This window comes from Pecten maximus, chromosome 14 (assembly GCF_902652985.1).
Source record: "Pecten maximus chromosome 14, xPecMax1.1, whole genome shotgun sequence".
Taxonomy (NCBI): domain Eukaryota; kingdom Metazoa; phylum Mollusca; class Bivalvia; order Pectinida; family Pectinidae; genus Pecten; species Pecten maximus.
The window spans coordinates 21,828,530-21,900,618 of record NC_047028.1 but is presented as its reverse complement, the minus strand read 5'-3'; the positions used below and the strand labels follow the sequence as shown (position 1 = coordinate 21,900,618).

General features: G+C 38.1%; 3 protein-coding genes and 1 long non-coding RNA gene across 4 annotated transcripts; all 4 read right to left on the bottom strand.

Moving 5' to 3' along the window:
* Window positions 1-21,841: 21,841 nt before the first annotated feature.
* On the bottom strand, window positions 21,842-26,159 carry LOC117341803 (trichohyalin-like). Its single transcript, XM_033903666.1, has 4 exons — window positions 26,064-26,159; window positions 22,905-24,026; window positions 22,176-22,740; window positions 21,842-22,122 (listed from the first exon to the last, which is right to left on the bottom strand). Exons 1-4 carry the CDS (start codon window positions 26,157-26,159, stop codon window positions 21,842-21,844), a joined length of 2,064 nt encoding a protein of 687 aa, XP_033759557.1.
* Window positions 26,160-57,701: 31,542 nt separating this feature from the next.
* Window positions 57,702-59,358, bottom strand: LOC117342071. The gene is made up of 2 exons (XR_004535745.1): window positions 58,411-59,358; window positions 57,702-58,121 (listed from the first exon to the last, which is right to left on the bottom strand). It is a non-coding gene; the product is annotated as an uncharacterized LOC117342071 (long non-coding RNA).
* Window positions 59,359-66,474: 7,116 nt separating this feature from the next.
* On the bottom strand, window positions 66,475-67,866 carry LOC117341802. The gene has a single exon (XM_033903665.1). The coding sequence runs from the start codon at window positions 67,864-67,866 to the stop codon at window positions 66,475-66,477; it is 1,392 nt and encodes a 463-aa protein (XP_033759556.1).
* Window positions 67,867-68,014: 148 nt separating this feature from the next.
* On the bottom strand, window positions 68,015-68,899 carry LOC117341801. The gene has a single exon (XM_033903664.1). The coding sequence runs from the start codon at window positions 68,897-68,899 to the stop codon at window positions 68,015-68,017; it is 885 nt and encodes a 294-aa protein (XP_033759555.1).
* Window positions 68,900-72,089: the final 3,190 nt, after the last annotated feature.

The following is a 72,089-nucleotide window of genomic DNA, read 5'->3' as shown; positions in this document are numbered from 1 at the left end:
TACATTTCTGAAATGATCAGTTTTCCATGTCAATTAGCGGCATTTCACTACAGGCCATATTCTTACGACCCAAATCATACCGAAAACGACCTCGGAATAGCTTTATTGTATGTGGTATTCCACTCTCGTTAGATGAATATCAAAAGTTTAATACTAATATTGATCACTTTTATTAGCCGAATGGAAGTGCGAAATGGGTCTTACCGTGGGGCGGAGAAACCCACATACCTTTTAAAGTCCGATCGGGGAATCGACCCCCGGCTGTCTAAGTCAAAGACGAGTGTGTTACAACTGCGCTACACCAAGCTACATGTAGTTATAGCAGATATCTTTTCGATCTAATTTTGTGCGGTTTTATTTTCTACTTGTTCTAATTGTTTTCCTTTCTTTACTTTTTTCTTTTTTTAAATCCGTTTTTTTTTTCTTGCTTTGCATCATTTTTTCAAGCCCATTTTTATCTACAAATGTATGTATAATCCTCGAAGGCATACTATATTCAATAGAAAGGATCTATTACGCGAGAGAATGACAGTTAGCTATTTGCCCGTCATACAGTATCTGATAAGAACTAGATAATTTTGTTGTCTCAAGTTGTGTAACATTTGAGTAAATACACACGAGATTTTGAGAGTTTTATGAATAATAACAGACGGCTTATAGCCATATTACACATATCTGATGCAAGGGTTTTTATGATCTTGAAGAATTAAGCCATTACACTCATTCCTATGTCTGCCGAATTTCTGCCAATATACTGATGTAAAATCTCGGAATAAAATCTGGGATCATAGGATTGCGTGAGCCATTGTTCCTCTAATCAATACATAACATACACGTGGTACAGAAAATTGCAGAGTTGCCTCGTTGTTTCAGATGCGTGTATCTGCGGGGACGCCCCTTCTCACGCACGGAGGATCACGCGTCGCAGAACCGTCACAATGGAAAAGTAAACGAACTCCAAATCATTTCAATTTCAATCCAAAAATTCCTATCATGCAAAAGAAAACGTTTCTTTAGGTTTAATTATGTTTTTTCTTTCTTTCAATTATTTCTAATTTTATATACTAAGGTTCTTTGATATTCGTTCCTCCCAGTAGAATTTTCTCGGCTGTGATAATTTTCGCCTTTGTGCCGTTTGCAATATGCGCCTGGGATACACAGACTTGCTACGTAAACAACATGCAATAACCGGAAGCGGAAGTTTACTCAATGATACGCGTCTTTCGTTATTTCTTGCTTTATGCCGTCACAACATATCAAAGGTCATGTGACGACAGGTGTGGAGAAAAGAATTATGACAATATGTGTCGACAAAGGCACCATATTTGACAGTTGTAGGGAAGAGCTGCATAAGAAAGGATAGGAAAAGGGAAAACATGAAACGGCAGGGCTCGAAGTCATCATGGCGTTCTAGCGAACATCCTTCAGATGCCATATTCTGTGTAATTTCCATTACATTCTGATCTATTCAGTACCCCGTGTTGTTTTCAGTACCCCGTGTTGTTTTGTTTTCAGTACAAGGTGATGTTTTCAGTACCTGCTGTTGTTTTCTACACCAGGTGATGCTTATAGTATCTGATGATGTTGTCAGTACCTGCTGTTGTTTTCTTACATAGTGATGTTTTAGTACCTGTTGTTGTTTTCTGTTCTATGTGATGTTTTTAATACCTGTTGTTGTTTTCTGTTCTATGTGATGTTTTTAGTACCTGTTGTTGTTTTCTGTTCTATGTGATCTTTTAGTACCTGATGTTGTTTTCTGTTCCATGTGATGTTTTTAATACCTGTTGTTGTTTTCTGTTCCATGTGATGTTTTTAATACCTGTTGTTTTCTGTTCTATGTGATGTTTTTAATACCTGTTGTTGTTTTCTGTTCCATGTGATCTTTTTAATACCTGTTATTGTCTTCTGTTCTATGTGATGTTTTTAATACCTGTTGTTGTCTTCTGTTCCATGTGATGTTTTTAATACCTGTTGTTTTCTGTTCTATGTGATCTTTTAGTACCTGTTGTTGTTTTCTGTTCCATGTGATGTTTTTAATACCTGTTGTTTTCTGTTCTATGTGATGTTTTTAATACCTGTTGTTGTTTTCAGTACCTGATGTTGTTGTCGTCAGTACCTGCTGTTGTTTTCTGTACACGGTGATGTTTTTAGTACCTGTTGTTGTTTTCTTACACAGTGATGTTTTTAGTACCTGTTGTTGTTTTCTGTTCTATGTGATGTTTTTAATACCTGTTGTTTTCTGTTCTATGTGATCTTTTAGTACCTGATGTTGTTTTCTGTTCCATGTGATGTTTTTAATACCTTTTGTTGTTTTCTGTTCCATGTGATGTTTTTAATACCTGTTGTTTTCTGTTCTATGTGATGTTTTTAATACCTGTTGTTGTTTTCTGTTCCATGTGATGTTTTTAATACCTGTTGTTTTCTGTTCTATGTGAAGTTTTTAATACCTGTTGTTGTTTTCTGTTCCATGTGATGTTTTTGATACCTGTTATTGTCTTCTGTTCCATGTGATGTTTTTAATACCTGTTGTTGTTTTCTGTTCTATGTGATCTTTTAGTAGCTGTTGTTGTTTTCTGTTCCATGTGATGTTTTTAATACCTGTTGTTGTTTTCTGTTCTATGTGATGTTTTTAATACCTGTTGTTGTTTTCAGTACCTGATGTTGTTGTCGTCAGTACCTGCTGTTGTTTTCTGTTCTATGTGATGTTTTTAATACCTGTTGTTGTTTTCTGTTCTATGTGATGTTTTTAATACCTGTTGTTGTCTTCTGTTCCATGTGATGTTTTTAATACCTGTTGTTGTTTTCTGTTCCATGTGATGTTTTTAATACCTGTTGTTGTTTTCAGTACCTGATGTTGTTGTCGTCAGTACCTGCTGTTGTTTTCTGTTCTATGTGATGTTTTTAATACCTGTTGTTGTTTTCTGTTCCATGTGATGTTTTTAATACCTGTTGTTTTCTGTTCTATGTGATCTTTTAGTACCTGATGTTGTTTTCTGTTCCATGTGATGTTTTTAGTACCTGTTGTTGTTTTCTGTTCCATGTGATCTTTTAGTACATGTTGTTGACTTCTATACCTGGTGTTTTTTTTTCTGTACATGGTTGTGTTTTCTGTACTTGTTGTTGTTTTCAGTACATGGTGATGTTTTCTGTACCTGTTGCTATCTGTTCCATGTGATGTTTTTAGTACATGTTGTTGTCTTCTATACCTGGTGGTTTTTTTCTGTACATGGTTGTGTTTTCTGTACTTGTTGCTGTTTTCAGTACATGGTGATGTTTTCTGTACCTGTTTTTTTTTTTTTTTTTTTTTTTACATGGTGATGTTTTTAGTAGATGTTGTCTTCTATACCTGGTGTTTTTTTCATGGTGATGTTTTTAGTATCATTATTCCTGACCTTCCTCCCCGGTCTGTATCTCTTACCTAAAATCATGATTACAGATTTCCCCACAAATCACCGGCTTTATAGACACTTCCAGCCTATAACGGCCCATTACAGCTGGAGAAAGATTAATGAAGTACTCAAATACGGGTCTTACATCTATAATGGAATTTCGTCAAATTATGTAATTCCTTTAAAATGTTACCTTTTCAAGTAATGGCTACATGTCTAATGGTGCCGGTGATTTTCACTCCCCTTATCGGGTGAACATTGAAATGCAACAACAACTAAATTCAAAACATATCATTGAGTCTCGTATACGGTGGAATTATTTTAAGCTGTATGATGTAATTCTATTCATTAACCGGCGGATACTATATCTCTTACTAAATTATTTTAGAGGTGTGATTCATTTGTCAACACTTTGCTATTACTGTGTCGTAAGCTTTTCAGATGGACTCTTAAGTCCCAGAATTTGCTCATGCCACATTGCAGTGAAGGAAATATACTCTAACTAGACCAGCATTTTGAGGAGAATTAAGCTATATTTTAATTTTCAAACTCATTCATATCGAAAAACTGTCATCGCCAAATTTAAATCGTTAAATGTTATTTGATAGTATTGTACATTGCCGGTTATGTTAGCCGTCAGTCCTAAATTAGATTTAGACAGTTCTTAGCCACAGGTACTCGTTCTGCCCAGAACATACACTTTAATCAATGAGATATAATTTATCTATCTTAGGCATGATTGATTTTCTTCGTGATCAATGATTCGTGAACATTATTATTTCATCTTTAATGGTTATGGAAGTATCAGTTTAATTTGTAAGCATTATGAATACACTAATATAACTTGTAGTTAGAAGGCGCGGTAATTCGCCAATCACCAAAACTACCGGTGTTCAGGTCTACATGGACCATTGACCGAGCTGACCTTAAACACCCTCCGGGTACTCCGGTTGCGCCCTAGACTGGATTGTCTGAGCCTTAGTACCAATTCTCTCCGCTAGCTGCATTCGGTGTAACCAAGGGAGGAGTAGAGAAACTTCGGCAATAATCCAGTCTAGTTAACACGGCATGACGAACACCAACAGCCTTGGAATGAAATCTCGAATGTATGCTGTATTCGGTACAAATAGTGATAAGTAAAATGTCTTTTTTCCTCTCAACTAAGTCCCTATTTATAACTTTCGCATTAGCTACACATATTAAAGTGGAGGGTATAAGTTTATCTAAATAGCGCAGGCGCAGTTACCCAGAGGCCTCTAGATCAAACCATGGGATGAGCATTACATTTTTTCATCGTTACTAATGACGGTTACATACTTATATTCACGAATTTAAATCCGCTTTTTGTTTATATTAGACACACATGCGTTTTGAAATTCTGCGCCTACGGAGTCTTCTCTACGTTCATTTGTTTGACCCTTGGGAAAGCTAGCTTCCTTTTTACATGAATATTCATATTTTTTTAATCGACCAAACAAATGCTTGATATTAATAAAGCACCTTTTCGTCTGCAAAACTGAAATGGTATACCAAGATGATTGTGCCCGTGTGCCGGCATGGCTTTGTTATCTGCCATCTTGCCAACTAAACCAAAGAACGTATAAAACGACGTTTCTGATTTGTCGGATTTTCCGAAACTATTTTCAACGGAACCATTAAGATTACTGGATTTGGTTCATGAATAATTCATGAATACAAGACTTACTGCGCAAGTGTCCCCACGACATTGGTCGAAGCAATACGAAGACAGACCACGTGGGTTATGACGATGGTGTACGGGTTACTTCCGGCGAAGAAAATTTGGCGATTTCTTATACATAATATAGTAATTAGCCGACAGTTCTTCCTTCAGGATTGTACTCTATGCTGGTGCACGACGCAAACCATAGGCTCCTAAACGAGGCTGAAAGGAAAGGACATCTACACGGACAGGGATGACGTCGTCATTACATAACGGGATTAGGAAGCCACGCAACTTCCCGCCATTTCATATTCTCCGCCGTCGGACCACTGACGATGAAACGGCAATCAACACAGCTTAATAGGCTTTTAAAATGATTTATGATTGTATCTGTTGCCAGCTAAACATGTAAATTTACATCAGTTGAGGATATCACTCGTTGGACGAGTGTCGGAATTTACTATTGGGTATTAGTCGGAGATACATCATCTCGGTCTCCGTGGGTTATAAAAAACAAGGTGCATGGATTACTTACGTCGTTTCGACAACTAATCAAAACGAGGTATCGTCAGTAAAATCGTTGTATATTCAAACAATCAAAACGAGGCATCAACAGTAAGTTAATTGAATATTCAAATAATCAAAACGAGACATCGACAGTAAGTTAATTGAATATTCAAATAATCAAAACGAGGCATCAACAGTAAGTTCCAAATAATCAAAGCGAGGCATCGACAGCAAGTTCAGTGAATATTCAAACAATCAAAACGAGACATGCTTATTAGTTGGTGGCATATTCGATCTGTCAAATCAGAATACCAGGACTTATGTTTTGACACGGTTCATGTAAGCACTCGTTAAATTTAAAATAAAACTTTTTTAACCATTCAAATTCCTTTACCACATACTCAGTGCCTCTTTAACAATGCCGACGCATCATCTCAAACTCACAAACAAAATCATGTCCCGAGACTGAATCAGACCAACGATTGGTTGATCGAATTGATCAATCAGAGCTCGGTTGGTCAAGATCCTTACCAAGATGGAGGCCCTGACATGTCTTAGTCAGCCTAGCGGAAAGAATATGTAGAGAAATGAAACCATATCTACACTTTATCTTCAAATATTCAAACCGAGGCCTCAATCAATTAGTTCAAAGGCATCTCCAAATACTCAAAACGAGGCATTGATAATCAACCCGAGGCATCTCCAAATACTCAAAACGAGGCATTGATAATCAACTCTAGGCATCTTCAAATAATCAAAACGAGGCCTTGATAAACAACTCGAGGCATCTTTCTATCATCCGGACGAGCCATCTTAGAGCGAGTATAACTGCACTCATTACTCATACTCTTTAAACGGTGATTTCTTTAGAAATAGTTAAAAGGTTTTCGATATAACGATTCACTATCCCTTACTTGTTAAATGGCCTATGAATATCTGTTTATGTATCACGTGGTCACGTGGTGTGAAGTCCTATTTTTATAATTATTAAAAAAAACATGTTACGCCAGGTGATATTTTCCCACATTTACTCTAAGTTATAGTCGTTTTAACCTCTCTGTGCTGTATGTGAAATCTGCTGTCTACCATGTGTGATGAAGGATAACGGATATATATGGTTAACGGGTATAATTGTAGGGAACTCGATTTAACGTGTTATATTATTCATATTTTTTATCTGTTCGTCAATTTTGACATTTAAAACATACACGTTTTGTATTTCCCATAAAGTTTTAGGCAAAAGTGGGTGTTTTTTTTTTCATGTAGAAGGATTATGTCGTATTCTGGAAGCATGAATAATAAAACGCTGATTTTACACTTCAAAACGAATCAATCATTCTTTACCTTGACATATCTTACCAGGGTCCATTGCCTTCGATATCAGACATAGACAAGGTCATCGATTTCGATAAAACCTCGAAAACTAGACTCTGGCTTCATCGCCTCCTCGTTTGTGTCTCTACATGTACATTATCTTTTTTCTATCAATATAGGTCAATCTTACTAATTATAGTTATATTTTTCAAAGCTAAGAAAAATGGAATTTCTTTTTTTCCCAAATACAATGAAAATAATGCAAAATGCAATGCTGAGTTTCTCTGAGTTTAGAGTTAACTCCCTTAGCAGGTTTTTCTGCCGATTCTTCCCCTAATCCACCCCCCCCCCCCCCCCCCCCCCCCCCCCCCCACCTCCAAAAAAAAAAAAAGTATTTAACTACCTTTGCGAAACAAGTTTCACAAAACCATTTTAATCACTCTTGTTGGCCCATTGGGAAGCGAGCGAGAGGTCCCACTGTGGGAGGGAGCCTGATGCGAAGCTCAAAGACAACCGTATTACAATTACAATTAAACCTGCCACACTACTCCAAACCACTTTTCAAATGTTCGTCTCTAAACGACTTGACGGTTCGAATCCTGGTCACAGCACCAAATATACAAGACAAAGCGACAAATTGTCAACAGTGATCGAACCCGCAACCCTCGGCTTCATATGCGCTGCTCTACCGATCGAGTCAAAGGGAAATTCCCCAAAGGCGAAGCTAGAAGATAACCGTAGCACTACACTAAATAAATTTAAAACGTGCCATACAACCTAGTTTCAAATACTGATCAGGGCACCAAATGTAGCAAGAAAGCTTCCGCGGGGGCTCGCACCTGCGAACCTCCACTTACGGTGTCCGAATACAGCGAAAAGCACTATTCGAATTCTGGTCAAGACACCAAATGTAACAGGGAAGAGTGTATGGTGCCTCCATCGGGGATCGAACTCGCCACACTCGGCTTGTAAGTTCGCCGTTCTACCGATCGAACCATAGGGACTCTAGCCGTATCACTATATACACAATTGGTTTTCGGGAGACTTAAAAATTATATTTCATTAGTGAACTGTTGATGCACTATAAATACCATAAGACGCTTTCTCTACATAACTTGACAACCAATCGTCAATATATATCATATATGTATATATATGTATACCTATTGTATACGAGACCAGCCTGAATGCACGAGATAGACTGCTGTTTTCCTTTCTTACAAATACCTGTCTGTACGTGTGCAAACAGTTCACCTTGCCATCGATAAATATTTTCTTTATTGATGTCCTACAATACGACATGATCAAAACATTTATTTTCAACGTCCTAGATTTGATTACTTCTTGTACTGCGACTTGGGTAAACAAGACGGTATCGAGCCACCCGTACTGTTCCGGTCCGCTCTCCGGTCCGTCATTAGTGTCATCATCAGTCTTCCTGTTATAGCTTCATTACTCTGGTCCACACATCTCAGTATCGACATCACAGAATAAACCAGTTTAATAAGCACAACCAATCAATAACGCCGACCAGATACAAAACCAATGACGTCATTATTTGAAGGAGTAATTTTTTTTCTTGAGAATGGAGGTCATGTAAGTTTATTTACAACAGCAGTTCTTGCCGATATTTACGTTACAATCCTTACTTGTACAGACGAAAACATATTTTGTGGATGACATGATTTCAATGATCAGCTATTATTGTTTTATCCACTAAAATGATATTTTTTATATTAATTTCATTTACAGTACCTAGTGGTAGAGGCCATTCAGGTACACAAAATTCTATGGACAAATTGAACTACATACGTCAAGTGTGTAACATCTGTAGTTAGCGGGAACCGGAGTCTCGCGTTTAAAATGTTAACGAACTACGTTTACATCAATCTTGTTCCGTGTATTTATATAAATCGTCCCGAATCTCGTTCTCACAAAACAGGTTTATGCTTGCCTTTCGGTACTCGCCAATACCTCACATCTGAAAAGCATGTTAAAGATACGGAATATCTGTCATATCAACGAAAGAAAGAAGAAAGCCTGTGATCCTAGTCCCCGAGAGGCTTGTAAAGCATGAGTTTTTACCGTGCTTGGTATGCAGGTAATGCATGGTAAGATGCTGTGTATGTTTTTCGGGAAGACTTATCGGGGTCTGATGGATGTTTGATGGCTTGGGACTTACACGGCTGGTTTTGTCAGTAGGTAATGGCCTCGCGTCTGTGTCCCATCTAATGGAACCGCGCGTCATCTCCAAGTGGCGACTGTCAATCGGACCGACCGAATATTGGGGCACCCTACGGGGGTAATGGATGTATGGGGGTACCATTAGCGGTAACATCAATAGGCTTTGATGATGTGGCATTGTAGAAGGCAAAACCTATTAAGTTCAAAAGAACCTGTGACATTTTCAGATCCGTTCGAACCCGCCGAATGTCGGGGTCCTGAAATCGGTGAGACCCCATGTATCTCGCGAGGAAACATATTCAAAGCATAGTAAAGTATTGTACAATTTACAAAGTCTGATATCATCTTCCATTCGACCATATCAAGTGACAAGATAGTATTCATTAGCACGGAAAACTTCAATACTATGAAATACAAATTAACAAGTAGCCAGAAAATGTCGCGACACAAAGTTCTCTAGTTAAAACGTCAGGGTTTGATACAAGACCCTTTATTAACCTCAATGTTTGAACAGAAAGCTTTCTAGTTCTAAACTCATTGTTGCAATACAATATCCTCAAGTACTAAACTCAATGTTGTGATACAATATCCTCAAGTTCTAAACTCAATGTTGTGATACAATATCCTCTTGTACTAAACTCAATGTTGTGATACAATATCCTCTAGTACTAAACTCAATGTTGTGATACAATATCCTCTATGTTGTGATACAATGTCCTCTAGTACTAAACTCAATGTTGTGATACAATGTCCTCTAGTACTAAACTCAATGTTGTGATACAATGTCCTCTAGTTCTAAACTCAATGTTGTGATACAATATTCTCTCGTTCTTAACTCAATGTTGCGATACAATATTCTCTCGTTCTTAACTCAATGTTGTGATACAATATTCTCTCGTTCTTAACTCAATGTTGTGATACAATATTCTCTCGTTCTTAACTCAATGTTGTGATACAATATCCTCTAGTACTAAACTCAATGTTGTGATACAATATCCTCTAGTACTAAACTCAATGTTGTGATACAATGTCCTCTAGTTCTAAACTAAATGTTGCGATACAATTTTCCTCTAGTTCTAAACTAAATGTTGCGATACAATTTTCTCTGATTCTAAACTCAACCTTGCCATGCAATATGCTCTAGTTCTAAACTCAATGTTGCGCCCCGCTGAACTCTGACCTTTGATAATTACCCTAGGTAACCAATTATCGGCCAATAAGATTATCTCCCTTTCTCTGGAGCCGGAAGTATGTCAACCATAACAGCACCAACAAGTCTGGACATTTGCATATCAATACCTGCACAACTTAGCATCGTCCTAAAGGTTTTTGCCTAAACTTCCTTAAATTTCATTTAAAAAACTTTAAGGAACATTATGCATGTTTTCTAAACACATATTGTCTCTCGCGCAGGCATAAGAGGGATGTTCGCCGTCGTATTGGCTTCATTAGGAACTTTCGCTCGATGACCGTCCGGACGGTTCTGATATTATCTCATACGAAAATTTCCTAATTCTAACATTTGACATTAGGTCATCAGACTGACGATTTCAATGCAGCTCCATCAGATACAGGGTGTGATAAAGGGGGAAAGGTAATGGATGATAGAATCTGATTGGACAAAATGTCAACTAGTTATAAACTCTATCAACTCAACATTTGAGACAACAAGCTGAAGTTGTATACTCAATGTTTGAGATAATGTCTCATAGTTGTAAACTACATTTGAGACAATATCTTCTGGTTGAAAACTCAATAAATCTTAATATTTGAAACAATGTCCTCTATGTATTAACTAATTGGTTGAGATAATGTCCTCTTTTTATAAGCTCAATCTTTGAGACACTGTCCTCTAGGTATTAACTAATTGTTTGAGATAATGTCTTCTAGTAATTATCTTAATGTTTGAGACAATGCCCCATAGTTATAAAGTCATTGTTTGAGATAACGTCCTCTAGTAATTAACACATTGTTTGGGACAACGTCCTATAGTTAAAGGCTTCATACATCATATTTGAAATCACATGAAAAACATATAATGAGGTGCCTCTATTTCTATATACACCCGATTTGTTTTTCCCAATACACCAGTTGCCGATAATCTCGTCCCCTATATTCTTGTCGAATGCAGTAAAACGCAACTGGCAATCATATTTTTATGATAAAATTTTATTTCACGGCGATGTAAGTTTCGTAAAATGATCAGTAGCTATGTTCTCAACCTTACTACACAGAAACGTCTAGTAATGAACCCATATAGTCACTCCTAGAACTAGAACGACAAATTTCTAACAATTTCCGGTCACTACTAGAACTAGAACGACAAATTTCTAACAATTTCCGGTCACTCCTAGAACTAGAACGACAAATTTCTAACAATTTCCGGTCACTCCTAGAACTAGAACGACAAATTTCTAACAATTTCCGGTCACTCCTAGGACTAGAACGACAAATTTCTAACAATTTCCGGTCACTCCTAGTACTAGAACGACAAATTTCTAACAATTTCAGGTCAATCTTCGAACTAGAACGAAAAAATTGTTAACAACCTCCCATCACTCCTAAAACTAGAACGACATATTGCTTACAATTTCAGGTCAATCTTCGAACTAGAACGACGTATTGCTAACAGTTTCCTGTCAATCTTCGAACTAGAACGACGAATTGCTTACAATTTCCTGCCACTCCTAGAACTAGAACGACGAATTGCTTACAATCTCCTGTCGCACCTACAACTAGAACGATAAATTGCGAACAGTTTCCGGTCTCTTCTAGAACTAGAGCCTCGAATTGCTAACTGTTTCCGGCCACTCCTAGAGCTAGAACGACAAATTGTTAACAATCTCACTCCTAGAACTAGAACGAAACATTGCTTACAATTTCCTCTCGCTCCTAGAACTAGAACGACGATTGCTAACAATTTCTTGTCGCTCCTACAACTAGAACGACAAATTGATAAGAATTTCCTTTCACTCCTAGAACTAGAACGACAAATTGCTAAGAATTGCCTTTCACTCCTTGAACTAGAACGACACATTGCTTACAATTTCCTCTCGCTCCTAGAACTAGAACGATTAAATTGCTAACAAATTTTGTCGCTCCTACAACAAGAACGACGAATTGCTAACAATTTCGTTTCACTACTAGAACGACAAATTGTTATTAATATCTCCGATCACTCCTAAAACTAGAACGACACATTGCTGACAAATTTTTATCACTCCTAGAACTAGAACGACACATTGCTGACAAATTTTTATCACTCCTAGAACTAGAACGACAAATCGCTTACAATTCATCTATCAATCCTAGAACTAGAACGACAAATTGTTAACAAGTTTTTACGATTGTCATATCTATGTTCCTCTATATTGTCCTTTTTGCTCTATTTACTTATATTTCCATGACAACGAATATCGAACTTTATAGAAGTAGCCGGATCTTGTGACTGGATAGAAAAGACATTGCAAATTTATATAATCATTCGTAAATAACTTACAGCAAAACATATCATTGTAACTGAAACAAAAAAAATAAATGAACAATACAAATCTATTGTTCTTGTCCGCGACATGTTTATTTGATAAGTTCGAGTCGTTATTTGTACATGATCTTCGATGGGACATTGGTTTTCACTGTCTTTCAATCAAACTCATTACTATATATCATATTATTTACATAGTAAACAATTATCTCCGGTGATCGCCAGGAATTCTAGATCAATATATTGGTTTCGTTTCGACTGCAGATATTTCAATAAAGAAACCGTGCTGTTTAGGAAATATAATACGTTATTACATGGATAACTGGAGAGCTACAGCTTATTATAGGAAAACATTCAAACTCGCGTGCAATTCATCAATATTTAGTAACCGTTCATAAATCCTGCAGGTAAAATCGTTAAGTTCTAGTTCTGCAACAAGCCGTCGCAGACAATATGTAATTAAACTTGTGTAAATAATCTATAAGAAATTCTATTGTAAAAAATGAAAGGGAAATATTCAATACGTTTTGACATTTTTTTCTGCCAATTTTGATATACTGGCACAATCCAATAAACAGAAAGGATGAGATGAGAAAATCGTTACTAACGTTTGAAACACGAGTTACAAGTCAATAATTCATAGATACCTAGCATATTTCTTTTTATGTAGAATTAAGATTATTGCAAGAAGACTTACCCCAGTCAAAGTTGCGCCGCCTTGGCCAAAACAGGTTTACCCATAATGCACCGGAATTTTGATCAAAAACGAAAAATTAGTTTTCCAATAAGGTATCACTCCGCATGCTCATGTTTAGTCTTGTGAACGCTTTACTCAAAGGCTGTTCTGTGAGTGCGGCTTACAAACTGGTCGGGGTCTCAAGAGCTAGGACGTACTAAACCTCTGTAACATTTGGAAGAAATGGTACTTAGTTAAAGTCGTTAGGTATTTGATAGATTCGATCGTCCTGAAGTCGAGAGGACATAGAATATAGACACTTAGCCATGTTTGACTTTGTTTCACTCAGAGTGTCAAAGAGACGTTGAAGTTTGGACAGTAGCTTGGTGACACGCCATGAGCCAATAGAGTTACTGAAGCGACAATCAGCAGAATCTGTGATAAGATGAGCCGTTGATAAGGCTGGTCCCCGGGAGGAGGAATCAATGTTCAGACAGCCACCATTGCCGATAGCTTTACTGTCCTATTACCCGCTTCGCCAAACACGCTCTCAGCAAATTAGCCACGCGGTTAGCACGAGCTCACGTGTCAACTGTATTTGCATATTTCAAATTAAAAATATATACACTACAACCACAGAAACTGTGGTTACTAAATGACAAGATAGAAGATGATTGTGTCGGTGATGTAAGCCTATAAAGAACCTCGGCATAATATACTCTATTTGAACATCACTCCCTGTAAAATGATTACAAAACCTGAATCTTCAATATCAATCTTACAAGAGAAAGCAAATAAAGGTAATTTGGCCAACTAGAAAAGCGGCCGTAAGAAAGTGCTTATTTACTGACTGGGTTGACGCTGGCTCGTTCTGATCGATGTGTCCCCCGGTACGAGGCCCGGACAGGGGGTTATTAGGACAGCGGTATCTTAGATTCCAAGTCGATCACGATCCACTCCAGGGGAACTCATACAGCACATAATCCACTGTTATACGTATACTACTGGGAACGGACATATTCTACTGATGCTATACTCTTAAATCGAACCCGAAACCATTCCACGTGTAGATAACACTTCAAAAGAACATAGTATACTGAGAACAAACTCCGGGAGCTATCTATACTAATTATACACTCAAGGAGCTATGTATACTTAGATTACACTCCAGGAACAATGTACACTTAGAACATACTCCAGAAACAATGTATACTTAGGTCATACTCTGGGAACAATGTTTACTTAGATTACACTCGGGGAACAGTGTATACTTAGAACACACTCCGGGAACAATGTTCGCTAGATTACACTCCGGGAACAATGTATACTTACATAACACTCCAGGAACAATGTATACTTACATAACACTCCGGGAACAACGTACAGTTAGAACACACTCCGGGAACAATGTTCGCTTAGATTATACTCGGGGAACAATGTTTTCTTAGATTACACTCCGGGAACAATGTTCACTTAGAACATACTCGGGGAACAATGTTTTCTTAGAATACACTCAGGGAACAATGTACAGTTAGAACACACTCCGGGAACAATGTACAGTTAGAACACACTCCGGGAACAATGTTCGCTTAGATTACACTCCGGGAACAATGTTCACTTAGAACACACTCCGGGAACTATGTATACTTAGAACACACTCCAGGAACAATGTATACTTAGAACACACTCCGGGAACAATGTATACTTAGAACACACTCCGGAAACAATGTATACTTAGAACACACTCCGGGAACAGTGTACACTTAGAACACACTCCGGGAATAATGTATACTTAGAACACACTCCAGAAACAATGTATACTTAGATTACACTCAGGGAATAATGTACACTTAGGTCACACTCCGGGAACAATGTACACTTAGAACACACTCCGGGAACAATGTTCATTTAGAACACACTCCGGGAACAGTGTATACTTAGATTACACTCGGGGAACAATGTTTTCTTAGATTACACTCCAGGAACAATGTTCGCTTAGATTGCACTCGGGGAACAATGTATACTTAGAACACACTCCAGGAACAATGTTCGCTTAGATTACACTCGGGGAACAATGTATACTTAGATCACACACCGGGAGCAATGTTCACTTAGATTACACTCCGAGAACAATGTACACTTAGAACACACTCCGGGAACTATGTATACTTAGAACACACTCCAGGAACAATGTATACTTAGAACACACTCCGGAAACAATGTATACTTAGAACACACTCCAGAAACAATGTATACTTAGAACACACTCCGGGAACAGTGTACACTTAGAACACACTCCGGGAATAATGTATACTTAGAACACACTCCAGAAACAATGTACACTTAGGTCACACCCCGGGAACAATGTACACTTAGAAAACACTCCGGGAACAATGTTCATTTAGAACACACTCCGGGAACAATGTACACTTAGAACACACTCCGGGAACAATGTACACTTAGAACACACTCCGGGAACAGTGTTCGCTTAGATTACACTCAGGGAACAATGTACACTTAGGTCACACTCCGGGAACAATGTACACTTAGAACACACTCCGGGAACAATGTTCATTTAGAACACACTCCGGGAACAATGTTCACTTAGAACATACTCGGGGAACAATGTTTTCTTTGATTACACTCCGGGAACAATGTACACTTACATAACACTCCGGGAATAACGTAGAGTTAGAACACACTCCGGGAACAATGTTCGCTTAGATTACACTCCGGGAACAATGTTCACTTAGAACACACTCCGGGAACTATGTATACTTAGAACACACTCCAGGAACAATGTATACTTAGAACACACTCCGGGAACAATGTATACTTAGAACACACTCCGGAAACAATGTATACTTAGAACACACTCCGGGAACAGTGTACACTTAGAACACAGTCCGGGAATAATGTATACTTAGAACACACTCCTGAAACAATGTACACTTAGATTACACTCAGGGAACAATGTACACTTAGGTCACACTCCGGGAACAATGTACACTTAGAACACACTCCGGGAACAATGTTCATTTAGAACACACTCCGGGAACAGTGTATACTTAGATTACACTCGGGGAACAATGTTTTCTTAGATTACACTCCAGGAACAATGTACACTTAGATTACACTCAGGGAACAATGTACACTTAGATTACACTCAGGGAACAATGTTCATTTAGAACACACTCCGGGAATAATGTACACTTAGAACACACTCCAGGAACAATGTTTTCTTAGATTACACTCCGGGAACAATGTTCGCTTAGATTACACTCCGGGAACAATGTACACTTAGATCACACTCCGGGAACAATGTACACTTAGAACACACTCCAGGAACAATGTACACTTATATCACACTCCGGGAACAATGTACACTTAGAACACACTCCGGGAACAATGTTTTCTTAGATTACACTCCAGGAACAATGTATACTTAGATTACACTCCAGGAACAATGTATACTTAGATTACACACCGGAAACAATGTATACTTTGATTACACTCCAGAAACAATGTTCACTAAGAACACACTCCTGGAATAATGTATACCAAGATCACACTCCGGGAACATGTTCGCTAGATCACACTCGGGGAACAATGTTCGCTTAGATAACACTCCGGGAACAGTGTACACTTACATAACACTCCAGGAACAATGTACACCTATATCACACTCCGGGAACAATGTACAGTTAGAACACACTCCGGGAACAATGTTTTCTTAGATTACACTCCAGGAACAATGTATACTTAGATTACACTCCAGGAACAATGTATACTTAGATTACACTCCGGAAACAATGTATACTTTGATTACACTCCAGAAACAATGTTCACTAAGAACACACTCCGGGAATAATGTATACCAAGATCACACTCCGGGAACATGTTCGCTAGATTACACTCGGGGAACAATGTTCGCTTAGATAACACTCCGGGAACAGTGTACACTTACATAACACTCCAGGAACAATGTACACTTATATCACACTCCGGGAACAATGTACAGTTAGAACACACTCCGGGAATAATGCATCATGTACACTTAGAAAACACTCCGGAAATAGTTTCAATTTTTTCCCACTCCGGAAGTAGTTTCAATGGATATCATACTCCTTAAACAGATTTAACGTAGGTCACAATTCGGAATTGGCTTTGGTTTGGTGTAGTTTTAGTATCTTTAATGTCAAATCAACAGCTATGGTCATTTAAGGACGACTTTCCCGGTGTGCGAGATGTTTGGGGGTAGTGTATGTGTGGTGTATGTGTGGTATATGTGTGGTGTATGTGTGCGTGTTTTAGGAGTCTGCGATATGTTCGTGTCTGTCTCATTGTGATAGCGACTTTATAGTGCTACGTCACTGAAGCGTACTGCCGAAGACATCGAACAGGACACCGGTCATATTAAACTTACAACCAACGAATCAGTCGTCCTACAATCTGAAATGCTGAACGCTGAGCATAAATAGAAACTACCATTTTTAGGGAGGAGGAGGAGGAGGAGGAGGAGGAGGAGAACGACGGCGACGGCGACGACGACGACGTTATATTTTAAATTAAAAATTCTAATTATATTAATCACGCTTGTTGGCACGGATGGAAGTGCGCGAGAAGTCTTTCTGTGGGAGGAAACCGAGTTCCCGGGAAAACCAACGTGATTGAGCACGTGACCCCATATCTTTTCACGTCCGTTTGGTGAATCTAACCTCGCCCGTAAACTTGAAAAGGCAAGTTTATTACCACTGTGCTATCTGACCAGAAAAGGAGGAGACTTAAGAACTGAAATCTTGGCTTTAACAGGGAGGCTTAGTTCACCTGTACTGGAGTACAATGCCCTCATGCGTTTGCGTGACAAACGACTATATTTGCGTGAAGTATTTTACATTTCTGTTGAAAAATCACAAAACGAAAAGAGTTATTAGTTCGTCTTAATTCAACCTCTTGTTAACGAGTTCACGAGAAACAGTATTTTTTCTGACCTACATGGAGTTTCAGCAGTTCATTTTAACGTATTTTCTGAGAAGATGTATACGTTTCGCACTTCTAAAAAAACTACAGCAGTCATTAAACAATACAGCCACGACAAAATGCTTGGTGAAAGTACAAAAGTACCGAATCTCAACATTTCTCTATATTTTATTGCAAAGGGAAAACATTTCTAGAAAAAAATGTCGGTTACGACATGCAGATGTACTTACCGAAACGCATAGCAACTACATGTGTCTAAGTTCAAAACACGACAACTGCACATAATTGATCTGTTACCGACAATCTTAATTTTTATCTAGAACACATTACCAGTTGACAACAGAATCAAGAATGGTTTCTTAATTACACAGACATCTTCAATACAACAAACTTTATAGAACTAAATAATAAAAATCGGTGACAATTGGATATCTATTTCGTCTACTTGCTGGCTGAGGTTGTTCCCATTTATCTAGACCCCAATATATATCTATAACATAAACGATAATAGAAAGATAAAAAAAAACGACAGTAAAAAAGAAGGATAACAATGATAATAATAAAATCTGATCACGAATAATAACCAAAACTAGTTAAACTAATTGATCTGAATACATGTAAAAGGTCAAGGGTCAAATGGTGGGATTGGTTTGGTTTGGTTTATTTTGTTTAACGTCCTATTAACAGCTAAGGTCATTTAAGGACGGCCTCCCGTGCGTGCGACATGTATGCGTGTGGTGAATGCGTATGCGTGTTTTGGGAGGCTGCGGTATGTTTGTGTGAAGTCTCCTTGTGGTAGGCCGGGACTTTTGCCGATTTATAGTGCTACCTCACTGGAGCATACTGCTGAAGACACCCAGCAGCACACCCCACCCGGTCACATTATACTGACAACGGGTGAATCAGTCGTCCCTCTCCTAATATGCTGAGCGCTAAGCAGGAGTAGCAACTACCATTTTTAAAGACTCTGGTATGTCTCGGCCAGGGGACAGAACCCAAAGCCTTCCTCACAGGGGCGAACGCTCAACTGAAGAGCACAAGTGAGGCATTGTCAAGGGAGACATTGGGAAGAAGAAAGTTTGTAAGAAAGAAAAGAAAAGATAAGATCCCAAATTCAGTCGCCTCTTACGATCATGCAATGGGAGCAGCAGGTACAATTCTTACGCCCTACCTGCAGGGCAGAAAAAATCCAGTTTGCTGACCTTTCTCAAATAGATTTTGCTTGACAACATTTAAACCGACCAGTGATTGAAGCAATGTATAAGTGAACACAAGTTATGATTGTTATATAAAGAAAAACCATAATTACACGAATACAATATTGTATTCGTACGACAGCAGTCCTGCAGCTGAACGATTACCGGAAGTAGAAAATGATTTATTTTTAAATACATTTTAATTCTGTTAACAGAGTTTAAGTAACTGGTATCAGACAGGGTCATATCTTTATCAGGACAAGAAAACAACAAAAATCTGGATCATTTCAGGCCGGGTGTCAAAAAGACATCGACAGCCATGGCCATATGAGGACAGATGTCAAGGAGACACCAACAGCCGCGGTCATATGAGGTGGGTGTCAAGGAGACACCAACAGTCACGGTCATATGATGAATGATGTCAAGGAGACACCAACAACCACGGTCATATGATGAATGGTGTCAAGGAGACACCAACAGCAACGGTCATATGAGGACGGGTCACAAGGAGACACCAATATCTACGGTCATATGAGGACGGATGTCAAGGAGATACCAACAGTCACGGTCATATGAGGAAGGGTGTCAAGGAGACACCAACAGCTACGGTCATATGATGAATGGTGTCAAGGGAGACACCAACAGCCACGGTCATATGATGAAGGGTGTCAAGGAGACACCAACAGCCACAGTCATATGAGGAAGGGTGTCAAGGAGACACCAACAAGCACGGTTATATGAGGATGGTCACAAGGAGACACCAACAGCCATGGTCATATGAGGAAGGGTGTCAAGGAGACACCAACAGCCACGGTAATATAAGGTTATATAAGAAGAAACATACAGAAAGAGAAGACAGATACAAATTGAGGACGGGACATGACAACATACGAGAATGAGAGTCTAGACAAAACCAAGATAACAATTTCTGCATTATTATTGTACAGAGATAAACAGAAAGGAAAAAGACATAGTTAAACATATATTTATACAATTAATCTATGGATTTTGTCATTCCCACGCTGTAACATCGATTAATAACGTTTCTACTGTAATATGGTACGCGAAGACAATGTGGTAATTGACAATTAGAGAAAATATACATTACAGGCTATGTCACAATCAAGTCGCTGTCTTAGATTTGTAGCATTGTCCTGATCAAGTATCTGATGTTATAGAACTATAGAAGAATCTCCTAAAAGCGTTGGCGTCTATGTAGCACGGATTTCGTAATTATCTGAATCCAAATCTCCATATTCGTAGTACACAATTATGAATTTCTATGGTGATATTTATTATTGTAATTAAATCGACAAGTGTATGCCTGGATTCATTCCGAAAAAAAACTGTAATTAAACCAATGAAAAAGGGACAATTTCATTGTCAAAACAAGGTCTAAATGTTCTAGTGTAGCAGGACTTCAGGGAGCGATACAAATATCCGCTCCCCCGTGTGACCCAGACTTCCGCTTACATCATGTCCCCATGAGTGTTTGAATGTTACACATATTTAATGCAGTCTAGCCGACCTGCTAAACCATACAAACCCGTCTTTCATTACAGATAAACGCACATAAACGAAAAAGAAATCGAAAGCAGTTTACTATTTAAAAGAAAATCGAACTGCTCTATTAAGGACCTGTGTACCTTGACGAAACAGAAGTCGCTCGATATTGACCGGTGTTCGGGGTAGGATTACGTGGACAACCATTATATTAGCTTGCTTCGCCGATTTCCGCGATACAGGGCTATTGTAATTATGTGTGTTTTATAATTAATTGATGAAATGTATTTAGATAGGTCATGGTATACATGTACATGTAATGATGAAACTTTGCATATAACCATTGTTTAAAGATATACAATATCTATTTCTTCGATTTTTTTAAATGTCGATTCTGTCTCGTTATTCTGGCCATGTATAATTTGTTTATTAAAGATATGCAAGTCTTTTATGTTCATGTATTAAAGACAGTAAACAAAATCAATAAAATGTATGTTATCGCATACATAACAATTATAGATTTGTTACATAGGTTACAATAATATATAAGGAGTATGCCGAGACTCTATGGCGTAGAATGAGACTTAATGGAAACAGACTATAGTTGGTCCTCTCTTCTTCCCCCAGCCGTACTCTCTTTCCATCTCCACTATCTACCTACCCCCCAAAAAGGGGCCGGGTAATTTGCTAGTTTATGTGTAATTGGACTTACAAATGTATTCTTGTGTGTATATTTTTAGACGTTATATGATAGGGGGTAGATTGACATTTGGTAAAAATGACTCCTTAACGACAAAAAGAAGTGATGTAATTGCCTACCCCTAAAACATTCAAATACTCTTAACACACTACTATATTCCAAATTTGCCTAGTCTCTGACAAATTCTTATGTCCATGTGCTTACGCCCTACTTTGTCTTCTGTTCACTTAGCTTTTCAGGATTTCAATCACCTCCTTCACTCTATTGCTGAAACTGTAGCGTTCCTGCAGTACTTTCCTTATCCTTATTTCTTTAACTATTTCCCCATTATCCATTATACCTCGTCCTCGTCCTCGTCCTCCTCGTCCTCGTCCTCCTCGTCCTCGTCCTCGTCCTCGTCCTCCTCGTCCTCGTCGTCCTCGTCCTCCTCGTCCTCGTCGTCCTCCTCGTCCTCGTCGTCCTCGTCGTCCTCGTCCTCCTCCTCCTCCTCCTCCTCCTCCTCCTCCTCCTGTCGAGACTGCCTCTTACTCCTCTCTTCAGACTGTCGAGACTAACTCTTACTTTTCTCCTCAGGCTGTCGCCACTGTCTCTTACTCCTCTCCTCAGACTGTCGAGACTGTCTCTTACTCTTCTCCTCAGACTGTCGAGACTGTCTCTTACTCCTCTCCTCAGACTGTCGAGACTGTCTCTTACTCCTCTCCTCAGACTGTCGAGACTGTCTCTTACTCTTCTCCTCAGACTGTCGAGACTGTCTCTTACTTTTCTCCTCAGACTGTCGAGACTGTCTCTTACTCCTCTCCTCAGACTGTCGAGACTGTCTCTTACTCCTCTCCTCAGACTGTCGAGACTGTCTCTTACTCTTCTCCTCAGACTGTCGAGACTGTCTCTTACTCTTCTCCTCAGGCTGTCGAGACTGTCTCTTACTCCTCTCAGGCTGTCGCCACTGTCTCTTACTCCTCTCCTTAGACTGTCGAGACTGTCTCTTACTCCTCTCAGGCTGTCGCCACTGTCTCTTACTCCTCTCCTCAGACTGTCGAGACTGTCTCTTACTCTTCTCCTCAGGCTGTCGAGACTGTCTCTTACTCCTCTCAGACTGTCGAGACTGTCTCTTACTCTTCTCCTCAGACTGTCGAGACCTCTTATCTCTAATGTCGTGACTTTCTCTTCATCCAAGTGAGAATGTCTCTTACTCTCCTCTCCTCAAGCTGTCGATACTCCCTCTTACTCTTCTCCTCAGCTGTCGAGACTGTCTCTTACTCCCCTTCTCAAGCCGTCAAGATTGTCTCTTACTCTTCTCCTCATGTTGTCGAGATTGTCTCTTACTCCTCTCCCAAGCCGACGAGACTGCCTTTCACTCCTCTCCTTAAGCACCTGTCGAGACTGTCTCTTACTCTTCTCCTCAGACTGTCGAGACTGTCTCTTACTCCTCTCCTCAGACTGTCGAGACTGTCTCTTACTCCTCTCCTCAGACTGTCGAGACTGTCTCTTACTCTTCTCCTCAGACTGTCGAGACTGTCTCTTACTCTTCTCCTCAGGCTGTCGAGACTGTCTCTTACTCTTCTCCTCAGACTGTCGAGACTGTCTCTTACTCTTCTCCTCAGACTGTCGAGACTGTCTCTTACTCCTCTCCTCAGGTTGTCGAGATTGTCTCTTACTCTTCATCTCAGACTGTCGAGACTGTCTCTTACTCTTCTCCTCAGGCTGTCGAGACTGTCTCTTACTCTTCTCCTCAGACTGTCGAGACTGTCTCTTACTCTTCTCCTCAGACTGTCGAGACTGTCTCTTACTCCTCTCCTCAGGCTGTCGAGACTGTCTCTTACTCCTCTCCTCAGACTGTCGAGACTGTCTCTTACTCCTCTCAGACTGTCGAGACTGTCTCTTACTCCTCTCCTCAGACTGTCGAGACTGCCTCTTACTCTTCTCCTCAGGCTGTCGAGACTGTCTCTTACTCCTCTCAGACTGTCGAGACTGTCTCTTACTCTTCTCCTGAGACTGTCGAGACTGTCTCTTACTCCTCTCAGACTGTCGAGACTGTCTCTTACTCTTCTCCTGAGACTGTCGAGACTGTCTCTTACTCCTCTCAGACTGTCGAGACTGTCTCTTACTCTTCTCCTCAGGCTGTCGAGACTGTCTCTTACTCCTCTCAGACTGTCGAGACTGTCTCTTACTCTTCTCCTCAGACTGTCGAGACTGTCTCTTACTCTTCTCCTCAGACTGTCGAGACTGTCTCTTACTCTTCACCTCAGGCTGTCGAGACTGTCTCTTACTCTTCTTCTCAGACTGTCGAGACTGTCTCTTACTCTTCTCCTCAGGCTGTCGCCACTGTCTCTTACTCCTCTCCTCAGACTGTCGAGACTGTCTCTTACTCCTCTCCTCAGGCTGTCGAGACTGTCTCTTACTCTTCTCCTCCTCCTATCGAGACTGTCTCTTACTCCTCTCCTCAGACTGTCGAGACTGTCTCTTACTCTTCTCCTCAGACTGTCGAGACTGTCTCTTACTCCTTCCCTTAAGCCGTCGAAACGCGTTCTTACTCTCCTTCTCAAGCCGTCAAGGTTGTCTCTTACTCTTCTCCTCAGGCTGTCGCCACTGTCTCTTACTCTTCTCCTCAGGCTGTCGCCACTGTCTCTTACTCCTCTCCTCAGACTGTCGAAATTGTCTCTTACTCTTCACCATTCTCAAGTCATTGACTACTCACTACTCTCACTACTCAAGAAATCGAGATACAAACAGTATCGATCGAGAAAATCAGTTTAATTTTTATGTTGCTGTGGTAAATGTTACAGAGTATGAAACGCTTGAAGCATTATCTAAGCTAATAAACGACATCAAAAGTGATAATCTGAATAGGGGCGTATACAGTGACATGGTATCACAGACTCGAGCTTCGTAGAAGAGTTGTAAATTCATTTACCAGTTCTAAAGCACAGTCAGTTTCACTACCATGTTTACGTATATTGGATATCAGCAATTACATATAAACTGTATTTTTACCGTGTCTTCACTAAATATGAATTATTTATTTCAAATAAATATATAACTATAAATCTATTTAGTGTTTACAGTTCAGAAATGTTTTAAAGTAAAATTTCCCTCGTCCAACCTGAATAGACTTGAAATTTACCGAATCAGTCAGACGAAATGGAAAGAAAACGATATTAATGGCAGTATGTTACAGATGTTCTCAGAAAACTGCCACGGAAGTAAGTGGTCGCAGAGTTCCCTTGATTGGCATTACTTACTATATCTATCGTGTTGTTAGTTACTGTCTTATCGAAAATTTGAAGGCAAATGATTTCGGCTGATCCCTCAAACACACATACAGAATGTTTCATCTCTCAAAAGTCACACACGAATGTCTCATCCCTCAAATGTTACACACAGAATATCTTATCCCTAAAATTTCACACACATAATGTCTTATCTCTCAAATGTCACACACAGAATGTTTTATCTCTCAAATGCCATACACAGAATGTTTTATCTCTCAAATGTCACACACAGAATGTCTTATCTCTCAAATGTCACACACAGAATGTCTTATCTCTCAAATGTCACACACAGAATGTTTTATCTCTCAAATGTCACACACAGAATGTCTTATCTCTCAAATGTCACACACAGAATGTCTTATCTCTCAAATGTCACACACAGAATGTCTTATCTCTCAAATGTCACACACAGAATGTCTTATCTCTCAAATGCCATAAACAGAATGTCTTATCTCTCAAATGTCACATACAGAATGTCTTATCTCTCAAATGTCACACACAGAATGTCTTATCTCTCAAATGTCACACACAGAATGTTTTATCTCTCAAATGTCACACACAGAATGTCTTATCTCTCAAATGTCACACACAGAATGTCTTATCTCTCAAATGTCACACACAGAATGTCTTATCTCTCAAATGTCACACACAGAATGTCTTATCTCTCAAATGCCATAAACAGAATGTCTTATCTCTCAAATGTCACATACAGAATGTCTTATCTCTCAAATGTCACACACAGAATGTCTTATCTCTCAAATGCCATACACAGAATGTATAAGATCTCCACTCATGGGTTCACACCAGACAGGAAAACGATGCAGATCGGCAGATATTACCATGGGAAACTGTTACCAACTTCCCATAAACTTCGTAAACTGACAGATTAATGATTAAAATATCTTGATAAACACCTCAGCCAGAGAACAATGAAGACGGACATCGGAGACACCAACCGTCAAGGACAATTGAAGACGGGTATCTGGGGGACACAGATATAGCAGTTCTACTTTCCATTGACTTTCCTTCCAATGGACAGTGGTTAACACTAGCCCTCCGCCTCTGGGTTGCGAGTTCGAAACTTACGTGGGGCAGTTGCCAGGTACTGACCGTAGGCCGGTGGTTCTTCTCCGGGTACTTCGGCTTTCCTCGGCCATGGACGACGATTTTTTGCGTTTACACACCCCAGGTGTTTGGCGTTTGCAAACCCTTGGATGACATTTTTTATCCTGTGCACACCTTTAGACGATTTCTTTGGCGTTTCTATGATAGACATTATGTGATTAAAAATCGTTGACGCCTAGATGCCTAAAAGAGAAAAATATGACAATTTGATTCAGGATGTTAAACATTATTTGTACGAAAGCATGTGATTTTATGTCATATGCTATGAAACATGATTTGATATTAGAAAAAATATACACTTTGGCTGTTTTATACAAAATTTTAAGGTTACAACTTTGAAATATAGTTTGACGACTCAAGTTTCGCAAATGTTAATATAGTCAAATTATGTTTCTGTTTTTGTTATACATTTTATTAGGTCGGTAGCAGATTTTTGTGAAAATGATGTCTGAGGCAAATAGAAATAGGTTTTAGATATCTGTGCTTTCTTGGTTGGGTGCTTGGAAAAGACACGTTACCATCATTGCTCTGGATGAGGAAGTCACAAACTACTACAAGGAGTCCCTGTCTTAAAATTACCATGTCTGTTCACGGAGCGATAAACCAAGCAAAAACATTTCTTAATATCTCGGAAACATAAACAATGAATAATTGTTCTCTGCCATTGCAAAGCTTATTTTGGCAACGCATTGTGTAATGTAATACATTTGTTGATTGGCAGTTTATATTTGGTACTCGAGAGAATAATATTTCAGATCAACATGTCGTTTGTCGATAGGAAATATAATTTCACAAAAAATATGAAGTTAAAGACATAAGAATGCCTCATCCTAAACGACTCCTCCGTGAAACGTTTCTCTTCTCACTTACACCCCCACATCATACATGTACTAAACTCCGTACACGAACCATTCCTTTACCTATAGTATCAACCGTGGTACAATTTCACTGGTGATTTCCCCCTGATAATTTCTCTTTTGTAATCTGTAGAGTCTTTATAGTCGATTTTCATTTTCTAATTATGGTATTTCCGGTTCTAATTTAGCTTGTACGTGCTGTACCGTTATTTCTAAATTAGATAATTGAAAAATTGTCAAGGGAGATCTGCACTTATTATATGAGAATTCTGAATTGTTAATTACACACGATAAACAAACGTGCTTGTTCTAACCAATGTCTAAAATGTGTATAAAAGTATGTTTATTCACGAATGCGATTAATACTCAATTAACCGCAAAGAAGATCATCGGTGATATGAAGACAACGTGTTAAAAATGCGCTATGAAATAAATAGCAGTCTCTTTTATCATCAACATCTCATAAAAATATTGATCAGTTTTTAAAGTAATTACCTATAGTTACTCTGGTGCCATGCAGAAATCACTTGTTAGTGCTATATTGATCACGTAAACGCTTGACCAGATTGTGGCAATCAACGAAGTGTGAAAACATTCAGCTGATATCGATTTATAGCATAACGCGTGTTGCTTTCAAGATGGCGGCTTGCGAATTAGTGGCTATCGTTTGAGAATCTCGTTAATGTGACGGACGAGAAAAATTGACGACTCTATTGGTCATTACCGGTCCAGTATGACCCACATTGGCGGTTAAGTGTGACAGTGGGGCGGCAAATTGGACATCTTAAACATCAGACATGGAAAACAAATAACCAACGATATGAAAAGAACAATTTATGCTTAAATGATTAACTTACAAAGTTAAAAGATGACTGAGTCTATCACTTGCTCTAAATTTGGAATTGGACTGATGTTTCATGACAGAAAATGATGGACGATCAAAATTATCGATTCCTTGTATAGATGAGCTTCCTTTCCCGCCATTAAGAATTTAATACACATGCATGTACGTAACTTATGAGAATTGATTTGAAGTTCCACACAAGGCTTATCGCAGCCTAATTGGTCATCACTGGAAGGACTAATTGAAACGCTGAATCATACAGATCAATCAATTGATGAACATACGGCTTATCCCCTGTCAAAATATGTATGGTGCATTGCTGAGGGATAATTGAGTCTGGAAAAAATGTATAAATGACAAATTAAAAGTAATTTATCTAGATACAGTGAATGTCAAATAATTATTAAAACTACAGCATACAGTTGTTGCGTCTTTCCATAACTAAATTAAGTAAAAATATGGGCCAAACGTTAACAAAGAGCAGGAACAGAGGAGACATGGACACAATATACATTTATTACGGTTACATCAAATGATATGGGTGCGCTAATTTGATATAATTTGATAACCCACTACAATTTGAGTACACCAAAATGAGTACGTTTACAGTAAATTGTATATAAAAAGGGGGATGTCTTCGTTTTAATATCGGTATAGGATCACAACATATGAATGTATTCACGGGAACAGATGCTGGGTTTACAAATGTTTTGACGATAACTCGAGAGAAGTGTGTTCCTGTGATTCATACTTTTGAGAATTGGCCAAAATTTGTGTGAACAAACCACGTACACACTACGTACCGAGAATGGCCAGGCGGTCGTATCAGTAGAGATACTGATCAGCCTATCAGTCCCACGTCACACCTTTGTTACTCACGAACCTATGGAAACATGTAGATGACTGACGTCACTACTACCGTAATTTGTTGTTCTGTATGGAAACCTGTAGATGTCTGACGTCACTACTACCGTAATGTGTTGTTCTGTATGGAAACCTGTAGATGGCTGACGTCACTACTACCGTAATGTGTTGTTCTGTATGGAAACATGTAGATGACTGACGTCACTACTACCGTAATTTGTTGTTCTGTATGGAAACCTGTAGATGTCTGACGTCACTACTACCGTAATGTGTTGTTCTGTATGGAAACCTGTAGGTGTCTGACGTCACTACTACCGTAATGTGTTGTTCTGTATGGAAACCTGTAGATGGCTGACGTCACTACTACCGTAATTTGTTGTTCTGTATGGAACCCTGTAGATGTCTGACGTCACTACTACCGTAATTTGTTGTTCTGTATGGAAACCTGTAGATGTCTGACGTCACTACTACCGTAATGTGTTGTTCTGTATGGAAACCTGTAGGTGTCTGACGTCACTACTACCGTAATGTGTTGTTCTGTATGGAAACCTGTAGATGGCTGACGTCACTACTACCGTAATTTGTTGTTCTGTATGGAACCCTGTAGATGTCTGACGTCACTACTATCGTGATTTGTTATTCTGTTTGGAAACATGTAGATGGCTGACGTCACTACTACCGTAATGTGTTGTTCTGTATGGAAACCTGTAGATGTCTGACGTCACTACTACCGTAATTTGTTGTTCTGTATGGAAACCTGTAGATGTATGACGTCACTACTACCGTAATGTGTTGTTCTGTATGGAAACCTGTAGATGTCTGACGTCACTACTACGTAATTTGTTGTTCTGTATGGAAACCTGTAGATATCTGACGTCACCACTACCGTAATTTGTTATGTATGGAAACATGTAGATGACTGACGTCACTACTACCGTGATTTGTTGTTCTGTATGGAAACCTGTAGATACCTGCATGACGTCACCACTACCACAGTTTGTTGCTCTGTATAGAAACCTGTAGACAAATGCATGACGTCACCACTACCGCAGTCTGTTGTTCTGTATGGACACCAGCGTGAAGTCCCCACCAATGAAGTCTGTTGATCTGCAATGAAACCAGTAGATAACTGCATGACGTCACCAGTACCGCAGTGTGTTATTCTGTATGGAAACCTGTAGACACCTGTCGTCACTACTAACGTTAATTGTTGTTCTGTATGGAAACCCGTAGACACCTGCATGGCGTCCCACCAATGGAGTCTGTTGTCCTCTATGGAAACCTATAGACACCTGCATGACGTCACCACTACCACAGTTTTTTGTTCTGTGTGGAAACCTTTTGGCATCTGACGTCACCACCACCGCAGCTTGTTGTTCTATATTGAACCAGATACGCACGTATCGCTGACGTCACTACCACCACAGCATGCTATTATACTTCTAACCATGTAATCTCGTATTACTGCAGTACGTCCATCGAGGCAGAGAGATGAATCATTCCGGTACCTATTTAACAAATTGGTTCCTGGTTTATTTATCAGATGACTTTTGACCGCACGAAGTACAGCGTCATGGCTACATGGTGAGCCAGACATGTACGTCAGGATAAGATATGGTCAGTGACACCACTTGGACCTGATTTCAAAGTAATCCTGTTGAGGTGATGTGTACTTATACACCGAAAATGACCCTCCACTACTTTTTATACCCCGGAATAGCCAACATGTATTAAAATACTCTCCATTTTTAAGTCCAACTCCTTCTATCCAGTAAAGACAAACATTTATCAAATGTTCAATGTCTTCTGTAACTGATTTGGTATTTAAAGTATTCATATAAATATATCCATATAAGTATTTGGAAAAATGGCTATGAACGATATCGTTCATTATTTAGATCAAGGCAGCTATATCCAGCATCATTAACGACACACTGCCATGGACAGGTCTAGATTAATGTTTTATAGGGGTCTTATTCTCGTCAGAACATCCGTAACACTGTTATCTGATATTGTATGAAATAATGATAACATAAATCTACATTTTTTAAATAAGTATAAAAAAAAAAAAAAAAAAAAACGGCTGGGGGAAGGGGGGAGGTGGGCAGCTAGTGCTGTGGGACTATATTGCATTTCTTTGTATCCTCTATAAAGGGTTTCTGAATGCCATGGTGTCAACTATAATGGAACTCCAATGAATATCTCTGTATCCACTTTGATGGGACTCTACTAAATGTGTTGATATCCACTTTGACGGGACTCTACTGAATATCTCATTATCCACTTTGATAGAACTGTACTGAATGTCTCGGTATCCATTTTGTTTACAAGATGTGGTTAAAATCTTGTACTAGTTCCACCTGGGGCAACCGCGAGATATCAGCCCCGTGATCTATACAGTAGTATACTGTCTAATACCACATCTCTGTTACTGAATTAAATGTCCTAGTCACTGGTGCCTTACATTACTTTGTACATTTCTCTTCGAAAAATATAAGCTTACTGAAATGAGATACTGTTTATAAATGTACTATGTGTTATATGAACACATTAGTAAGTTAGAAAAGTACTCCTCAATCTGTTCAATTTATCAAATTATCTTCGAAAGGAAATTCAAATATTTTTTTCAGTTTACAAAATTGTCTTCAGCGTTCATTTTGTTTAATCAACAGTAGTATACCAGCAAACCCTCTCTGACAATAAACAACACAATCACAAACAAAAAACCGGACTAAGAAAGACAACCCTGATAAGATGAGATCATGAGCATGCGAACCATACGGGTGTCATTAAATCATACTTACAGGGTGTACTTTAACGATTTACACAATCACTAACACTAAATCTTATACAGCTAATTATATACATTGATTTCAATTAATTGATGATGTTGTATGGTTATATGGGTATCGGTGAAAATGATGTTTATTGTCCTGTCGTTAAATAAAATTGTAAACTCTTATATTGTACATTAGATTCCAAGTTTATTTTGAAATTTAATCAAGCATGGAGCATTCTCCTTTAGATATCAAATGTAGGTAGGTTAATCCTACAGAATGTGACGGTCTTGCCACAATGATAAAGTGGAGCGTCCTGCTGGTACTCTAAAAGTGAGTTATGCAGTTACGAATTATAGGGTACAACTCTGTGGATTTATTTACAAGGAGAAAAAAAGCACCTTGCTACACTACCTTAAATTAATATTGTTGAGGAGACACATACGTTGTATACACACATTGATTCCAATTTTTAACTCTTTGCATCATGCCACATGTTTAAACGATATATATATATATATATATAAAAACAGTTATCGGCATTTTAAAACGGTAAAGAAGGAAAATTCTATTTTGGATAAAGATTATTTTGATGTACTGTTCATTTTTGACGATGTAACGTCTTTCATTTTTCAACTTTGAATATATCGGCAATGTGTCTTTAAATAACCTGAGAAATATAATGAGAAAGGAGAGTAAGTAGTAACGTTATTGGCCGCCGATCGGACATGTCCAAAAACAGCATGAAATAAAGGATACTACAGACTCTTTCATATCAGTCTACCTATCTGGATACACTAACATTAACAGTATACTATCATGTCTTATGGTAAGCGACATGATTTTAGCTTCCTGTATATATTGATTTTTTCCCATTTCTATATAGTAACAACACTGCTTTCAAAGTCTTTGGTGTTTATTTATCCCAGTTGATCCTAAATCCAGGGCATTTTGTCGATAACACGATTGCGTTGATATGTGTCGACTTCTGACAAAAGGTAAAACACAAAATTCCGAGAGGTGAAAGTTGATGATTACCATGTGAGTTTCCAGTAGTATAAAGACATGCATGTACAATGCTCGTTGATATGCCGGATTATTTAGTTGTCTCAATACTTGCTTTGAGAACATAACATCGTCTGGATTTTACCTACATGCAGGTACATGTATGTATGGAGGATGTCGTTGGGGCAGAAGATTTGACTGCGTTGCCATGACACTGGTTTTGAAAACATGACATCATCTTGATTTGACCTAGATTTTTATGGCAGGTGTCGTTAGTGAAGCAGAAGACGCTTAGCCTTCTGGAACACTTCGTCTCCTCTTTCTATTATTTCCAACGTTATCCGTGTAGATCGGTATTTTGTGCATAATGTGTTCATCTTAACGAATTGTACTGTTTCAAACCCTACTTGTCCACCTTAATGAATTATTATGTTTCAACCCGTATTTGTATATCAAATACATTTCAATGTTTCAAACCCTACTGGTATGTTTTAATGAATTAAAGCGTTTCAATTCGTACTTTTTTTAAACCTTTATCAATTGTAACGTTTCAATTCCTACCTGCTTGTCTTGATGAATTGTAACGTTTCAATTCCTACCTGCTTGTCTTTATGAATTGTAATGTTTCAATTCCTACCTGCTCGTCTTTATGAATTGTAATGTTTCGAACCTTATTTAATAACGTTCATGAATCGCAATGTTTCAAATCCTTCTTGTATGAATAATACTGTAATGTTCCAAACTCTACAAATATATTACAATTAATTGTAACGTTTCAAATCCTACCTTCATTTGTAATGAATTGTAATGTTTCAAATCCTACTTTCATTTGTTATGAATTGTAATGTTTCAATTCCTACCTGCTTGTCTTTATGAATTGTAACGTTTCAATTCCTACCTGCTTGTCTTGATGAATTGTAATGTTTCAATTCCTACCTGCTTGTCTTTATGAATTGTAATGTTTCAATTCCTACCTGCTTGTCTTTATGAATTGTAATGTTTCGAACCTTATTTAATAACGTTCATGAATCGCAATGTTTCAAATCCTTCTTGTATGAATAATACTGTAATGTTCCAAACCCTACAAATATATTACAATGAATTGTAACGTTTCAAACCCTAGTTGTAGCTTTTTAAATCCTACTTTCATTAATTTTGTTATGATTTGTAACGGTTCAAATCCTACCTTCATTGCAATGAATTGTAACATTTCAAATTCTAATTCCATTTGTAAAAGATTGTAACTTTCAAACCCTACCGCCATTTGTAATGAAATGTAACTTTTCAACTCGTATTTTCATTTGTAATGAAATATAACGTTTCAAATCCTACCTTCATTTGTAAGTAATGAATTGTAATGTTTCAAATCCTACTTTCATTTGTAATGAATTGTAACGTTTCAAATCCTACCTTCATTTGTAATGAATTGTAACGATTCAAATCGTATTTTCATTTGTAATGAAATGTAACGTTTCAAATCCTACCTTCATTTGTAATGAATTGTAACGTTTCAAATCCTACCTTCATTTGTAATGAATTGTAATGTTTCAAATCCTACCTTCATTTGTAATGAATTGTAACGTTTCAAATCGTATTTTCATTTGTAATGAAATGTAACGTTTCAAATCCTACCTTCATTTGTAAGTAATGAATTGTAATGTTTCAAATCGTATTTTCATTTGTAATGAAATGTAACGATTCAAACCCTACCATCATTTGTAATGAATTGTAACGATTGAAAGCCTACTTTCATTTGTCATGAATTTTAACGATTCAACCCCTATTTTTATTTGTAGTTAATTGTAACGTTTCAAACCCTACCTGTTTACTTTAATCAATTCTAATGTTTCAGGCCCTACCTGTTTACTTTAATCAATTCTAATGTTTCAGGCCCTACCTGTTTACCTTAATGAATCGTAATGTTTCAAACCCTACCTAAACACCTAATGCATTGTTACGCTTTGATTTTTTTCATATTCTAATAGATTTTTACCTTTAAAATCCTATTTGTATATTTTAATGGGTAGTTACGTTGTAAATCCAACCTTTAAGCTGTACTTCATTGTCTGTGTGTCCGTAAACGAGTTGTTTCTTTACAACTTATCAGATATCCTCTTGATTTCTCCTGTCTAAATTTTCCCAAGCCCTCTCGTTATTATCCGTCTAAGTTGCCTGAAGCCTCTCATTGTCTCCCGGTAAAGTTGGTCGAATCCTCTCATTTTCACCTGGTTAAGTTGGCCGATAGGCTCTTTATATTTGCCTTACATTAAATCTCCGTCGTCAACACGACATTACCTGTCTGAAACCCGCCGTGTGTACCTAAAAATAGATATTCATCAGGTAAGTTATCATCTTCAAAGGAACAATCAGGCAACGAGTATCACACTATGGAATGGTGTGACACGTGTTTTATCTTGTGAGTGAAATATTAAAATCAATTAGTGAAAGAAATTAAAATCTTGATTATGATAGACTTCGTCATTTTTACGATTTGTCATTTGTTTGATTAATGAGACTTTAACTTGTATCTAATTAACAGAGAATACCGACACAATAACGATTTGGTTTATATCCTATTAACAGCCAGGGTCATTTAAGGACGTGCCAGGTTTTTGAGGTGAAGGAAAACAGGAGAACCTGGAGAAAACCACATTTCTCAAAATGGATAAAACTAAACAAAAAATATACATTCCATAGAAGCCATTGAAATAGTGCAAGGATAGTAAGACCATGTGTTCCCGAAGAGTAAGCGCCTTCTGCTTCATTGATGATACCTACCATACAAATCAAATCACAAAAAATCGTGATAATGGGAATACGGCCTTGATATCGACTATAACGGGACATAACACCGTAGGTAGGAGGATACCTGATGTTACTACCTAGAAATGGAAAATTAACCATTGGGATATTTAATTCACTACGCTTATTATGGATTTTAGTTCTTAGTTGGCAATGCTTGTAACGTAGTAAGTAAAATCCAGGTAAGCAGCTGGTGTTGAAGAGTCTATAGTGTCCTTGATATCAAGTCTTACAGGGTATATCCGATCGTCATAGTGAATCTTTTCTTTTTTTTATTAAAGATATCACATCTTTGATATGTCTGAAAAAAAAGGTCTTTGCAACGTCTCTATTACCTGTTCTGACAAGTTCTTCAAAATAATAAACATCATATGAAAACAACAACAAGTCGGCCAAGAGAGACGCAGTTTGCTCCCGTGGGTATGCCAATAGCCAAAGCGAGAATTGTGTTACAACGCAGTCACCACAAATTTTGATAAGCACTGACCAAACTTCATATAGCACAGGGTAAAAAATGATTTCCCAACGAGATCATCTTGTTGGCAATAAACATTTCAATGACATTTTTTAAAGTGCTTATTTCAAAACAGAGTGTTGTATTCTTAGTTAGTAATCGTGACTTGGAGAAAATCACTCGGATATTGAATCAGTGTTGACATGTCAACACCACAGACCACAGGTTTGGGAAGCAGGTATGATGACTATAGAAATGGTAAATACAATAGGGAACATATAAATCACCACGTTTACCATATAACGTTGTGGTAGGCTGTCCATACATTGCAGGATAAAGATTTATGGCGGATATGGAGGCATTTCCTTGATTTGGCAATCATGAAGGTAAATCATACTCAGTGGTTTTTTGTTATCTAAGACAACAACAGTAATAGCTGTCTTCAGTCTACTGCATTTTCTTCCTTATTTTCTATCACACATTTCTCACGTCACCAATGCATCCAAAGTTTAATTTGAAGGATTTGGCATAGTCTTTGTTTCCTGTTCTATAAAATCTCCGGCAAATTAAGATTTGTCTGGGGGAAAGATTTTTTTAAAAACCTAACCCTTGTACAATATACAATATACACAATGCTCTGCTCCAATGCACAAAATCTTTTCCGCGTGAGTTCCGTATCTCATTGCGTGGAATCAATTAGTCATTGTCTGTTCAAGTCCTCATCCCAAACTGACAATCTAAGCGCCTTTTTGTCTAAAGGTCAATTGGGTACGTCAATGCAGAACCGTCTTACGGTGTTTTGTCGTCAGAGGACCCGCCTAGTTGTCCGGTATAAAACCAGTCGTTCTAGAAATCTACGTAATTAGCCGTTTTGTTACCGACAGTGACTTTATCATCAACCAGGAGAGTTCCAACGTAACGGTTATTTTACTGCTATGAATGTTGACAACGCCTTGGTGGATAGTCTCAAAGTTCTTGTTGGTATCTTATTATCGTCTGCGGTCACCGTCTCTGCTACAGGTAAGAATTATCGAAATTTATATGTTTTAATATTTTAATTATTTCAACCAAATAATGATTGTTCCTAAGTTGTAGATTTTTTTGTGAAGTAGTTTACCATTTTGGATTATTTTATTCTTTGAATGTTATAATATAAGATTGATTATAATCTTTTTATAAAGTATGCGTGTAGGGATTTCCATTTATTTTTGTCCAAGTATTGCAATGATCCTTTCCTGCAATGTTTCCCATGAATTTCCATGTTCGTACTGTTATTGAAACCAATTGTTGATATCGATTTATTTTGTATAGATGATAAATTAATTCAATAGTTCGTCAAACTTTAAGGTTTAGAAAAGCATGCCCGTCAATTGTAAATGAAAATATATGTTCATATTTTATAACTGCCTACATATATAACAAGTTATAAGTCCTAATACTACAGTAAGTAATGGTGAAATAGATATATATGTCAATGCAATGTCTTTGTCCTCATCTAAGTACTTAGTGAATTACTAGTAGGTTTACCACCTACATGACTCCGTCTATTGCTAGGGTCTCATGTTACTGACTAGTCAGTGTTTTATCGGCGTTATTCTAGTATACATTTACTTGTATAAGTATATATAGGCTAAATAAACACAGCAATTCGCTATCGCTAATGTTTTCAGGCGAAAACATTAGCAATGTAGCGAGTAACTGTGTTGAATTCGTCTTTTTTTTCTGAAAACGTTAGCGATAGCTTATTACTGTGTTGATTCCACCTCTTTTTCTATCTAACCACTGAAAAATGAACCTTCAAGTTATCATACTTAAGGATCAATCAATAAATCAATTAATCAATTTGTTTATTAAAGTGTCATATATCAACATTACATTGTACTAGTATGTGGTTACAAAGCATAAATCATAGTTTAAAATTTGGGATAAGTCATCTTAACCACAATAAGATACAAAATACAATGTATTGATTTCCTAAAAAGAAATGTTACAATAGGTATTTTTAAGACCAATCAAAATATTCAATCCAGAGAGCAGGTGATTGGGACAGCCCCTACCTACTGAACTCTTTATATATTTATATAATTACGTCAGGTCTTTTCACACTATTATTTTGCTGCCCACTCTATGAAACTAGTATTCATGTATACCGGGAAAATACTGGGAACTTTCCAGGCCTCCGTACGAATGGGAAAGACGAAGACTGTTTCAGTGAAGTATAAAAATATAACACTTGATACTATTATTTTCAGATAACCGAATATGTAAAGGGTCGTGGAAATATACCAAGCTTGGTAATGGGTGGGGATGTGTGCGTCCTCTGACTTCGAAATTCTCGGACCGGATGTGCCTGACTAGAGGATATCACATCGCCCTCAACACAGACAAGAAGAATGGAAAGAAACAAAACCTTGTGTGCATCAAAGGTGAGTCCTATTGTTTTATATGGAAGGCGTGTGTCAAATGTGAGTCTTGTACTTTTTGTCAAAGATGAGTCCCATTGTTTTGTGTCATGGTTGGGACCAATTATTGCATATTCAAGGTGGAAATTTTTTTTTTGTGCTATTGTTTTCTGTCAAAGGCGAGTCCTGTTGTCTTGTGTCCAAGATAAGTCCTATTGTTCTGTGTGAAGGGCGAGTCATATTGTGTGAAGGCGAGTCATATTGTTTTGTATAAAATGTGAGACCTATTGTTTTTTTTTTGTCAAAGGTGAGTCGTATTGTTTTTTTTATCAAAGGTTAGGACCTTGTTTTGTATAAAATGTGAGACCTATTGTTTTGTATCAAATGTGAGACCTATTGTTTTTGTCAAAGGTGAGTCCTTTTGGTTTTTTTTTGTCAAAGTTTAGGACCTTGTTTTGTATCGATTGTGAGTCATATTGTTTTGTATCGTATGTGAGACCTGTTGTTTTTACGTCAAAGGTCAGTCTTGTACTTTTTTGTCAAAGATGAGTCCCATTGTTTTATGTCATGGATGGGTCCAATTATTGCATATTCAAGGTGGGAATTTTTTGTGTGATATTGTGCTAAGACTACTTACGATATCTGAAATGCATCATATCCAATAAAATAAATCTTTATTTGTAGTCCCATCTTATGGTTCCAGTATTTTAGTAACTTTGTACAGATGTGTATATGCAGGGAGTATGTATATAGGGAAGTCCATTACTTATGAATATATATGCAGCTACTGGGAGTTTGCATTATCAAAATTGATACTTTTATGAGTATATAAACAGGTACATGAAGTCATTTTTTAATTTCTTAACAGACCAATCAGATCGGGATTGTCGAATCGACAATTACGTCACTGACAGACCAATGACGTCATCAGAACATCCCGGACAACCAATCATTGACGACGCGGACACCAGGCCTACAATAGACGTGAAACCAGATACCAAGAGGATATCAGACGAGACCGATGACAAGAGCGGGATAGCCAGACCGCTGGGCTGCTGTATGCCGAGTCTAGAGGGCTAAACCCTTCAATCAGGAAGTCTGGACAAAATTATCCAATACTGAAACCATACACTGAAGATGTATGGACAAATCTGTCCAACACTGAAACCATACATTGAGGTTGAATGGGCAAATCTGTCCAACACTGAATCTATACATTGAGGATGTATAGACAAACATATCCAACACTGAAACCATACATTGAGTATGTATAGACAAAATTATCCAACACTGAAACCATACATTGAGGATGTATAGACAAAATTATCCAACACTGAAACCATACATTGAGGATGTATAGACAAAATTATCCAACACAGAAACCATACATTGAGGATGTATAGACAAAAGTATCAAACACAGAAACCATACATTGAGGATGTATAGACAAAAGTATCCAACACAGAAACCATACATTGAGGATGTATAGACAAAATCATCCAACACTGAAACCATACATTGAGGATGTATAGACAAAATTATCCAACACCGAAACCATACATTGAGGATGTATAGACAAAATTATCCAACACTGAAACCATACATTGATGATGTATAGACAACATTATCCAACACATACACCATACATTGAGGATGTATAGACAAAATCATCCAACACTGAAACCATACATTGAGGATGTATAGACAAAATTATCCAACACCGAAACCATACATTGAGGATGTATAGACAAAATTATCCAACACTGAAACCATACATTGAGGATGTATAGACAAAATTATCCAACACAGAAACCATACATTGAGGATGTATAGACAAAATTATCCAACACAGAAACCATACATGGAGGATGTATAGACAAAATTATCAAACACAGAAACCATACATTGAGGATGTATAGACAAAAGTATCCAACACAGAAACCATACATTGAGGATGTATAGACAAAAGTATCCAACACAGAAACCATACATTGAGGATGTATAGACAAAAGTATCCAACACAGAAACCATACATTGAGGATGCATGGACAGAAAACTATCAAACATTGATCTCACACGTGCTATAATTATAATAATACTTTATATAGCAAAAATGAAACAACTACTATGTCTTATGATAAACACTATTACATAATTCAGCATAAAAAATGAACCATGTCTGATCTACATTTGTAGATCAGATTGGAACATGTATAATATATAATATCTAATATGATATCTAATATATAATATCTAATATATAATATCTAATATGATTCAGACTGCAACATGAATGCGATGACGCCTTGAAGTTTCAGCAAAAAAACCACTTATTAATAGTGATTACAAATATATTACATCCTAAATTAATCTACGGAATGCACATGCTTAGTACAGGGTAAACTGCATTGTTACTACCCTGTACTGTGGTTAACAACTAGAAGTACTGTTAATCATAAACACTATTGTACTGCCAATACCTATATGTACTCTACGGTCAATAAATGGCGTATACGTTATTGAAACTACACTCCAATATGAAATTAACAGTCTGCTGTTAAAAAATGTTTTACATGTCAAGTATAAACCTTTCCAGACAATAGATTATCAACATTAAACTACTGAAAATATCGTGAGCAATAAACTACCTAATTTCAGTCTATCAAACTGTCATTATTACGTTCAACTTTGTATATATCAACATTACATCCGACAGTCGATTTTTCTTGATAAGCCATGAATTTATTACATAATATAACAATTGAGTTTTTTTTGGTTGTTTCTCTCGGACTTACCAAATGATAGAAGAAAATGTGGTTGGTTTTTCACAAAATTTATAAACCAGGTCATAACATTTTCTATTGATTTATATTCCCTGTCAATTCAATTTCCATTATCTTTGTTTTTGTAGAGTTAATCCTATACTCAAAGAGGCGAGATATAATCTATTGAACCTTTAAAGCAGTTATGTTATCTAGATTCCATTAATATAGATTGGATTGTGTAAGCCACATGTTATCAGTTTATGTCCAGTTTCATGGTTTCGAGTTCTATTATCTTGTAGAAATCTTATTGTTTTTCAGGGTTTGTGTTTGTGTTTGGGATTTTATTTTGTTTTGATTTTTGTTGTTGTTTTTGTTGGGTTTTTTTCACTATCATTTTTGTTTCTTATTTTTGTCTTTGACCATTTTTAACGATTTCCCTCATTGGGAGAGATAAATCAGATTTATAATGTTAAACATTGTGTATATTTATCTATGTACACTTCTTGGATAGGAGTGTTATACTATGAAAGGTTTTTATCATTATTGTATATATATATGTATATATTGACAACGACATGAACTGTTTGCACCATAATAAAATTATTTTCTTACAGATATGGTTTGTTTTTAAATTGTTTTAACGACTTAATTTGTCCGAAAGACATGAGTGTATGCCGTGGCGCATAGCCCGTCGTTTGTCTTTGTACGAATTATCAAAGATAACCCCTCCAAACAACAGTATGGGAGTTATCTAATTATAATTTAATTTTGTATGAAACACACATTTTCATTGGCTGAAATAATTCTGTTATACCTCCATAACAAAATTTTTGACGTTGCGAAATGTAACGTCATTTTTGATTGGCTGATGACGTTGCGTAATAATTTATCACAGAAAAGAGTTCGCCAAAGAAAGTGAAATATCTTGGTGTGTATAAGACGAAATTAAATTATAAGGATTAACATTAATTATTTTTTCTGTTATACAGTCATAACAGTTTCGTGGTTACTAGGTCATGTTAAGATGTAGTTTCATAATAATTTTTGGAGACTCTACATCTATTAATAACTTGCATGTACTACTCTCTTATATGTCTTCATACGCGCCTTTGACCGCAAATGGGACTCCTGTTTTAATAATAAGTGTGGCTAAGAGCCAAGTTATGACTTAGGGCAGTGTTGTTACTCAGACCAGAGTCGTGACTCAGATTGGCAGAATGGCGAACATAACAAATTAAGATAAATACTTAAAATAAGCTTTCCATTCCAATGGAACAGCGAAGTAACTGCAAAAATCACTTAAAATGCTCTCAGAAAAAAAAACCCTTTCCTTAATTAAGAAAATTGAAAGTGTCCAAAACCGTGTTTTTAGTGCCTAAATTAATGTGAAACAATAACAGTCGGTAGGTCCTTGAAGAATGCATATATTACCACTCGTAGGCAGAATGTTGCGCAGACTAGTCACTCGCACTCGCGTGACTCCATTCAACGTTCTCTGTGTAGGATTGTTTACAAACATCAATCGAGGTAAACAGTGTTTCAAAACTGGTATATTTATAGAACATTGTACGGTATAGATTCGGGTATCGCTATTTCGTTGACCCATTTCACTATCTACAAGAAGAAATCATCGTTCAATGAGTATGGAATCTACAGATATACAGTACTTTCTTTAAACGTTTAATTATCCTTAGTGAAATGGGTTTATATACATGTAGCACTGATTTAGGTATCAACAAAATACGGCTGCGGACACTTAATTTTTTAATTAAAGGAAGGTCTTGGTTAAGAAGTATATATATTTTTGTAATGTTACGCCTGGTGATGATTTTCTAACAGTGATTTTGCAGTTAAAATCGCGCTAACCGAACTTGTTCAGTGGCATCATCAATGACTCGGTTGGCAGCGGAGGTTGAGAACGGGTGTAGATCTCGTAAACAATTATACTTTTGTACGGATCAGTGGATTGGAACCAAACTGGACAAAGAAGCACGCTTGGATGAAGTAGATGCAAAAAGAGAAATGATGATATGAAAATATTTAAGATTTCTTTCCTTCAGTTTGAATGAAGAATACCAGATCTAATCAAGATCAATTAATGGGAAAACTAATTACATATTAATTAATGCTTTAATGGTGTCAAATAACTGAACAATTTATAAGGAATCAAACGTTTTGCTCTATTTTGATTAAAGCATATTACAAATGAGTTGTCAGTGTTTCGACCATTGTGGGAGAGACATGCGTTTCACTTCCGGGATAGATTGGCAAACGTCAAATAGTTATCGTCACACAATATCGTAATAAAACTTTGTTAAAAAAACAATAAATGCATTCATAAATAATTATGCAAAATTTGGTGGCAACAAAATATCAATTGTGATACAACAAATGTTTAGAAATAACAATTACATATATTGTGGTATTGTCTTATATATTGCGAATGGATACGAACTTTGTTATGCCCACATGGTCTGTCCAGAGGACAACCAAGACAAATTAGTTTATTACTTCTGTTTACGGCGTCACAATAAAGACATTTCAGATAAGTGGTGTCATTATCGCCGACAAAGTGTTTATACTCTTAGTAATAAGGATGATCTACAAGGTGTTGGTATATGTCAGTTATGATAGACAAGTCCACTAAATATAGCGTTATAATCGGCTTAATGTCGGTAAACCATTGATGACAGGACAATCTTCATATTAAGTGTTGTGATTTCCCCGGAGTCGGTTAACCAAGATACAATATTTTATTCATCAGACTGACGCACTTTTCTTTATATTTAAGATTTCATCACACAATGCAATCATACAATGACATGTCGGGCCCCGGTTAATTCCTTAACTTAAAATTATCCATAGGAATGCATTACAGAATTCAAGACAAAAATCAAAGTTAAGGAACCTTCTTTAATGTAGAATTTTTTATGAATTACTCTACAACTAATGTTTTCCGTTTAAACGAAGGAATGCCCCTTTAAATTCTGTTATGCTTTTTTATGGAAATGTTTTAGTACTGGAATTCCCTCAAGTTAATATTAATATTAATGAAACTGACCCCCGCAGGTCAAACAAATACAATGTATTGGGTTCATGCACAAAAGGCACACAGGTAAATACTTCCTCTACCTTTCAATATGATTTTACTTTGAGATACAGTACAAAGCGAATAATGAATATAAAACTGTATCATACAACTGTCTGGTCATTCTAGGACTCGTCAGTGATGTTAGAAGGGCATCATATAGCTCTTCGGTCCTTTTAGGACTCGTCAGTGATGTTTGGGACATCATCCAACTGTTTTGTCTGTCCAGGACTCGTGTCAGTGATGTTAGGTACTGTATCCTACCGCTGTTTGGTAATTCTAGGACCCTTCAGTGATGTTAGAAGGGCATCATATAGCTCTTCGGTCCTTTTAGGACTCGTCAGTGATATGTGGGACATCATACAGCTGTTTGGTATTTCTAGGACCCTTCAGTGATGTTAGGGACATCCTACAACTGTTTGGTATTTCTAGGACCCTTCAGTGATGTTAGCGACATCCTACAGCTGTTTGGTAATTCTAGGACTCTTCAGTTGTGTTAGGGACATCCTACAGTTGTTTGGTATTTCTAGGACTCTTCGGTGTTGTAAGGAACATCCTACAGTTGTTTGGTAATTCTAGGACTCTTCAGTGATGTTAGCGACATCCTACAGCTGTTTGGTAATTCTAGGACTCTTCAGTGGTGTTAGCGATATCCTACAGCTGTTTGGTAATTCTAGGACTCTTCAGTTGTGTTAGGGACATCCTACAGTTGTTTGGTATTTCTAGGACTCTTCGGTGATGTAAGGAACATCCTACAGTTGTTTGGTAATTCTAGGACTCTTCAGTGATGTTAGCGACATCCTACAGCTGTTTGGTAATTCTAGGACTCTTCAGTGATGTTAGCGACATCCTACAGCTGTTTGGTAATTCTAGGACTCTTCAGTGATGTTAGCGACATCCTACAGCTGTTTGGTATTTCTAGGACTCTTCAGTGATGTAAGGAACAACCTACAGTTGTTTGGTATTTCTAGGACTCTTCAGTGAAGTTAGGGACATCCTACAGCTGTTTGGTATTTCTAGGACTCTTCAGTGAAGTTAGGGACATCCTACAGCTGTTTGGTAATTCTAGGACTCGTCAGTTATGTTAGGGACATCCTACAGCTGTTTGGTCATTCTAGGACTCTTCAGTGATGTTAGCGATATCCTACAGCTGTTTGGTATTTCTAGGACTATTCAGTGATGTAAGGGACATTATTCAACTGGTTTTTTTTTCTACCTAGGACTCTTTAGTGATGTAAGGGGCTACAGTGGGACGACACTATAAATGTGACCGTTGTTGATCCCATCATCCAGCTGTGACATAAGCAGTACACGAGGACATTCCAGAAATAAGAAGTATTCTTTCAGTCAAATATCATCGTTTCAGTAGCTGAGTGATGGTTGCTACCTGTAACTTATGGTATGCTTGGTTTCAGTCATTTGAAAACTGTGATTCTAGCTGTTTGGCAGAACGCCGTTCGTCCATGCAATCAACTTCTTTGAAACTATGTAGATTTCATAAGAATTATATTTGTTGTGATCTCGTGGAGTTGGTGGCAAATTTTCTTGAAAAGTGGAAGGCTTTAAAATCACCCGACGTGTATGAGCGTTCTTGTGCAGCATCTTTATAAAGTTATTTTCGACAGTTATTCTTCGTTTTTTAAAGAATGTATAAGCTTTTAAAACTTGTCCAGGGATATCTTCATTCAGGTTTCGATTGATCTCTTCCACACTTGATTGTGGATCATGACATTTAGTTGTTATCTTGAATGGTACTTTAATCAGACAGTTCTTGTAACAATTCCATACCTTTGTGCATTTGACTCAGGAATGTTTTATCACTTTATCATGGGACGGGTATACTGTAAACATATCTTCAACTAGAACTGTCGCCATGATGGCTGACTAATACCCCCGCAATCTGCACGAGTCAATGGTGAATTGGAACTGTTAATTAGAGGCTAACTAAGATAACCCAGTAATATAGTGACCAGTTGCCATAGTAACCATAATTTTGAGAGAAAAAAAGAAGAAAGTGGCATGCACATCTACACATGGTCCTCTAAATTTGTGTGAAGTTTCATTGAAATCGGCCCTTCGGTTTAGGAGTTGTCCGGACAAACTTAAAGTTATGGTTCTTATCAGAAAACCTGTTTATAGTGACCAGTTGCCATAGCAACCATAATTTTGAAAGAAAAGAAAGTGGCATGCACATCTACACATGGTCCTCTATATTTGTGTGAAGTTTCATTGAAATTGGCCATTTAGTTTAGGAGGAGTTGTCCGGACAAACTTAAAGCTATGGTTCTTATCAGAAAACCTGTTTATAGTGACCAGTTGACATGGCAACCATAATTTTGAGAAAAATAAAGTGGCATGCACATCTACACATAATCATTAATATTTGTGTGAAGTTTCATCGGAATTGGCCCATCGGTTTAGGAGGAGTTGTCCGGACAAAATGCGTCTACAGACAGACGAACAGACAACCTGATTCCAGTATACCCCCCCCCCCCCCCCTAACTTCGTTGCGGGGGTATAATAACAGAAACCTTGGCCCAGACAAGATCTTTTGTAGGTCCATAAGAACTAAACGGACAGTATCGAAAGTGACATAATCATACCATCGCTACATTACTATCCGCGACCATTTGTCAGAATTCGCCCGTCCGTCATCCAAAACTACGTTATCGCAACTATAAAGAGCCCAGTTCTCGTATTTAGATTCATGGATGTGCATGAAGTTGCGTTATTCCAGCTAAGGGGAGCCCAGTTCTCGGATTTAGATTCCTGGGTCAACTCAACTCATGGTGCAGAAATTGATTTCCTTTTTCTACAAACGGCGACCTTTGACCCTCGGATCTGAAAATAATTCCAAGTAAGCCCTTTGTGAAGCTCATCTTTGATTTGCTCATAAGACTAGTAGAAAATGTAGCTCAGACGTTGAGATAGAGAAAGATGGAGTGGTGTCAAAACTTCATTCATTGTGGAGCCGATTCAGTTTTAATGAAGTAACAGTAAGTGTTTGCAAAATAAATCCATTGTATTTCATTTTTTCTTTTTACAGTGTTTGAAATCCTTTATTTATGAATGTATTATGGAAATTTTAATTTCAATTTTTTACAAAACCTATGCAATGACAAAAACAAGAGAATTCATATGTACAAGAAACTTAGCTCAGATAAATATTGATCTTTCATTATTAAAATCCATATAATCACTTTACAATGCGTTAATTTCATCCTCTTTACTGGAAAAACTGGGTATATAGTGTTGCTAACCTGTACCTGTCAAATATCTGATCATATAACTCAAAATTAAGGATAACACACAATGTTAAATAACTTATCATCAATTACACTGTATAGTTATTTTATCTAAATAGTAGTTTATTTTTAATTAAACATTATTTTTATCATTTCAGCTTCCTAAAACTGAATTCTATTTCTTTCTATTTCAAATCATATTATTAAACTACAAAGTATCAATCAACATAAAATTGATGCTGAACTTAACTGAACACAGTAAAGTCTTGTAACTTACACTACCTTAATTGTCACTTTTCTCTCATTACTGAAGGTTAAAACTATATTCAGCACTTCAATAACATTACAAACTATATAAATGCATACACAACAATTATTTCACAAGAATAAAAGCTCTTTATTTAAACATTTTTACCCAGAAACTCCTGGTTTCTTCCAACTCTGTACATCCCAAAGTACCTCGGAATTAAGGGGTTGGTCTGATTGTTCTTATTGTTTGATATAATATACAATGTATATAACAATTAGATCACAAGACAAAACAAACCAAATTCTCACATTTAACAAGAACGTTTTCATCTGAACAATGATAAATCCTCCATGATTGAACAATTACTTTAGGTTCATTTTCTTATCAAAACAAATTTAAAAAACGTCAAGTTCAAAGTTTACATCCTGATCAATAAACATTATTTAGAAAATTGCAAGTTCAAAGTTCATTTTCTGATAAAAAACAGTTACCATAAAAAAAGTCAAGTTTATTATAGCCAAAGTTCAAAGTTCACTTCCTTTAAATACAAAGATTTATTATGTCAAGTTCAAAGTTCACTTCCTTTAAATACAAAGATTGACTATGTCAAGTTCAAAGTTCACTTCCTTTAAATACAAAAAATGACTTTATCAAGTTCAAAGTTCACTTCCTTTAAATATAAAAAATGACTTTGTCAAGTTCAAAGTTCACTTCCTTTAAATACAAAAAAAATGACTTTATCAAGTTCAAAGTTCACTTCCTTTAAATACAAAAAAACTGACTATGTCAATTTCAAAGTTCACTTTCTGTTCATAATGCACGCATCAAACAAACAAACACAGTAAAACAAACAAGTACTGACTTGATGTGTGATGGGTGCAACCAACCAGCCAATTAATATAAATTCTGTACTAATGATAAGATCACAAGTGAGATTTAATAACATAAAGTACAAAATGTGTTGTTTTACTGTATAAACATCTGAAACAGAGATTTAAGTATATACATGTACTGGCTGGGTTGGAACCTCCGTGATCCTATAAATATCCCATCATTACACTTCACACACCTATATATATATACATGTACACACAATTCCATATTTACCACACATTAATCATTCTGAAGTATTTTTCACTCCTTGTTGAATGTCCGAGACCTTATGGGTTACAGAACCATGAGAAACCATGCGAGAATCAACATCATACCACCGTACGGTGTCACAAATCGTATTCTATCATTTCCTGTCAGGGAGTATGCATAACAGCTTCCACAGAACACGGCTGTTCCCATGGTCATCAAACTTCCCACCTGTCAGGAAGATAAGAACCTATTTCACAAACATACATATAATTGTGGTTAATAATATATATATTGTATATCAATTTCATTTTCAAATGTGCTGAATTGGCTATAGGATATTGCCATTTAAAATCTTAAAGTTTTATATAAATTTAATTTATTTCATGATAATTGCAAAAACAAGAACTTATATTAATTACTCTTGTTGGCATTGATGGAAGCACACAAAAGGTGTTACTATGGGAGAAAACCAGAGTACTAAAGAGAAACACTATGGTCTGTTTTAGTCAGATGACGTGCTATTGATGGCCCCCATATACATTTTATTGCCTCATCAAGAAATCAAACCCCAGTCGCCTATATATATGTGAAAATCAAGTTTGTTACCACTCTGCAACTTGATGTTACGTTACTCTATTCTGAATTATTTAATTTGATCTCCAGCCCTGTAAACCTACATATTTTTATGCTGATTTTTAATTCACCCTTTTGTATTGTGTAACTAATCAAATAATCCTGCGGTTCTAGCAGAAAAGGCGGGATTTATTTGTCTTATCGACACGTGGGAGCAAGTAGCACGTGCAGGTGAGTACACGTGTGTCGGGTGGAGAGCAGAGGTGGTCATTCTCTAGCCGTGCACCCGAGCAGTGCGGACGTATATTTAATTTTGGGTTTTTTTTTTTTTTTTTTTTGTGATAATAAATCTACAGAGACAGATCGAATCTATGGTTACAATTAGGGATAATTGATATCGCTGACGTGCTTAGGTAGGGGTTTTTGTACATTTTTGTTTATTTTTGTATGTCTAACGCAGGTCCAGTGTTACGCCTAGACTATCCTGCAGTTGGGAGATACATTAGTAGTTTCCAGCCAAACCGGACACAGATTTCCGGCGATATTTATCGCCGGTTTTTTCTGGGCGGCAGGTTAAGTTGTAGATGGCGAATACATTTTTGGATATTGAAGTATATGTGCTATATAAGCATATTATTGTAGATCGACAGGCAGCAGATATTATGTACTGTTACGTATGACATGAAATTTTGATTAAACGCCGACTGCTCTACGGGCACAGGGGCTAGTACGGCAAATGTATATTTGCGTTTTGCTATGTTTGATCACGAAGTGGAGACAAGACTTAACTATAAATTCTATCTGTCCATTCAAACTGACCTCAAAATATTTTATAACTTTTTTATTTATTCATAAACTACCGATATAATACATATTTTACCCCATGTTGGAACTGCCTTTTGTTAACTGACATATGTTAACCACATATCAAATTTGTTTAAAAATTCTCAGTTTCTGTTGTTTGATAAAACTATACATTATCAGAGATAATTCAACACACAACATCAGGTAAAGTTCTTCACATATTGAATACATCTTGATGCTGTTACACCAACATTCTTTCACTCTATCTTGAAAGATGCATTGATTCAAACTACAAATTTTCCACTCATGTTGAATTTGCACTCTCATTAAAACAACGGACATAACATGTATTATGTCAATGGAATCATGTATATAAGTATCTGCTGCAGAATACTTCTGATGATTTACATAACATTACTTACCAAAATGGGACGTCTACATAGTGGTGTCCCTAACAAAGCCACAGAATGGATCAAGTGAAAGTTGTTCCCTATATCATATATCTGAAATAAAAGGAACATATATAATTCATAGATTTATTTACAAACAACTTTTTACTATTGCTGCAATACAGAAATATTAGTAAATCTTCCGGTATAAATATCATGTATATCACAGTCTGTAAAATACCACTTCAGAGTACTTATCATTTTTCTTCTGTGGTCTTTGGTTGATTTAGTAGGTATATATTTGTAACCGGTCGTTTTGAGCCGGGTCGGTTATTCAAATTGTCTACACCATGACTCCAACGCTTGAGTTCCAATTCATAATTTATTAGTCCATAAAACACCCTAAAATAACAAATAACAACAGTAAGTAAAATAGTTACAATCTCAAAGTGGAATAATCCATCCCACAATAACACGACAGGTGTACGCACCTGACGCAACCGGAAGCATAACGCTTAGAACCTAAGTTTCAAGAGCACCTACTAACCCAGGCGTAATCATAAACGTTACAACTAATACTGAACTATGCACATTACAGATCTGACAAAGTAGCAAGTGCGTAACGCTTATACAAACAATGACAATTTCTCATGTACATGGATATTCTTAAAAATGATGCTACCAACACAATATAAATGGAGCCATATAAAAAACCTACCTCTTCATTTGACGAAGAGGGCTCGACTCCCGGGGAGACAACCCGTACAATATTACAGCGCATATAAATGCTACAATAATAAAATAAACAATATTTACTAACATGTACTAGCACCGTATACTAACTACAATGTTTAATATAAAAGGCTAAATGCATAACGCCTATCAGCTAGACCAAAACGTTTATCCACACAGAATAAATAATAAGAAAGTGGCGGGAAATTCAATTTCTGGACAATCTTTACCAATAAGTAAATTATTTCAATTAATTTATAAAGGAAATAATTGACATTCAACATATCCAAATATTACTACATACAATACAATATACATTAAAGTTAGAAATTATGAAGTACTCACAGTGATGTAGATTGGTACAACACGGATGCGCTAAATATATAGACGCGACATATACACGTCCACTCACAACGGTGCCTAGTACGGGAGTGACGCTACCCTAAAAAGCGCGGGTGCGCATTGACCCATGGTCACTCTACTATAAAAATAACTCTGACCTCTGACCTGTTAAACAGGTTTACATATATATATAAATAGCATACGATACAACTGCGTACACATATACATATGATAAATACGGAGCCTGTACATGCACAGTAGTACAAAAATGGATAAATCTAAATAATACCCAAATGTCATTAAATAATGACACTGTTACATTCTCCCCACCTTGTATGAAAGATGTCCACATCTTTCCAGCATCACAAAAAACTACCCATATACAAAAACTTTAAAATACAATTCGCAGTCACATATTATATGACCATCATGTTCAAAAAATATGAACGACATGATAATACTCTTATAAAAATTCAAAAACACACAAAAATTGTACACCTTCCTTCCCTGTTCTCAAAGAAGATGTTCACATCTTCCACAAAAAAACTCCATCAAACAAATGGAAAATACCAAGTAAAATATACAATGTATTCAGGAAAAAAATTGATAACGATAAAAACAGATATATCCCAGGTATACAAACTCCATACCTAAGATTTCAAAATATGGAGCAACGTATCCCTGGCAACATCAGACATTCGATTAAACATATCGCCTGCAGTAATGTTAATTAAAAACATAGCTTTCTTCTCCCACTCAGCAATCTCGGAATGGAAACATGCCTGTTTACAGACAAAATCCCCAGATTGCATCCAACTCGGAGACTTCCTTTCCCTTGTAGATCTCCTAGGTACTGGAGTGGGAATTGGTACTGCTGGTGGCACATCCTGAGTAGGCGGAGCGTTGACTGGATCGGCTGGTGGCGTTTCTAAATGTTCAGGTTGAACTCCAGCTTCCGGTTCTTCCTCACCCAACTCGTCATCATCATCATCATCTGAACTCGAGTCGTCTGCGGATGAAGAAGAACTCCCTTCCGGTATGGGTGGCCTCGAGATGTAGGTTGCTACATCTTCTCCCATGTCATCAAAATCATCGTCGCTGTCACTCGTTGACTGGTGATCAGAGACTGACTCTACAGCTGGTTCCAACCTCCGACTCCGGGTTATCCCTGTCCGAGGTGCTGGACATGGCCGAGCCATCTCAACCTTATTCCCCATGGGCAGAGATCCAATGGGGAGTAGATGGTTCCGATGCAACACCCTGTCCTTGCCGTGACCGTCCTCCTTCCTTACTCGATATACTGGAATGTCTGGATTGTCCTGTCCCACGACGACATAAACATCAGACTCCCATCGATTGCACAATTTATGCCGCCCCTCGAAAGCTAAAATCTTGACCAAAACTCGGTCATCAATATCCAAAACTGCGTGACGAGCCTTAAGGTCATAGGTGGCCTTCTGGCGCTGTTGAGCATCTCTAGCCTTCCTGCTGGCTAGCTCAAAAGACTGGCTCATCCGCTTCCTGAGATCCTTAACATACTGGGGTATCTTCGGGGCTGCCTCACTCTCACCCAATCCAAAAACCAAATCAACAGGTAACCGTGGCTGGCGTCCAAACATCAACTGGAACGGCGAGTAACCTGTTGAGTCATGTCGAGTAGAGTTGTATGCAAAGGTCAAGGGTCCCAGGTGACGCTTCCAATCACGCTTCTGGTCCACGTCTAAAGTCCCAAGCATATTCATCAATGTACGGTTAAAACGCTCGCAGGTACCGTTACCACTGGGGTGGTATGGCGAGGTCCTGGACTTCTCAATCCCCAACAACAAGCACAAATGGCGGATGACCTCCCCACAGAAATTAGCACCCTGGTCCGAGTGAAAACGACGTGGTATACCATAGTGCTGTATGTAAGCTAACAGTGCATCTGCCGTCGTCCTAGCGGACATGTTCCGCGTCGGAATAGCTTGAGCGTATCGCGTAAAGTGATCCGTCACTACTAGTACATAGGAATATCCACCCTTGCAAGTCTCTAGAGTAAGGTAATCTATGCAGACCAGTTCCATGGGCTGTGTCGTAACTATGGAAACCAATGGTACCCGCTGTGTGGTAGGGGTTTTGCGCAGCACGCATCGCGGACACTTCTTTATCCAAGCATCTACATCCTTCGACAAACACGGCCAGAAGAATCTATCTCTTAACAAAGACAATGTCCGATCGCGTCCAGGATGGCCGACATCATCATGTAAGCATGTCAACACCTTGTCTTTCATAGAACTTGGAATGAAAAGTTGGTCTATTGTCGAATCTCCTTGCTGCAAGCATCGATACAATACCCAACGTTTCAGCTTCAAACTGTCCCAAACCCTAACAATAGTAGCCCACTCAGGATTCTTAGGAATCGCCTTCTTACTCGGACGTTCTTGGCGACGGACGAGAGGTAGTATCTGTCCAATGAGAGGGTCCTTAGACTGTAGCTGTCTCCAGGTGTGAGGTGTCATAGCCTGTATATCCTGTACATCTTGGTCCAGTACATCTGCAGCATCAGCTGACATACAAACACTCTCCACCAAGGGATCTTCAGCAAATACCATTCCCTTACAGACTGCCTGCACACCGTCTATGGATATTTCCTCTGTGTGGGTATCTAGCTGATCATCTTTGCTGTCTGATGAAACTGGTAATCTGGATAAAGCATCTGCAGCTACATTCCCCTTTCCAGGTCGATACTTGATGTCAAAATGGTATGTAGACAATGCTGACAGCCATCTATGTCCTGTAGCATCAAGCTTAGCCTTCGTCAAAATATAAGTCAAGGGATTGTTGTCAGTGTAAACAGTAAAGGTCCTCCCATACAAGTAATCGTGGAACTTCTCTGTAATGGCCCACTTGAGTGCTAAAAATTCCAGCTTATGAGCTGGGTAGTGGCGTTCCGACTTACTGGTTCCCCGGCTGGCGTAATGTATGGGTCTAAGCTGTCCATCTTGATGTTGGTATAACACTGCACCCAATCCATTTCCCGAAGCATCAGTATGCAACTCAAAAGGTAAACTGTAGTCTGGATATCCAAGTACCACAGGACTGCAAAGTACATCCTTCAGACGTCTAAATGCCTCTTCCTGCTCCGTATCCCATGACCACTTGATGGCACTGGATGGTAGCGGGCTCTTGGACCTCTTTTTACGGGTAGGTGGTAGTAAATCATTCAGTGGACGGGCGATCTGACTAAAATTCTTCACAAACTTGCGGTAATACCCGGCAAATCCCAAAAACTGCCTAAGCTCATCTGAGTTACAAGGTGTCGGCCAATCACGAACCTTCTCTATCTTGGCAGGGTCAGCCTCGATTCCACTTGCCGAAACAACATGGCCTACATAAATCACCTTATCTCTGAAGAAGTCACATTTCTTGGGAGATAATTTCAAGCAACTCTCACGAAGACGCTGAAATACTCTTCTGAGACGATCCAAATGTTCATCATATGAGTCTGCGAATACTATCAAGTCGTCGATATAGACTAAACAAATAGTCAAGTTAAGATCACCCATACACTGTTCCATGAGTCGCTGAAAAGTGGCTGGTGCGTTGGTCAATCCGAACGGCATTCGGTTAAACTCATAAAAACCTAACGGACCCACTGTAAATGCTGTTCGCTCCTTGTGCTCCTCAGCGATCATAATCTGATGGTAACCCGACTTTAAATCAAGTTTGGTAAAATACTTGGATCCTGACAAACTTTCCAAGATATCATCGATCCTTGGAAGTGCGTAGGAATCCCTGATAGTACCTCGGTTGAGTTGTCTGAAATCCACGCACATACGTAAAGATCCATCTTTCTTTCTAACAAGGACAATATTACTTGCAAACGGACTGTGGCTGTGCCTAATAACTCCCTGTATTGTAACAGTAGAGTTAGGCTTCAAGATCTGCCCCTCTGTGGCTGCATTCTTGACCAAAGCAATAACATTACCATTCCTAGACAACTCCCGATCCCTCATGGACAAACACCGGAAAGCTAAAAACCATGGAGTTCCAAAATTTCCATGCTGGGCATACCTAACTCCCAACTCCTTCCGACAATCCTCCATAAGTGGTGTGAGAACATTAGTTCCCAGGAGAACAGGTACACGGGTGTTATACTCGCTGTCTGGAACAATGAGGAATAAACAACTAAGATCCCTGCTCCCTCCTAACCCATGAAACCTAACGCTAGCTTCCACATATCCGCTATATGGCAGCGGCTGGCCATCAGCACACTCTACCTTCAAAATGGTATCAAGCTGTCTTATCGGTAAATGGTGTAAATAATCCCGTCTAAACGACTCGCTAACAGTAGAAATAGTGGCCCCTGTGTCGAGGAGTGCATCAACATCAATTCCCTCCACCTGTATGGTTACCTCATTAGTGCTACCGACTAACTCAGTTGTCCGTAATGACCTTGCCATAGGTGTAGGACCTGTGCTTCTCTCACCTACCGTTGGTCCTTCGGGGTAGGTGGCTCCTCGTTTAAATCATCTGGCAACACCGTCTTGCAGTTGACTTTAATATGCCCCCACTGATTACATCGCCAACATTTTACATTAGGTTTAGACTGGTTGCCGGCTCCGTAACCTCGACCTCGTCCTCGAGAAGTATAACCTTGACCTCTGGGTCTGTATCCAGCATTACTGGGCGGCCCCTCCTGAAATTTCTTCTCTAAACTCTTAATAGCTGCAGTGAGCTGATTTACCATTGTCTTCAGACCGGTAGCCTCATCTTCTTGAGCTGGTGCTGAGGTTGCTGATTTTGCTGTGGTTGGCTTGACCTTGACCCCATCTTTACTATGTCGTGATCTTTCTATGGACCTCACAGCAATACAAAGTTCTTCAAAATCTTCTATAGCGTCAGCCTTGTGTCCGGATACTTCCCGCAGATCTTGTCGAAGCCCAGACCAAAACTTGTTGTGAAGCCTCTTATTCCTGTCCACCGACGACAAAGACGGGTCAGCACGCGTCAACAACCCTTCAAGACGACAAGCCCAGTCTGTCACAGACTCCTCTGAAGACTGATGTGCCGAGTAAAAATCTTCCAACAGTGTCTCCTGTAAGTCGACAATACCATACAAACTACGCAGCTTTGCCAATATCTGGGAAGACGTTGCAGATGACCCCAACCTCATAACAGTTTCAGCTGCAGGACCACGCAGAGACCTTCTGATGGACTGACGAATAACCTCATCATTCTTCCTCGCATCTATTAGACACTGGACATCATATCGCCAAAGTTCAAATGATGATTCCCCTTTACCATGCTCACCAGAAAATGTAGGTAATTTATAAAAACGGGTATCCAAAACAGATGAGTTGACCTGTAATGGAACAGCATCTCCAGCATGTACACTATCCTCTGACTGATCACTGGCCTCTGTCTTAACATCACCACTTGCCTCAGGTAAACCCTTGGTCGCTCTCAAAAAATCTATCATCTGCTTCTGTAGCATCTGTAAGTTCTCACTACCTGCCTTGCCCTCCTTAGTAGATATCCTATGAAACATCTCAGCCATCGCTCTAAATGGATCTTCGGAAACTGGTGCCTCAGGCTGTTGCTTCGGTAAGTTGAGTTTATCTTCCCCCGTTGCCATGGTTAAATGTGATACTGATTATATAATATTTGTATAATAATTCAAAAAATAGTACTGTACATCAGCAAAAATCACCAAATTCAAATAAATTGCAGTGATAAGTATGAAACAATAATATCTGTAAAGAATCACCACAATACAAAGTGTATATCAGATGGTAATACACATGGAAACCTCAAGTTCAATGTATCATATCATGAATACATGTATATGTATACAGATGAATAAATTGACAAGATTCAAAATAAATACAGTGAAATACTATTTCAAATAGTTTTAAATGTGGTTAATTATCAACAAAATATTCACAGGTTTTATGATGAGATATTATACCACAATCAGGTTAAATGTACCACAATGACTAAAGCAAATATGAAATGTCTCTACACATAGGCTAAGGCTAACATATCATGACACTGGCCCCGTGCCTCAAATGTAAACAAATGTCACTGGACCCACAGCATCCATGGCGAGGTAATTCACACGAAATGTGGAACAGACAAGCAAATCGCCAAATATAATCAACACATATGAGAGGCTATACAGTTAAACATAACACAGAATACCTCATGTTCATGTCAGTAGGATTTATCACTGCACTGCAAAGTTCAAGCTACGAAAACACACACCATGTCGTTGAAACATCATCACAGTCTTGTGTAAGTAGACTTCCGTTAACATGGACTCCTCCAGCGAAGGGGTGTTGTGTAGAACACACATACATGGGCGCCAAATGTAACCGGTCGTTTTGAGCCGGGTCGGTTATTCAAATTGTCTACACCATGACTCCAACGCTTGAGTTCCAATTCATAATTTATTAGTCCATAAAACACCCTAAAATAACAAATAACAACAATAAGTAAAATAGTTACAATCTCAAAGTGGAATAATCCATCCCACAATAACACGACAGGTGTACGCACCTGACGCAACCGGAAGCATAACGCTTAGAACCTAAGATTCAAGAACACCTACTAACCCAGGCGTAATCATAAACGTTACAACTACTACTGAACTATGCACATTACAGATCTGACAAAGTAGCAAGTGCGTAACGCTTATACAAACAATGACAATTTCTCATGTACATGGATATTCTTAAAAATGATGCTACCAACACAATATAAATGGAGCCATATAAAAAACCTACCTCTTCATTTGACGAAGAGGGCTCGACTCCCGGGGAGACAACCCGTACAATATTACAGCGCATATAAATGCTACAATAATAAAATAAACAATATTTACTAACATGTACTAGCACCGTATACTAACTACAATGTTTAATATAAAAGGCTAAATGCATAACGCCTATCAGCTAAACCAAAACGTTTATCCACACAGAATAAATAATAAGAAAGTGGCGGGAAATTCAATTTCTGGACAATCTTTACCAATAAGTAAATTATTTCAATTAATTTATAAAGGAAATAATTGACATTCAACATATCCATATATTACTACATACAATACAATATACATTAAAGTTAGAAATTATGAAGTACTCACAGTGATGTAGATTGGTACAACACGGATGCGCTAAATATATAGACGCGACATATACACGTCCACTCACAACGGTGCCTAGTACGGGAGTGACGCTACCCTAAAAAGCGCGGGTGCGCATTGACCCATGGTCACTCTACTATAAAAATAACTCTGACCTCTGACCTGTTAAACAGGTTTACATATATATATAAATAGCATACGATACAACTGCGTACACATATACATATGATAAATACGGAGCCTGTACATGCACAGTAGTACAAAAATGGATAAATCTAAATAATACCCAAATGTCATTAAATAATGACACTGTTACATATTCATTATGTTAAATACAAGACATGTTGGGTTTATCACCATGTGAAACAGCCATTGATTTCCAATATATAGCTACTGGCTACCCTACTAAACTAGTAAACAGCAGAAAGAGGATAGTTTTACATTTGCCCAATCACATTACCCTGACAGGCAATATCTCGGGTTACTGATAAACACATCATTTATGATCAAATCATCTGGGATCTTTACTTGGTTGTATCAGTGTAATTCTTCAGCCTTTACCAACTAAGCTACATAACATGTATCTACAGATCTGTCAATATCTGATTTATAAATTCTTATGCTTGATGGGGTTTATCACCTTATGAACAGCCAGGGTAATCTTTAGAAATTCTCCTTGTAGTAGTTGGTGGCTTCTTCAGTAAACAATATAATGGAGGCTTGATGCAGGCAATGAAGTGTAATTGGGTAAAGTGTCTTGCCAAAGGACACCAACACAGTATGTTTTAAGATCTCATCAGCTTCCTTATACATGTATATGCATATGAGAAACACACCAATGCCACAGGTAGGAAATCTAACACTTACCTGTAATCTTAACCTGAACAGTTGACCCCAACCCACCCCCGATACAGTGTAAATATTAATTTTTGGATTTGACAGCATATTTCTTACCCTTTTCTTCTTTTCATCTGCTTGGCTCATACCTGACAAAGATAGAACAATGATTAGAATTTGAAAATGGTCGCATTGTCAATAATGTATTTGTAATGTCTTGACTACTGTAAGAAAATCTTGATTACTGTTTTCCTTTCTGTCCTAAAGAATGCTCCATACAGCACTTAAGAGCTCGTTTGACAACAACCATCTTTAATATTGGTGTGTTGATAACTTTATTAGAAATGCGAAATCTAACATTAAAATTACTAGATTCAGTGTTAACAGCTTATCAATACTGAAAAAAAATCACCAATGACGGTCAAAATACATAATATAAACCTTTTACAAATAGAGAATACATGGTCAGTGTCTTAAAATATAAGCTGTATTTTGGCGAGGGTAAAGAAAGATAAAAGTGGCGAGCCTTGGCGAGCCACTTTTGTCTTTCTGTCCCGAGCCAAAAATACAGCTTATATTTTAAGACACTGACCATGTATTCTATTTATCCTGCAACAGTCATAACAAGAGATCCCAGAGGGATCTTGGCGCCCACCATTGAATGATCTTTATAGGTTCCATGTCAGATTGATCTTTTCTCTACTTTTCCCTTCCTCTAAGTCTTACTAATCTGTGTAAATTCAGAAACAGCCCTCTAGTAATTTTCAAACAAGGGGAACCTATATATAAAATTTAAGATTTAGCGATAATGGCTGTCTGTTGTTTTCGGATTGGTCCCAAAATGCAACACCAGGGACCAAGGGGAAGATCCCTTCAGTACCTTATGTAAAATAGCGATAACAAACTTCAATTGTCAAAATACAAGATGGCTGCCTGTTGGGCAGGTTGTTTTCTGACTGGTCTCAAAATCCAATATGCATAACTAGGCACAGAGGGCAACCTACAAATGAAATTTCAGAAAGATCCCTTTAGCAATTTCTGATAAATAGCGATCACAAACTTCAATTGTCAAAATCCAAGATGGCTGCCTGTCGGCCATGTTGTTTTCCGATTGGTCTCAAAATGCAATATGCATAACTAGGCACAGAGGGCAACCTACAAATGAAATTTCAGAAAGATCCCTTTAGCAATTTCTGATAAATAGCGATAACAAACTTCAATTGTCAAAATCCAAGATGGCTGCCTGTCGGCCATGTTGTTTTCCGATTGGTCTCAAAATGCAATATGCATAACTAGGCACCGAGGGGAACCTAAATATGAAAATTTGAGAAAGATCCCTTCATTACTTTCTGAGAAATAGCGATAACAAACTTCAATTGTCAAAATCTAAGATGGCTGCCTGTCGGCCATGTTGTTTTCTGATAGGTCTCAAAATGTAATATGCATAACTAGACACCAAGGGGAACCTATAAATAAAATTTGAGAAAGATTCCTTCAGTACTTTCTCAGAAATAGCGATAACAAACTTCAATTGTCAAAATCCAAGATGGCTGCCTGTCGGCCATGTTGTTTTCCGATTGGTCTCAAAATGCAATATGCATAACTAGGCACCAAGGGGAACCTATAAATAAAATTTGAGAAAGATTCCTTCAGTACTTTCTCAGAAATAGCGATAACAAACTTCAATTGTCAAAATCCAAGATGGCTGCCTGTCGGCCATGTTGTTTTTCGATTGGTCTCAAAATGCAATATGCATAACTAGTCACCAAGGGAATCCTACATATGAAATTTGAGAAAGATCCCTTTAGTACCTTCTCAGAAATAGCGATAACAAACTTCAATTGTCAAAATCCAAGATGGCTGCCTGTCGGCCATGTTGTTTTTCGATTGGTCTCAAAATGCAATATGCATAATTAGTCACCAAGGGGAATCTAAATATGAAATTTGAGAAAGATTCCTTCAGTACTTTCTCAGAAATAGCGATAACAAACTTCAATTGTCAAAATCCAAGATGGCTGCCTGTCGGCCATGTTGTTTTCCGATAGGTCTCAAAATGCAATATGCATTACTAGGCACCAAGGGAAACATACATATGAAATTTGAGAAAGATTCCTTCAGTACCTTCTCAGAAATAGCGATAACAAACTTCAATTGTCAAAATCCAAGATGGCTGCCTGTTGGCCATGTTGTTTTCCGATTGGTCTCAAAATGCAATATGCATAACTACTCACCAAGGGGAATCTAAATATGAAATTTGAGAAAGATTCCTTTAGTACTTTCTCAGAAATAGCGATAACAAACTTCAATTGTCAAAATCCAAGATGGCTGCCTGTCGGCCATGTTGTTTTCCGATTGGTCTCAAAATGCAATATGCATAACTAGTCACCAAGGGGAACCTACATATCAAATTTGAGAAAGATCCCTTCAGTACTTTCTCAGAAATAGCGATAACAAACTTCAATTATCAAAATCCAAGATGGCTGCCTGTCGGCCATGTTGTTATCCGATTGGTCTCAAAATGCAATATGCATAACTAGGCACCAAGGGGAGCCTACATATGAAATTTGAGAAAGATCCCTTCAGCACTTTCTCAGAAATAGCGATAACAAACTTCAATTATCAAAATCCAAGATGGCTCCCTGTCGGCCATGTTGTTTTCCGATTGGTCTCAAAATGCAATATGCATAACTAGGCACCAAGGGGAGCCTACATATGAAATTTGAGAAAGATTCCTTCAGTACTTTCTCAGAAATAGCGATAACAAACTTCAATTGTCAAAATCCAAGATGGCTGCCTGTCGGCCATGTTGTTTTCCGATTGGTCTCAAAATGCAATATGCATAACTAGGCACCAAGGGGAACCCACATATGAAATTTGAGAAAGATCCCTTCAGTACTTTCTGAGGATTAGCGATAACAAGAATTGTTTACGGACGGACGGAGGGACGGACGGACGGAGGGACGGACGGACGGACGGACGGACGGACGACGGACCACGGACGCAGGGCGATTTGAATAGCCCACCATCTGATGATGGTGGGCTAAAAATACTCATAAAAATAATCATTTTGAAGTGAAACGGTGTCAAAAATGATAGAAATATGTTCGCCTTTTAAACGTAGTTTCACTTTGAAGTAGGTCAGTCGAAATATATACGGTGGGTGTATTCCGACAATGCGGAGGCAGTTGCAGGATAAATATGTTTATATAGGACCCATGATGTATCATATCCTCTTTTCAGGTATTAGTAAACACCATTACGTACACGTGCACCCTAGTACCGGTTTTCACATTTTTTTCTGATGCAATAGCCTACGGCTAGTGTATATATTTTCTTCCTCAAAGACATTGATTATTCCAATAGCAATGTCCTTGTTTTTCGAAATTTATGTTTTGGTGGATAACCTTATGTCACAATGAATAGCATTCATATAAAAAAAAACAGTACTTGCCCAACTACACTTAATGACATGCCGATAAGGCCTAGTAGTCCCCTCCCTGACATGAACTGATGGATGGTCATACACAAGGTTCCTAACTTCCTATCGACCATTAACAAAATCGGACGTTATCCTCGAGACATAGCCTACCATGAGCTCCATATGCAGCCATGCATACTGCCACAGAGCCCGACAGTCCTGCCAGCCTCACGAAGTTTCTGCCTGCCAAGGCCATTCCGGCCTCACGAATGACCACCGTCTCCACTTCCTTGACCCGTTCTGGAAGGACGGCGGGTAGGTAAGTGTACAAAGCTTTAATGCTGTCTGTAACAGACTGCATCCTCAACACATCGAGGTGGTTAAACTGCCTCGAAAATCGTCTTCAACACCTGTTATTATTGTCTGTTTCTTTGGAGTTGTGGTGTTAAAAAAAAATGAGAAGAAGACAACTTCCGGTGAACTTAATACGGGAGACAACTCTAACATGGCTTAGACGATTTACAGGATCGGGCAGAAACGGGCAGAATCGGGTAGGATCGGGCAGGATCGGGCAGAATCGGGCAGAATTGGGCTGAATCGGAGTAGAATCGGACCGTTTATGCTATGCCAATGCATTTATTTTGATTTTAAACGAGCATATTTTAAACGTTATGGCTTAATTTTTACAAAAGTATACGAATTATTGAGTATTTTCCACATAAACTGACTGCGCGCACTGGACCAAAAGACGATTTACAGGATCGGGCGGCTTACGGACACGGTCGAACCTTTCAGTTATTAGTGATGTGTTTATTTTGGTTTAAAACTGGCATATTTAAAACATTATTGCATAATTATAACAAAATAATATGAATTATTGAATATTTTTCACATCAACGTACTGCCCGCACCGGACCAAAAGACGATTTACAGGATCGGGCAGAATCGGGCTGCTCACACAAGATGGGACCTTTAAATTATTCGTGATGTATTTAGTTTGATTTTAAACGAGCATATTTGGAACATTATTGCCTTATTATAACAAAATTATATGAATTATTGATATTTTTCACATAAATGCACTGCGCGCACTGGACCAAAAGACGGTTTACAGGATCGGGCAGAATCGGGCGGCTCAAACACAAGATGGGACCTTTAAATTGTTCGTCATGCATTTAGTTTGGTTTTAAACTGGCATATTTAAAACATTATTGCATAATTATAACAAAATGATATGAATTATTGATATTTTTCACATAAACGAACTGCGCGCACCGAACCAAAAGACGATTTGCAGGATAGGTAGGATTACGTACAGGATCGGACCTTTTAATTATTAGTGATGTATTTAGGTTGATTTTAAACGAGCATATATGGAACATTATTGCATTATTATAACAAAATGATATGAATTATTGAGTATTTTTCACATAAATGCACTGCGCGCACTGGACCAAAAGACGATTTATGGGTCGGGCAGAATCGGGCGGCTCACAGACATGATCGGGTCTTTAACTGTGATTATGCTTATATTTTGTTACTAACTAGTCAAACTGAAAAAAAAATTATGAACTAATTCCAACAAAGTGATACCAAATACTGGCACGTTTTCACATAATTGTACTTGGTCTCGCTGGACGATTTACAGGATCGGGCAGAATCCGAAGGCTTAAGATGCATTGAAATTAAAAATACTCCAAAATTACAATCCAATCATCATTTACTAATTTTCTCTGTTCATGTTTACAATAATCAATCATCTTTTTTTCTAATGTTTCAGCACAAAACACATATGTTTTAACCTGAAAGCCATCTGCTACGATAATACATTGGTGTTGTTAGAACCGCATTGCCCAGGTCTCGGGATCGTGGACCCTGCTTTCTTGGAGACCCTTTTTTTTCTTTTTCTTTTTTTCTAATAACTACTAATTTTTGAATTGATCAATAATTAATTGATAATTTTCACTGCAAATTTATACACATTTTTAACTTTAACTGAATATCTTTTTATAAAGTAAACTCAAAACATTCACTTATCATAATGTAAACTGGGCCAAATAGTTTCCACCATTCGCCATGGAGAATAATAACAATGTCATTGTTTGTCTTGTTTCCTCTTATTTCCTGATATATTATCACTTGCCCTGCCCCTGAATTTTAGTCAAACCGTCCCGACCTATTCCTAGGCATCCCATGTTAAGGAAGTGGTGACGGTTATATTATAGTCTTTGTCGGTTTTGTCGCACATCCAATACCCCACTTTCTTTCCTGTCTTTCACCCTATGTCCACGATTACTGTCATGTTAGTCCAACCGTCCCGACCTATTTCTAGGCATCCCATGTTAAGGAAGTGGTGAGGTTTATATTATAGTCTTTGTCGGTTTTGTCGCACGTCCAATACCCCCACCTTCTTTCCTGTCTTTTATCCAGTAGCCTATTCTTAACTTTAGTCATGATTTTGTCGCTTCGTCGTGGTCGTTTTTTTCCGCTACTTTACGTTTTCTCTGTCCTGGTTTCTTTCCGTGCGTCCGCGGTCCACGAATGAATGTCTGTCCGTCAGTAGACGTTACTTCTAATTTGTCTTTGTGAATGTTCATAATTTACGGTATATCTTGACTCCAGAAGTACGTAACTCATCATTTACCTGATATATATATTTATGTGCCGTCAAATAACCAAGAATAATTGCTAATTCGTTTGTATACTCCAGTGAACGTTTTATTTCCAAGAGTCATACAGCATACAATACAATTAACTGAAACATATGAAACAAAAAAAAATAAGTACATGTCTTACAATATTATATATAACAATATATAATGCAAATGACCAACATAAATCATTAAGACCATTATATCTAGTAAATAAGCATTGCTGCACTTTAAGCTGAACACTAGAAACTAAACAATAATAATTCTCAAAAGAATTGATACACAGATCGGCCGTACTAGTGCTCTACACATACATATGTACACAAATCCTATTAAACCATCAATTAATAATGATAAAAGGGGAAGTAACTCTTACAGACTAAGCTTACGAGCAAATTATCTCCCTTGAATCCATGAAAAATCGACCGTGACTTGTTTTTTATTACTGACATAAATTCCACTATCAATATACTTGACAACTAACAACAATAATAGTCTATGATTACTACTCTGACATAATAATTTCTAGCCAGACAATATTAATACAGTAAACTGATGATCAAATAGTATGCACATGTTTACATGAATCGGCGCTATGCGAGAATCACCTAAAATTATCGACGCAATAAATCTGACATGATTAAAATGTCGAATTACACCAACGACTTAGTAAGTATACTACAATATTCAAGTATTCTTCATAATTACAGTAACCTACTAGCATATATGATAAATCAAACTAGGAATGATAATCAAACAAATGCCGTTTTACAACTGAGCGGCCATGACACCTGCACGGTCTATTACACACACAGGGCAGTGGTTCGTAAACACTCAAAAATACATATTGCAAAAATATTACAGTAGTGCTGAAGCCTCGTTCTCGAATATTAAAAGAAATTGAAATCATGACGTAAGCACCAAAAAAGCGGGACATTTGAATTGTAAACATCGGCTGTAACATCCCAGCCTCCTAATTATAGAGCGATACAGCGATACATAATTATAATTGTTTTAAACTGCACATAATAATTTGCGTAAACATTGTTATTGAAAGAAAAAAGCCACATATTGAATGATTTCGATTATACCGAAAAAACCACTTTGATCAAAGTTAGTCTATCTCTAGAATAAGGCATAGTTTGTCTATAGGTCGGGTCAAAATGACGCCGTTTTAACCTTCACTTGCCGGACAAAACCTCCTTTGTCAGGGATGATCTCCACAACTAAACCCATTGGCCAAGAATTCCTTGGAGAAGTAGAATCCACGACAAGGACGATGTCACCAACTTTCAAGTTCCTTTTTTTCTCATTCCACTTTTGTCTTTCTTGCAAAAGCGGAAGGTATTCGCGCAGCCATCTTTGCCAGAATAGATTGGCCATGTACTGTGTCTGTCTCCAACGTCGCTTACAGTAGGTATCCGTTTTACAAAAGACTCCTGGAGGTAAGTTTGGTTTACGTTTCAGGAGAAGTAAGTGGTTGGGAGTCAACGTTTCCAGGTCACAATACTGGTCCGAATTTCTGGTGATAGGGCGATCATTTAAAGTTGACTCAATCTCGCACATTAGTGTATTAAGTCCTTCGTCGTCGAGGACTTGCTCTCCAATGACACTGTTCATGACCTTCCCGATAGTTCTGATAATTCGCTCCCATACCCCACCATGGTGAGAACCAGAAGGGGGATTGAACTGCCAATCTACATGTTTTTGGAACATTGAGTTTTGAATTTGCGACATATTCCACATGTTGATTGCTCGGGCAAGTTCATGATTGGCACCCACAAAATTGGTGCCATTGTCCGATCTGATTTTGGTAACCTGGCCACGGCGAGCGATAAATCGACGAAGCGCGTTTATGTACGAATCTGTGTCCAACGAGGCAGCTACCTCCAAATGTACTGCACGACTAGCGAGACATGTAAAGATGACTCCATAACGTTTGACGTGACTACGTTTCTGTTTAACGAGAAATGGTCCAAAATAGTCAACACCAACTTTCGTAAATGGAGGTTCGTCGGGAGTAGTACGATCCTCTGGTAAATCTGCCATTTTTTGTTCTCCAACCGGTGACCTCTGACGACGACAAATTACACATTTTGAGATGAACTTTCTTACAGCCGACGAGGCACTGACTAACCAGTATCTTTCCCTCAAACTAGCCATCATATGGTTTCTCCCACTATGCTGAAGTTCATGATGAATTTGTCTGATGATCATGATCGACACGTGATGATTTTTTGGTAAAATTACGGGGTGTTTGCTGTCAGCAGGCATGCACGATTTTGATAAACGACCTCCAACACGCAGAAGGCCGTTGTCAAGGACTGGGTCGAGCTTTCTGATATAGCTAGTACGCATCACGGATGATCGTCCCTTCCTAAGCGTATCTATTTCCACAGCAAATGACTGTTGCTGAATATAACTGAGAACGGCATTCTCTGCATCGTCCAAGTCTTGAGCCGATATGCTTGCCAACTTGTCGGAATCACCCGTTGGTTGTTCATTATGTTCACTTCCGCCCTTCCTTTTATGCTGGACCTTCCGAAGCATTTCCCTACGAATTTTGAGAATCCAAGCGACACTCCGTTTCAAAACATGCCATGAGGAATGATGGTTGATCAATTGGTCTACGACACTTTCTGAGGTAGGTGTTGTTGAAATGATTGTTCTAACGGCAACCTTCTTTACCTCTGGATCTTCACCTATGACTTCCTTTGAAAATTTCAGAGGGGGCTTCTGGCCACGAGTCCTCCTCCTCCCACAGGAATTCAGGTGCCTCTATCCACTGATTTCTCTGTAAGAAGCTATCGGCGGGGAGGCCTCTCGATGCAAAATCTGCAGGATTGAGTTTCGTGTTGACGTAGCGCCAATCATCAGGATCAGATCCTTCATGGATCAAAGCTAGTCGGTTCGCAACAAACGTGTGAAATCTGACCGTAGTGTTCCGTATGGATCGCAGTACGGCCATGCTGTCCGTCCAGAATATGGTTTGGTTAATAGAGATATCTAACTCGTCCTTCAACATTTTGTCTGTACGAATCGCGACTGTAGCTGCTGTCAGCTCCAAACGTGGTATAGTTGTTTGCTTTAATGGCGACACGCGCGACTTACCCATGACGAACGTGCAATGGGTTTTGCCTTCTGCGTTCTTCATACGCAGGTAACTCACTGTCCCATACTCAGTTTCGCTGGCGTCAGCGAAGTGATGGAGTTGAGCAGATTGTATGTCTTCGAAACCTGGCGGCTTTATGCACCTGTCTACCTTGAAATCAGATAATTTCTGAAGGTCCTTAATCCACACACACCATTGATCTTGAAACCCATTGGGGACCTGGTCATCCCACCCTAATTGTAGTTTACAGAGTTCTTGTAATATAACCTTTGCTGTGAGTACAAATGGGGCTAGGAATCCGAGGGGATCATACACACTACTGACCATGGACAGAATCCCACGTCTTGTAAGTGGTTGATCCTTAATGACTATCTTGAAACGAATTACGTCCGACTCTGTACACCACTGTACCCCGAGAGCTCGTTCAATAGGTAGTGTATCCTGATCCAAATCCAAGTCTTTGACCTCCATTGCTCTTTCATCGACCGGTATTGAACTCATAACTTCTCTACTGTTGCTGATCCATTTGGCGATATGAAAACCACCTCTGTGTAGAACGTCTTTCAAGTCCTTAACCAAGGACTTGGCATTGTTTACAGTTTTCAGAGACTTGAGGCAGTCATCAACATAAAAATTCTTCAGTACGGTATTGATAACCTCGTCGTTGAAATGTCCCTTGCAATCATGCGCAGTTTTTCTGCACAGCTTGGAGAGGAAGTAGCTCCAAACAGGTGTACAACCATTTGATACTCTGACGCTTGCTGGCTTGTGTCTCCATGTTCCCACCAAAGAAATCGGAGAAAGTTTGCGTTCTGCGGGGGTACACGAACTTGGTGAAACATACTGTCAATATCTCCCATAATGGCGATCTCTTCTTGTCTGAATCTGATCCAGGTTCCGACTAGAGTGTTTGTAAGGTTGGGACCCTGTAACAGTTGATCGTTTAAAGAAGTTCCCCTATATCTTGCTGCGCAGTCAAATACAACTCTCAGTTTGTGTTTTCTAGGATGATACACACCGTGGTGTGGCAAGTACCAAACATGTCCATCATCTTTATGGATTTCCTCTAGTGGTACTTTGCGAGCATATCCCTTACCTATGACCTTGTCCATAAATTTGGTATACTCGCAACGAAAGTGTTCATCCTTATCTAGGCGTCGGACAAGCGATGCGAGTCTGTGCTCGGCCTGCTTGATATTGTTCGGCATAACAGCTTCCTTTGATTTGAATGGTAAATTAATCACGTAATGTCCATTCTGGATACTTGCTGATTCTGTCATGATGTCTATAAACTGACGATCCTCTCTGGAGGGCTGTGGCACATCGTCGATAGTTCTCTCATTAAAGTCATGATCAAATTGATTGCGAATCTGTTCCTCCAAGGTCGGAACAGATTGTACGTCGATGCGGTTAGCCTTGACAAATCTGTTTGATGCCTCATCTGTCGGTGATAGGCCAAGCGGTCCATTAACAACCCATCCCAACAAGGTTTTTACAGCGAAGGGACCGTTCTCGCTACTGGGAACAACATCCCAAGGTTCCATTGCCTTTGGCACATTGATTCCTATCAGCAGTCCCACATCACTATCAATTCTCTCCACTGGAACGTCACATAGATGAGACCACTTCTGAAGATCGCTTATAGACATCACGTCATGTGACTTTCTGGTGTCCAGACTTGAGACAAGCGAAACACAAACCCTTTGACCGTATAAATGCATATCTGTCCTTCAGAGGTAATGCTGCAACACCCCTACACACTTCCAGGCTATGGGACGAGCTATGTCAGTATGACAGAATATCGATATTTTCACGAGTGCGAAACACGAGTGAAAAATATCGAAATATTCTGTCATACGAGTGAAATTTATGTTATACTTAACGGGAAACCATTCAATTTTCTTTTTATTACATTTCATTAACTTATGTAGTTGTGTACAATATTAAAAACATCGAAAAATTAATAGTTACAAAAAGTACGGGAGTCAGTAATGACGTCATCTCCTTGTGACCTTACTCCGCGTCAACTTGACGGCGCCATTTTGAAAGGACTGATCAGCGCAATTTAAGCGTATACTGCTGTTATCGGAGAATCTGTCCATGAAAACTAACGTCAAGTGAGTATTTTGTCAAAAATTAGTCTGAAAATTTCAGAAAAGACAAGTTTCAACGAGTTGAATACAAAGGTCCGCTCTGATTGGTCAAAAACGGAAAACTTACATTTTCACTGCAAAATCGTATATTTTCACTGCAAAATCTTATATTTTCACCGCAAATTCTTTTTATTCTTTTGTTTTATTAGTTTGATAAATTTCTATATTTCACTGCCAACAATGCAATAAAAAGTTTTAAATGTTTCACTTTGGCCATTGTGAACACATGCCATCCTACTTAAGAGTTCAGATGTTGATGCAATTGCAATCTGTATCAGGAAAAGATGAAGCAAGACAACATTCACTGCATCACAGAGCATGAAGCATTCCAGGTGAATTGTCTCAATTGACATGTTCTGGAACTGGCGTTTTATGAACACATTGACAACAAGGGACCAATTTGTGATGAGGAGCAAGTTCATGAGTAAGTCCTTTTTTACAAAAAAATCCTTGCAAGCACAATATACTGATTATACTGTAAAATTAAACTAAATATGAATTTTACAATTTATATCAATGCTTCGTTCAGCAAATGGTTTAATTAGTACCTGCTATGAAATTTAATATGATTCGATATTATACATTATGGACGCAGGCTATGAGTCTATAGAATATATATCCACATAAAAAAAAAAAAAATACATTTTAAAATATATCCTGTGTCAAATGAACAGCATTTAAACTGAACTTTAAAAGTTCTATTATCACGTTTATAATACGCATCTAGAGCAATTTTAAACTTAATAAAATCGGTTGAATCTATTACATCTTGAGGTAGATCAATTTTAAAGATTCTATTTTTGTCTATTAAGTAAATTATTTTCAGCAGCAGGCATGTATGTTGTGTAGGCCTACAGGTAATATTAACTTGGTATACACATATAAGTAGAAACGGCTGCTTTAATATATTTATTACGTACGACATAACTTTTATTTTTTTCTGAAATATTTTTGTTGTCTATCATCGTGGTCATTGCCATTGGGCGTGTCAACTATTCATATACATATATATATTCCCCGAAGGGGTGCTCGGTAACGTAATTGCTGTTCTTCTCATTTCCGGCCGGTTACAAAAGATTTATATTAAAACATACTAGAACCTATCCTCTGATATTCCGGTTTCTTGACGCAAGTCTCGCCTCTGGAGTGATGAACGGAGAGGTATTTTCTCCGTTTTCCTTCCACGGAAATAACATATGTATTGCTGTTTTTTCTAACCTAAGTTTGTAAAAATCCGCGAAACCACAAGCTAATTCGGCCCTAGGGTAAAACACGCATACTTGAAAGGGTCAGGACATATCACAGATGTGGGATAGGGAACCCACATGTTGTCGGAAGCTGGTCCAGATCGCTCGTTGACCCTGTTGATTTTCTTGATCCATAAATTCCTATCAAGCGAACTTTCATCGGGAAGGATAAAGAGAGCTGGGATGAATATATTCGCTATTTTGATACAAGTGCCAATCTGGAGTCTTGACGGGGCTTTCAAGATGTTTTATACCGTACAT

Bases quoted from the DNA above. Each gene is read 5' to 3' on its own strand.
- LOC117341802 (XM_033903665.1), bottom strand. From the start codon at position 67,866: ATGCTTCGGAAGGTCCAGCATAAAAGGAAGGGCGGAAGTGAACATAAT.
- LOC117341803 (XM_033903666.1), bottom strand. From the start codon at position 26,159: ATGTCTATCATAGAAACGCCAAAGAAATCGTCTAAAGGTGTGCACAGG. The intron at 22,741-22,904 runs GTAAGAGACAAT...AGGTCTCGACAG, and splicing joins TCGACAACATGAGGAGAAGA to TCTGAGGAGAAGAGTAAGAG. The intron at 22,123-22,175 runs GTAAGAGTTAGT...CAGTCTCGACAG, and splicing joins GCGACAGCCTGAGGAGAAAA to GAGGAGGAGGAGGAGGAGGA.
- LOC117341801 (XM_033903664.1), bottom strand. From the start codon at position 68,899: ATGGAGGTCAAAGACTTGGATTTGGATCAGGATACACTACCTATTGAA.